Source organism: Natrix helvetica (genome assembly GCF_964273705.1).
Source record: "Natrix helvetica genome assembly, chromosome: 1".
Taxonomy (NCBI): domain Eukaryota; kingdom Metazoa; phylum Chordata; class Lepidosauria; order Squamata; family Natricidae; genus Natrix; species Natrix helvetica.
In genome coordinates, this window is record NC_138548.1 from 368,176,298 (window position 1) to 368,248,386 (window position 72,089).

A 72,089-nucleotide genomic window follows, 5' to 3' on the forward strand; every position below is an offset into this window, starting at 1 on the left:
AAGCCAAGGGACTTTCCAGAAGGGGATTTTTGGGCTGGAAACTGTTTGTCAAGTTGCCAGAATATTGTATAACATGAACGTCTAATAGGGATGGACTCTTCAGATCTGTCAGACATTCTCTTTCTATCTTTCATGATTGAGAATCCTTTTGCAAAAGCGTATATACAATTGTATTTTAAATAAATCTGTTTTTTTATTGTTCGTGGTCTCTGTCAGGCATGCCTCCTTCAATATCCAAGAAAGAAAAACCTCAATTCCATTTGAATAGAGATAAAGTTCTTTTACTAAATATGAAGTGAAAGCAGCAAAAAGGAAAGCAAGATCTGAGCCAGAAAGGCGGGAACATGTACATATCAAACGCTTACCCAGAACCCTCCCCCCCAATTCCCCAACCCAGTGTCCAATCTGCAACTCCCTAAGGTGTCATGTGGGATGCAAGACGGTTGGCTTCGACAAAGTCCAAACATCAGCCACCAGCATGCACAGAAGATGGTGAGAACAAGACTCCACCAGTACAATATAATTCCCTTCCCCAATACCATGGCCCCACCCTTCCCATTCCTATGGCAGCCGATGATAAGCAAGCGTAGCAGAGGTTGACAGTCTCCTTGAGAATTTCATTTCTGACAACTTCATTCCATTGTAGGCTGGATCTCATTGGTGCCTTAATGGATTGACAAAATTCTGAGCTCCAATTTTTAAGAGGTTCAGCAGTGAAAAAGTAAAATGGTGGAACTGCCTTCCTTCCTTAAATCCTCCCTCCCTCCCTTCTTTTTGTCCCCAATAAGTTCATTGATTAAATGGTGACATCAAAAAAGAAAAGTAATATTAGGATGTTCTAGATGGGGGGAAATCAAGAAACATATTGACTTCATCTACAGATAGTCATTCATACCAACAACTATTTTATCCAAACAATGTATTTGATTAAAGTACATGTTAAAGCGAGATCTTCCTCTTTTTCAGATGCAGACAAATGTACCAAATGTCCAGATGATCAACATCCAAACACCAAACGAGTTCACTGTATCCCCAAGATTAAAAGTTATCTTTCTTACAAGGAAAATCTGGGGATTATCTTGACTTCCATTGCCTTGTTCCTCTCTTTAATCACAGGCTTTGGCTTGGGGATCTTTATTAAATTCATGGAAACCCCAATTGTCAAAGCCAACAACCGGGACCTCTCCTACATCCTCCTGGTCTCCCTCCTGCTTTCCATCTTGACCTCCTTCCTGTTCATTGGCCGGCCAACGAGGGTGACATGCCTCCTCCGACAAACAGCCTTCAGCATTGTCTGCTTCACGGTGGCTTTCCTGGCCAGGAATCTCCCTGGGGCCTTCAATGAAGCCAAGCTGATCTCCTTCAGCATGCTGGTCTTCTGCAGTGTCTGGGTGTCCTTTGTGCCTGCCTACCTGAGCACCAAGGGGAAGTACATGGTGGCTGTTCAGGTCTTCTCTATCTTGGCCTCCAGTGCTGGATTGCTGGGATACATTTTCATCCCTAAATGCTTCATTATTACTTTTAGGCCAGATCTGAATACCAAAGAACATTTGATGTCAAAATAACATTGAAAAAATGACTGTAACAAATCTATTATTTTCAAAAATGTCATTTAGTAGGCATGATTACTGGCTTTTGATTATTTAATGTTTGTTTATGTATGTATGTATGTATGTATGTATGTATGTATTTATTAAATATAAATGCTGCCAATGTTGGCTAGAGATGACTCTAGGCAACTTATAACCAAGAGAAAAGAAAAGATTAAAATAATAAATAGTAGCATTAACATTGGTTTAAAATTGACAAACATGAGCAGGAAGGGAGCAAGATGGACATCAGGAGGAGGAATTCCTCTTATTGCTTAAGTTACTTCAATTTACATTCGACTATATTTCTAAAGAATCTGATATCAATACACCAAATCTCATTTTTAGTTTCAATAATGTGGGTAAAATCAGTTTCCAGATGAATGGGACTGTTTAGTAGGCAAATGGAGACACAAGAAATGTGGTCTTTCAGCTAACAGTGACTTATGGTAAGTTTCATCATAACATCCCAGTGGTGGGTTCCTGCTGGATCGCACCGGATCGCGCGCGCTCCCTTTCAGCGCTCCACCTGGCTTGCGCGCTCCCTTTCAGCGCTCCACCTGGCTCTCGCGCTCCCTTCCGGCGCTGAAACCGGAAGTACAGTCTTGCCCCGCCCCTGGCGAAGCAACGACGCCTGCCTGCGCTCCACCAGCTCGGCTGGGAACGGAGATGTTTCCTCAGCGGAGCGGAGCGCCTGAAAAGACTTTTCAGGCGCTCCGCTCCGCTGAGGAAACATCTCCGTTCCCAGCCGAGCTGGTGGAGCGCAGGCAGGCGTCGTTGCTTCGCCAGGGCCGGGCAAAACTGTACTTCCGGTTTCAGCGCCGGAAGGGAGCGCGCAAGCCAGGTGGAGCGCTGAAAGGGAGCGTGCAAGCCAGGTGGAGCGCTGAAAGGGAGCGCGCAAGCCAGGTGGAGCGCTGAAAGGGAGCGCGCGCGATCCGGTGCGATCCGGGAGGAACCCACCACTGTAACATCCCCATAGCAACCCCTGAATCTGAAGATGCAACTATTTCTTATATCTATGACCTTCTTTCTTTGCAGATCACAGAAGGGCAAGAATTAACCTGAGGTTTATTATGCTGTTATTGTCCCAAAATTGGTTCGGCCTGGCACAAAAAACAAACAGAGCCAGACATGAGTAATGGACTTTCACAAACATTTTATTGAACTGCTTAAGAAAAAGGGTTCCAGCTGCTAATGGAGCTAAGACCCTAAACAACAGCAAAATACAATCTTTTGTATATTTGATTTTCAGAAAGAGGAAAGTAAATTCCACAAAGCTGTTACCTTTTTGCGAGTTCAACCTTGCTTTTAGTCTATGTGTCTGTTTTTTTTTAAACAAAGTTTTTTATTGGTTTTTTAATGTTTTTCATAGGGAAAAGGTAAGGGAAAGGTTACAAATTTTGGCAGCTGCGAAATGCGGTAGGTGCCCCCCCCTCCAAACTCATAATATACATTTGCATAGAATTCAAATATTACATAATAGCATATAGTCAGTGTGGTAAATTCAATTGGTAATTTCGGTCAGTTTATATCACGTAGATTTTCTTGCTTATTTGTGTGATCTGAGCTTTCTTGATGTCGCCCCATCTCCCCCAGCTGGCAGTGCTCCGGCCCCTCCCGTGTCTTGTACCTCTACTGAAGTGTCTTCTGGTTTTTCTAGAAGTAGTTTATTTTTTTCCATAAAGGCCTGCGCCTCTATGGGTGTATTAATTCTAACTCTTGTCTCCTCCCAGAATATTAGCATACCTTCAGGCAGTAACCATCGAAACCACACCCCCTTCTGGTATAGTTTATTCGCCAATTGCGAGTAAAATTTTCTTTTTTCCCTCACTTTCTTGGGGATCTGATCAGAATGGTTATCTCCTTATCTTTATATATCAGGGCTTGCCCCCTTTGGGCATTCAGGATTTCATCTCTTGTGCTTTTCCTAAGAAATTTAATGTGTACCTCCCTGGGGACATTGTGTGTTCTAGCATACGCTGAATTCACTCTATAGGCCAGGTCTATTTCCCACCCCATCTGTTGTTTTTCCTTCTGAATATACTCAGCCAAAATGGTTGTCATGATGTCCCTTATATTTTCATCATCTGTCTCCATCACATTCTGGAATCTAAGATAAAAAGACATTCTCTCAAACTCTATTTTCATTTGTTGGGTGTCAAGTTCTTTGTTTCCCCTTTGCACACCCTCTATCCCTCCCTTCATCTCAGCCGCCCCACCTTCCAAAAGATCCAGTCTCTGTGAGTTCTTATTAATTTTATCCTGGTTCTCTTTAATTTCTTCTTTCATCTCCTTCAATTGTCTCTTTATTTCCTCTTGTCCCTGTAAAAGTTGTTGTAACATTTGATGAAGCTCCAGGTCCGTAGATTTAGGTTGCTTGAAGGCTGTTAACGTTGATTGTGTGCTTGGACTGGAGGTTGCAGATGTTGGGGCTGAGGCAGCAAAGCCTGACTTTCCAGGAGGTGGTCTTTTAGATGCCATTGTTTATAAAGTAAAGAGTCCAGTCAGTATAGAGAAGGATCAGTCAGAGAGATAGAACAGTCAAGAGAGTCCAGGGGGCAGAGAGTCCAGGCACAGGGGAGTTTTCTAATCACTCTGGCAAAAGAGCAGTCGTTTTTCACTCCAGGGGGTTCAAAAGCAAACAATCCACAAGAGAATTATCAAGGTAGCACGGAGACAAAGACTGGAAGCCTGAAGTTAAAGGGTGGAGTCAAGTCTGACATCGCATGAAGACAACGGAAGTGTGCCGTCTTGCCCTGCCAGCTTCGGGTATTGAGGCAACAAATAAAGTTTTCAAAGTTCAAAGTTCCCAGGGCTTCCAGATCTCATTGTCTTAAACATTAAAAGTTTAAATCTGAAAATCCATTTAGTAGGGGTGTGACATCTTTAGTTTGGCTCTCCCCCTCCTCCTTCCCTTGGGGCTGCGAGCTCACTTGTTTCCAGCCGCTTGTCCAAGGGGGGGGAGAAATCCCACTCCCCTCCAGCCGCACCTCTCCAAATCAAGCCAAAAGTTCAAGTTTGCACAGCTGACAGATTTTATAGTTGGTAATAGGAATGAAGGGAGTCTACACCTCACCGCTCCGCCGCCGCATCCTTCAGCTTTCTTTTTTCACTCCGATCAGCCTGTCAGCGAAGACGCGCCCACGTGCCCTCCGATCTGCTCCCCGGTGCCTTGAGCGCACAGGGGACCTCCCGCCGGCCGCCGCCGATGCAGGGATCCCCGCGATGCCGCTCCTCTGGCAGGATGCCTCTACGGGGCGTCCTGTGCCCCCCAAGAGGTGGGGAAGCCCACCGGGGAGCCGGAGCGAGCAACGAGTTGCCCGTCGCCATCAGCCGCTGGAACCGGAACTGTCTATGTGTCTGTTTGTGTATGGAGTTGCACCTTGCTTGAGTGATTTTGCCCCTATAGAGTTATGCCTATCTGTCCTTTTCTCCCCAATTGTCATTTCTGCTGTTTGTCTTTTTGTTGCCAAATCTTGTAACTTCCTATATAATTTGAATAGGTGTTGTTGCATTTCCTTTATTTCAAACTGACCCAACTATACAGTTCTGAATCTAATAAACAAATTTAAATGGCCACCCCACACAAAATGGACACCCCACACAAAATGGCTTATAACTTTAAACATAACTGTCAGGGTTCCAAATAGCATCCAAAGTAAATCAGAGTCCAAGGCAAGGTATTGCTCAAAGTTCCAATTTATTAAGAGAGCCATGTTGGCACATCTGGGAATACCCAAATCTGAAAGTTTCCCGGTTTTTCCCACCTAGTTGAAAGTTCAGGATTTTGCCCCCTCACCCACAAGTCCAACACATGGTCCAATCTCCCACCCCCATGCTGGCAGTTCCACCCATCCAGTTCTGGTCAGGTGCAGAGGTGCAGAGACAATGGATGACCTTGGTTTTCTAGAAATAATTTTGTTATGGCTACATAGTATGTGACTCCTTACAATCCTCCCTCCCATTTTCCCACAATAGAAAATGCATAGTAGAATAATAAAAAGTGTGGCAGGCCAAAGATCCAAAAGAAAAGATGGCATCAGGCCTGACAATAACAACATGAAAACTCATAAAAAATACATCACATTATGAGTTGGGATGGTAGAGTATGATACAACTGTATCTCTTTGTTTGAAGGAGTTCTTCATATGATTTGTCTCCAGGCCCTTAATCATCTTAGTTGTGTGGGAGTTCCACCACAGCATGCAAATAAACATTGGAGTAGGAGTTCATTTGGGACGTGGTGGCTCAGTGGCTAAGATGCTGAGCTTGTTGATCAGAAAGGTCAGCAGTTTGGCGGTTCCAATCCCATGTGATACATAACAGAGTGAACACCCATTACTTGTCTCAGCTTCTGCCAACCTAGCAGTTCGAAAGCATGTAAACATGCAAGTAGAAAAATAGGAACCACCTTTGGTGGGAAGGTAACAGTGTTCCATGCGCCTTCAGCATTTGGTCATGCTGGCTGTCAGCGTTCCAAATATCATGCAGAATTAAATCAGAGGCCAAGGCCTATCCTTAAAGTTCCAATTTAATAAGACAGACATGTTGGCACAATCTGTGGAATCCTGAATCTGAAAGCTTCCTCGGATTCCCACCCAGTTGAAAGTTCAAACCCTTGCCCCACACCCACAAGTCCATCACATGTCCAATCTTCCTCTGCCATGCTGGCATTTTCACCCATATAGTTCCGGTCAGGTGCAGAGGTGCGGAGACAAAATATGACCTTGGGCTTCTAAAAAGGAATACAATACAGTACAGTACAGTACAGTACAGTTCAGTACAGTACAGTACAGTACAGTACAATACAATAGCAGAGCTGGAAGGTACCTTGGAGGTCTTCAAGTCCAACCCCCTGCCTAGGCAGGAAACCATATAACATTTCAGACAAATGGCTATCCAACATCTTCTTAAAGACTTCCAGTGTTGGGGCATTCACAACTTCTGGAGGCAAGATGTTCCACTGATTAATTGTTCTAACTGTCAGGAAGTTTCTCCTCAGTTTTAAGTTGCTTCTCTCCTTGATTAGTTTCCACCCATTGCTTCTTGTTCTACCCTCAGGTGCCTTGGAAAATAGTTTGACTCCCTTTTCTTTGTGGCAACCTCTGAGATATTGGAACACTGCTATCATGTCTCCCCTAGTCCTTCTTTCTATTAAACTAGACATACCCAGTTCCTGCAACCGTTCTTCATATGTTTTAGTCTCCAGTCCCCTAATCATCTTTGTTGCTCTTCTCTGCACTCTTTCTAGAGTTTCCACATCTTTTTCTACATTGTGGCGACCAAAACTGAATGCATTATTCCAAGTGTGGCCTCACCAAGGCATTATAAAGTGGTATTAACACTTCACGTGATCTTGATTCTATCCCTCTGTTGATGCAGCCTAGGACTGTGTTGGCTTTTTTGGCAGCTGCTGCACACTGCTGGCTCATATTTAAATGGTTGTCCACTAGGACTCCAAGATCCCTCTCACAGTTACTACTATTGAGCACGGTACCACCTATACTGTACCTGTGCATTCCGTTTTTGTTGCCTAAATGGAATGACAACAACACATTCTACAATTCTACTCTTTACTATTCCCCCTCCCAATTACTACACTAATGAAACAGCATAGTAAAATAATAGAGAGTGTGGCAGGCCAAAATTCCCAAAAGGAATATAACTGCAGGCATGACCACTTCGGACAGTGCTGGCTTTTTGGCTTTGAAACAGATTTGAGCACTGCCCCCTAGAGTCGAGAACGACTAGCACTTATGTGTGAGGGGAACCTTTACCTTCAGGAGTTCATTGCTTGCTTTGGCTCCTACATCTGATTTCCCCAAGCACTAGAATACTGAACCCTAGAAGGTACCAGAGAGTAGAGGAATTTTCCCCTTTTAAAGAAAAAAAAAACTATTTGTTTCCACTGCCAACCATAAGAGGTCACACTCTCTGATAAGATGAGGATTTCCCCCTCAATCCTCTTCTGGTTCTTCAGAGGGCTGGAGAGGAAGAAGGGGGGGGGGACAAGGAGGGCAAAGTGGGCAGTAGCTGCTTCCCTACAGCTGGGTCTCTTCAGAACTGAAGGAGCTCAGAGGAGGGGAATATTTGACCTTGAGGACACCTTTTCCATTATTATAGGGTGGTAGATACTGATATTGAACACTAGGGGGTAACCAGGGAATCAAGAGGATTTTTTTTTAAAAAAAAAAATCTTCCTCTGATAATAAGCAGAGGTCACATACCAACCACAGATCTTTATTTATCCTCCCCCCTAAGAAACTGGCAATGATGGACAGGCTAGGTACTGCTAGGACAATCACACAGCTGACAAGGGACAAAGATACTTGGATGCCAATCCTCTGAGAAAGGCACAGTCTATGAAGATCTCTGCTACAGAAGATTCCTCACCAGGAGGCAGAAAGTCTGTTCAGCACCTCAGCCCAGATAAGCTGGAGTGGGAGGCTAAGAGAGAGGAACCGACGAAAAGGGTGAAAGTTGATCTGGAGCTTAACTGAAGGGAGATTGATGAGAAAGAGCATCAAACCCAAATAGAGATGTTGAAGTTGCAGCACTTATTCATCTACACTAAACCTTCTCCTCCTGACAGAACCAGACCTTGGGGGAATTGAAGTACCAGTTCTGAAAGAACCATGAAGGAGATGAGGTTGAGACACTCCTAACTAACTCTGAAGATACCTACCAAGCTGAAAGCAGTCCAAAGCCCAGGACATGGTTCATATGTCTCCTCTCTTAAAGGATTGCTTAAGTCAAATATTGGCTAACTTGTGTGCTGAAGAAAAGGAGGGCTACCAATTGTTTTAAAACACAAATATTAATGGTTAACTTCTTTTATTGTTTGAATAATAATAATAATTATTATTATTATTATTATTATTATTATTATTTATTCACAGTTCTAAACCGCCCCCTCTCCCAAAAAGGGACTCGGGGCGGTGTACAGTCCACAATAAATCACAGATAAAATACAAATATAAATAGGGTTATAAATATATGTATGTATGTATGTGTCTGTGTGGAGGAGGTTAAAATTAAGAGTCCTGTACAGAAGAATAAATAAATATGAAGCTAAAAGCCCTAAAAACAATTAAAACTAAAACATTACCCTTAAAATAACCAGATGAGAATATACTACCAGGAGTTCATAGATGTAACATTTATAATCATGCCAGGCCAGCTAGTCGGAACAGGTGAGTCTTCAATTTTTGACGGAAGGAGCGGAAGTCCGAGGTGGTTAATTTATTTATTTATTTATTTTTATTATTCACACTTATAGACCGCCCCCTCTCCCGGAGAGGACTCGGGGCGGTGTACAGTCACTAAAATACATTATAAAATACATACATAAACAATTAAATTAATACTAGTGAAGGAGGTTATGAGACTGTAATCGAATAATAAATATAATACGTTAAAAAACCTATAAAACCCTTAAAACCCAATTAAAATAATAAATCCCGGGAGATAAAACTAAGGAAGTGCCAGGCCAGCTGATCGAAATAGGTGGGTCTTTAACTTTTGCCGGAAGGAGCGGAGGTCGGTGGTAGTTCGAATGTCTGGGGGGAGGTCATTCCAGAGGGTTGGGCCCATCACAGAGAAGGATCTACTCCTAGGTGTCGCCCGCTGGCATTGCCTAGCAGACGGCACCAGGAGGAGCCCTTCCCTGTGTGAGCGGATAGGTCGCAGGGACGTGTGTGGTAGGATGCGATCCTGCAGATAACTAGGTCCTCTGCCATGGAGCGCTTTAAAGATGGTGATCAATACCTTGAAACGCACCCGAAAGGCTACAGGTAGCCAGTGCAGCTCGCGCAGGAGAGGTGTTACGTGGGAGTAGCAAGTACTTCCCATAATAACCCGCGCGGCTGCGTTCTGAACTAGCTGCAGTCTCCGGATGCGTCCCAAGGGAAGCCCCATGTAGAGGGCATTGCAGTAGTCCAGGCGAGACGTCACCAGCGCATGAGTGACCGTGCGCAAGGCACTCCGGTCTAGTAGGGGGCGCAATTGGCGCACCAGGCGAACCTGGTGGAATGCCCCCCTTGCCACGGCTGCCACATGGTCCTCCATTGACAGCCGGGCATCAAGGAGGACACCCAAATTGCGCGCCCGCTCCACAGGGGACAACTGTTCGCCCCTATCGCCCCCAATAAAGTTTAAAGAAGAAATATCTGGTGCCACTAACTCCCTTCTCTGAGGTAATCCTCCAGATTCTTATCTTTCACTGACTTTAGTTTGAGTTAGTTAGTTAGTTAGTTAGTTAGTTAGTTAGTTAGTTAGTTAGTTAGGTAGTTAGTTAGTTAGGTAGTTAGTTAGGTAGGTAGTTTTAATTTTAATTTTTGACAGATGCTAGACATATGTTTCTACCAGGAATATCTAAACTCAGTTACTGATGATTGATCCACCAACTATGCTCTCAATCAATTGCTGTAAAAATCCTGGACACAGGGTAAAAGTTGGCTAACGTGGTTGGATCCATGGAGAGCCTCTTGAGAAGGCTTGTAACACTGCCTACTTCAGGGAGATTATACAACCCCTTCCAGTTAAAACCCATTGACTACCCTGGATTAGGGAGTATCTCCAAGCTGTAAGGCCTTCTAGAAACCCCTGAAAATGTGATTCTGTCAAGAGCCCTGGGAATCACCTGGTAACAGAGCCCTGCATGCTGGTTGCATAGTTGGTAGCATCTTCATGCATTCCTCTCTTGCTTTCTTAGTGTTTATTTCTCATTGTTTTAATTTTTAATGCTTTAAGAGTCTCTTTGTGTGAAATAGACAGCCATATAAATTTGATAAATAAATTTGAAAATAAAAATATCTTAAGAAAGATTAATTCATGAAATAATTCAAGAAGAGGAACTGAATCCACTTTCTAGATTTGGGCAACAATTTTAAATGGAGAATGAGTTCAACATTAGTATCAATGGATATTAAGTAGATTGATCTTTTATTAGTTCTCCCCCCCCCCCACTTTTAGTTCTTTTTAATCCTAGCATGTTAGACTTTTTTTCCCTTTCAAAAACAGGACTATATTCCTCTTTTGTTGGTGTTATAACTGTTTGTATCTCAATATTTAACAATATAAGAAAATTGGAAAGATAAGAAAAAGTGGGAAGGAAATATCCATGTGACGGTTTTATGATGAGACATCTGTCTGATTTTCATTGTTCCTTAAACTCAAAATCTCTCCCTCAATTGTTCCTTCTAATTAGATATTTCAGCTTATTAGGATTTATGATCTTAATAAAGATTAATTGATTAAATGTATGATTGATGTATCTTTTAGCCTGTAATATAAAGTTGGTTTGGGAGAGCAAAGCCCTTTGAACTAAAACCATTCCTCAAATTACAAAGAATTCATAGAAAGATCTATCTAAGAAGGATAAATATGGAAGGACACATCCAAATTGGCAAATAAAAGAGAGATTTCCTAACCAATTCACAACATCCTTTTCCTACCTCATCCTTCATAATCTTTTTCTTATCTCACCCATTATGGAAGGAATTGGACATCATGAAAATTAAGAACAAAACCATCAAAATTTCATTTCTCCTTAAAATGCACCTTCTTGAGTGGAGATGGTCCCCTCTGGACAAGGAACGCAGTCATAGCAGCAAACTGGCTCTCCTTCTCGAGCCTTCCTGACAAATCCAGGTTGACATTTATCCACACATTTGGACTGAGGCAGAGACTGAGAAGAGAAAGAAGAAATGCCAAAGAAAATATGTTGAGATTCATCATTCATGTAAGATGGAGGTAGACATGAACATTACCCAAGTAGTCTCTGGGCTTCACTTAGGGAAATATCTGGAAACTTCCAAATTGTTGCAGGAGATACAATTGCAGGCAGATGCCTCATTTAGTTCCTCCTTTTTTTCTTGGGACATATCAGATAGCAAAAAATGGACCTTTCTACTGTTGGAAGAAATGTCCTTCTGGGTTCGGCTCCAAGTGGGGGAAAAGACACTGGAGACATGGAGGCTGCTTGGAAAGATGGTTTTAATGGTGGACAGGACCGCATGGCTTGAGTCCTGAACAGAAAAGGTGATCACATGCTTCAATGTTGGTGGAGAAGAAGAGAAGGGAAGAGAAGAGCAGAGCAGAAGAGAGGAGAGGAGAAGAGAGGAGCCTTGCAGGGCTTTTTATAATCTGTTCTGCCCCACCTATCTGTTTCCTGTTCCTGTGTAAGAAATGTATTATGATTGGTTGCCAGACTCCCATGGGCCCATGCAAGGGCAACACTCTAGGCTGAGTTTGAATCCAGGTTTGATTGAGTTTAGATGCCATGTGGTCAGTTGAGTAAAGGTTTATTATCCTGCCTTAATCCCATCACTCTGGAGCTGAAGAGGAGAACTCTTTATTATGTAAAGTGGACTAGCTTGGCCTTCTTAATGGCCCATGGAAGCTGCAGGAATTTACTTTGTGTTTAAAATGTGTTTCTCCCTTTTTTCACATCCAGGAAAATATAATATTCTGCCTTATCAATATTTCCTAGGATATTTCATTTTTCTGAGAGAGGGCTAGGTGATAACTTCCTACACTACTTAACAAAGTCTGAAGGGATGAAATTGAGAAAAGAAATAAGCATCAAGTGACAACCAGAAGGTTCCGCCTAACAGTGGAATTAACATGCATTCCTCTCTTCTTCATATAAGAATGATTGTGAAATAAGATCAGGGGTGAAATCCTCCCAGTTCGACCCAGTTCGCTCAAACTGGTTGCAATGATAGGCCATGGTTCTCTGAACCTGGGGTAAAAATCCCTTGTGGCCCCTCCCTCACCCGGTCGCCCGATCGCTGCTTTCCCGATCACCCGATCGCTCTCTCACCAGTTCTCTTCCGGCCGCTTGGCACTTCGCTTCCGCCCCCCCTCCGCCCCCTATGTAAGGTCCCTTTGCCACGTGGCCTAGCTACTCGGTTCGCCAACCCCTGCTGGATCAGAAGCCTCTCCTGGAACTTCTAAGAAGCCTCCTGGACAGCCGCCCACTCAAAAAGGTAAGCATTGACGGTTGCAGCCTAGAGTGGTCCCCCCCCCGCAGGGTCCCCTGCCTCCCCTGCCTGGCCTGGCTAAGCCGCCTGGCTAACTGCCAACTTTCCCCCCCAGCCTCCAGCTTGCTTCCCTTCGCTCTTCAGACCGAATCCGGAGCTGCCTTCCTGTTTCTGCTTTTGAAATCCCCGGCTTTCTGCCTGCAATCCATCTCTTTGGCTGGGAACTGAATCTGCCTTCTGCCTTCAATTGGGTAAGTAAGTGGGGTTTTTTTCTTTTTACTTTTTTTTAAAAAAAGATTACTTGGGGCTTTTTTTAGGAATTTATTTTTTAGGAAATAATAGCCATTTATAAAGTTTTAGCTGCTTTTATAAATTTAGATTTGTGCAGCTTTCTGAGATTTTGTGTGTTTCTGTAGTGTTTCACACACACTACACAAACACACACAATCACACCCAGCTGAATGTGACATTTTGAGGCTTGTGATAGTTGGTATTGTGAGTTCTCTGTGACTGTGAGTTCCCTGCTTGTTGTCGCAGGGGACATTTTGTGTCCTTTTACATTGTGTGAGAGTTGCACAATGGCATTGTGTTTTTGTTAAGTGTGAAAATTGTTCTTTGAGCTCTTTGTGGCTTTGGGAGTTTCCTGCTTGTGGCAGGGGCCATTTTGTGTGCATTTGCAACTCTGCTTGGGCAGGGGGTTGGACTAGATGACCGGCAAGGGCCCTTCCAACTCTGTTAATCCGTTAAATCTGTTAAGTCTGTTGCAGGGGCCAGTTTCTGTGAGGTACAACTGCTTTTGCATTGTGAGTGAGTTGAACAATGTTGTGAGTCAGTTGTGCTGTTTTTGTGTAAAGTGTCAAAGTTGCTTTTTGAGCCCTTTGTGGCTCTGTGAGATTCCTGCTTGTGGCAGGAGCTCTTTTGCGTGAGGTGCAGCTGCTTCTGTGCTGTGTTGCTTTTGTGTTGTTTTTGTGTTAAAACTAGTTTATGTTTTTGTGTTTTGTGTGCTTTTGTATTGCTCCCATCACTGGCCCTCAGCTAACAAAACTCTTTTTCTTCCTTTTGCAGTAGCAGCCTTTACCAGCAAGGGTGAAAAGGCAACACACAAGCTCTTATGTAAGTATTCTTACTTAAGTATTCTTCATTATTCTTATTTAAGTATTAAATGCCTGAAATAATTGGTATATTTTCTTTTTGTAGGTCATAAAGGCAAAGAAGTGATGTTGACTTGGCCACGCCCGCCCAGTCACATGACCACCAAGCCACGCCCACAGAACCAGTAGGGAAAATTTTTAGATTTCACCACTGAATAAGATATCTCATTTTAAAGTAAACTTTACTGTAAAAGGTTTCTTAAATGTTTAGTCCATTGGATTTATTAAAATAAAACTTTGATGAAGAAAGAAACATCTGACCAGTAGGAATCTGGAAAGCTTTTTTTCTGGAAGAAATATTGCAAAGTTCCTTCCCTTTGAAAGAAATCCAAAACTCTTCCCCACTTAAAATACAGAGGAAAAATTCCTTTAAAAACAGTTTTCAAGCCATTAACATGGTAAAATGGGCAGCAAATAAATTTAATCAATCAATGGATAAATAAGCTCACATCAGACCAGCCATTATTATTTCATGTGAACTGAAAGCCTTGGACCTCCTTCCTAAATTCCACTATCCCAGTGGAGTTAAAGAGAGACATGTATAACTATGGTCTCAGATCATTAAAAAATGGCACAGATGATGGGCCTGCAAACTTAGGAGACCCTGACTCTAACCAGGCAATGAAGGATTCAATCAAGATCCGGTGAGGTACTAATACCACTCTATAAAGCCTTAGTAAGGCCACACCTAGAACATTGCATCCAGTTTTGGTCCCCACACAATAAAAAAATGTTGAGACGCTAGAAAGAGTGCAGAAAAGACCAATCAAGATGATTAGAGGACTGGAGGCTAAAACATACAATGAACAGTTGGAGGAACTAGGCAAGGCTAGTCTAGTGAAGAGAAGGACCATATTTGAGCGGCTGCACAGAGAGGAGGGGGTGAAGCTATTTTCCCAAATACCTGAAGGCCAGACAAGGAATAATGGATGGAAACTGAACAAGGAGAGATTGAACCTGGAAATAAGGAGAAATTTTCTGACAGTGAGAACAATCAACCAATGGAACAGAAGTTTCCTTCAGAAGTTGTGGGAGCTTCATCACTGGAAGCTTTCAAGAAGAGACTGGACTGTCACCTGTCATAAATGGTGTAGGGTCTCCTGCTTTAGGGGGAGGGGGTTGAACTAGATTACCTACAAGGTCCCTTCCAATTCTGTTATTCTGTTCTTTCCCAATTGGACCAACAGAACTTCCATCCAATCTTGATTTCATTTCATTGCATTCAATCCAAAACTGAAGTCAGGCTCTGGTTAACAGAATTGCCTTCATCTTAATATTTGAAGACAAGGAACAAGTGAACCTGAAGCTATTAACGTGAAGTTCCTCAGCATATGATTTCTCTCAACAGTTTAATGGTGGCAAATTGCAAAAGAGACATTAATTGGCAATGATTTGTGTCCTAAATAATAATCACCCCAAATCTCATTTTGGATATAGGTGAATCAGCATTATAGCAGCTTATAATAGCTTCAGAATTGTAGCATCTGAAGGATACTTTGGTCAAAAGAACTGAAGGCCCCTCGATCTATCTAATATAATTATGGACATTTTACTCTGCACATTAAATTCTCAATGCAGGATACCCACTTTTTTGACTAGGTTTTCCCCACTTGAAAAGGGTCCTAATTCTTTGGAAAAATGAAGAAAAGACATCAATATTTTCCCCACCTTGTTGAGCAATTGCAGCTGTGACAAAGCATCTTGGTTGATTTTAAGTTGTTGCCTTTCAAAACTCCCCAAATACTTGTGGATGGGATTCTCCTTGGGAAGAAACACCCTACTAACAATCCCCAGATCTGCTGCTATGTCTCCATTTTGATCCAAGTAGACTTTATACAGGGAAAGATTGTACAATTCCTTCTTCTTTAGAAATGAATGGAACTAAAATGGAAACATCCAGGAGTTTAAAAAGCAGAAATCTTGTTTTTCTTTCAATCTCACATGATTTTTTCACATTTGAATCTTTCTTCTGTGGTTGATTAACTTCTAAATATTGTGAGTTGGGAGAACAAGTGTTGCCACTTCTTCAAAAGTCAAAAACAAAGGTTCAGTAATAGTTCTCAATCATTTAGTATATTGATCAAAAGTATAGAGAGAAGATATATGTCAACCTTGAAGTGAACCTGGCTGAGGCCATTTTTTGGCTTCAGGGTGGCCACAAGGCAGAAGAGGGGACAGGGAGGGGGGGAAATAGATAGCTGGGGTTTTGCCTTCAAAACCAAAAAGATTTCCTGTGGGAACCAAGGTCATTCCAACAGGTGGCTTAGAGAGGAGGAGTGGAGTAACCAAGCAACCTGCCAGAACCTTTATTGGACAATGTGACTGATGACTGGGGGGGGGCAGGGGGAACTTTCATTTTTTAATTAGGTGAAAACTGTGGGACCTTTCAGAGTCGGCTTTCGCCATTGTGTCAATATGATGTATCCACGCTGGGAGGAGTTTGACTCTGTTGCCCCCGAGGATTTGGACAGGTTGCGTGGGCGACTGCGAGCCACCACATGTTTATTGGACCCGTGTCCCTCCTGGCTTATACTGGCATCCTGGGAGGTTACACGAGGCTGGCTGCTGGGTCTGGTGAATGCTTCACTTGAGGAGGGGTCATTGCCGGCCGCCCTGAAAGAGGCGGTGGTGAGGCCCCTGCTCAAGAGGCCTTCCCTGGATCCGGTGGAGCTAGCCAATTATCGTCCTGTCTCCAACCTTCCCTTTTTAGCGAAGGTTGTAGAGAGTGTGGTGGCACAACAGTTCCCACGTCACCTGGAGGAAACTGACTATCTAGACCCACGCCAGTCCGGCTTCCGACCCGGTCACAGCACGGAGACGGCCTTGGTCGCATTGGTAGATGATCTCTGGAGGGCCAGAGATAGTGGTTGCTCCTCTATCCTGGTCCTATTAGATCTATCAGCGGCTTTCGATACCATCGACCATGGTATCTTATTGCGCCGGCTGGAGGAGGTGGGAGTGGGGGGCATCGTTTTGCGGTGGTTCTGCTCCAACCTCTCCGACCGGATGCAGTGTGTATTGGCAGGGGAGCAGAGGTCGACCCTGAGGCCGCTCACTTGTGGGGTGCCGCAGGGGTCGGTCCTCTCGCCCCTCCTGTTCAACACATACATGAAGCCGCTGGCTGAGATCATCTGTGGTTTTGGGGTTGGATACCATCTGTACGCTGATGACACCCAGCTGTACATTTCCACCCCAAACCACCCCAACGAGGCCGTTGAAATATATGTCCCGGTGTTTGGAAGCCGTCCAGGTCTGGATGGGGGACAACAGACTCAGACTCAACCCCTCCAAGACTGAGTGGCTGTGGCTACCGGCACCCCGGTTCAACCAGTGGATGACATCGCTGGCCATAGGGGGCGAACAACTGCCCCCTGTGGAATGGGCGCGCAATTTGGGCGTCCTCCTTGATGCCCGGCTGTCGATGGATGACCATGTGGCAGCCGTGGCGAGGGGGGCGTTCCACCAGGTTCGCCTGGTGCGCCAATTGCACCCCCTATTGGAGCGGGACGCCTTACGCACAGTCACTCATGCGCTGGTGACGTCTCGCCTGGACTACTGCAATGCTCTCTACATGGGGCTCCCCTTGAGATGCACCCGAAGACTACAGCTAGTTCAGAATGCGGCCGCGCGGGCTATCATGGGAGGGACAAGATACTCCCATATAACACCACTCCTGCGTGAGCTGCACTGGCTGCCTGTGGTTTTTCGGGTGCGTTTCAAGGTGTTGGTTACTATCTTCAAAGCGCTCCATGGCATGGGACCTAGTTACCTGCGGGATCGCATCTTACCTCACACATCCTCACGACCAATCCGCTCTCACAGGGAGGGACTCCTCCAAGTGCCATCCGCCAAGCAGTGCCAGCAGGCGGCGCCTAGGAATAGAGCCTTCTCTGTGATGGGCCCAACCCTCTGGAATGACCTCCCCCCCGATATTAGAACTACTAACGACCTCCGCTCCTTCCGACAGAAGCTTAAGACCCACCTGTTCCAATTAGCTGGCTTGACTGATGTATAGTCCCATCTTTAACCTCCTGGCAAACATCTTACTGTGTAATTTTTAAGGGAAATTTTAATTATATTTGTATTTTAATTTAAATTTGGTACAGCACATTCTACCTCCTCCGTTTATATGTTTATATGTTTATATATTTATGCACATCCATATTTTGTATCTATATGGTTTTTAATGTCTGTACACCACCCCGAGTCCTGTTTAGGAAAGGGTGCGGTTTATAAATAAAAGTTTACTTACTTACTTACTTACTTAGTTACTTACTTACTTACTTACTTACTTACAATAAACTGTTCTTTAAGGAATCTACCTGCCTCTCGGTTCTACTTTCAATGGGTGCATTACTTGAAACACTGACAATATATTTGACTAAAATTTTCAATCATAGGGTACATTTTAGGAAAAGTCACAAATCAATTGAAGAAAAAAAACCAAATACGTAGAGTATTCATGAACTCCTTGAAAACAACAGGGTGATTAGCAGAAAGCAAGGATTTGTTAAGAGGCTAATCTTCATTCAAGTAGAGTAGGGGGGGGGGGGCGGAATGACCTGTTGAACTAATTCTACTTTATTGTAAGACTGTATTAACAATGGGAAGGTCAAAATCATTTAATGAACTCTTTTGATAGTCAAAATTAGGGAGGAACTTATCTGAGTTTATTTTTCTGCCTGTTATGCAGCTGCTGGTTTCCTCCCCCACATCTTATCCAATCCTTCCCTATGCAGCATTTCTTTCTCTCATCCTCCAAGTTCATTCCCACATATCATCACACTTACTTATTAAACTGTGTGAATGCTGGTGATATAACTTTGATTTTAGTAAAGATTCAACAAAATCCTTCCTGATGGGGTGAATGGGAATCTTAATTGAGCACTGGATGACATGATAATTAAGTGGACACAACTGTGTTTAAAATTATACTCCAATAAAATTTAATGTTACTGATAAAATTGGGGAGTTATAAGAAAACAATTGGACCTTGGTCATTATTTCTTTAATATTTTCATTAAAAAACAAAGATAAATCATGATTTGTGATATAGAAACAAGTTATTTTGATTTCCTTTAAAAATTCACAGTTCAAGAATATAAATGTATGATTTTTAAATAGGGAGAAGTGCATATGTAAAATCCAGTTGGAAACTAATTTTAAGCACCTAGGACTTGATATATCATTGCATTTGGTATAAAACAAATGAATGGCAGCCACAATCTACAGCTTTCTTTTAAGATTTCATTTGTACTTTTTCTAATATTATTCTGTATCTACAGTGGTTGCTGATTATAATACAATAATAGTAATGTTTTAATGATTGGATAATAATCATATTACTAATTTGATAATGTCATGAATCACACAGTGGATTCATACCAGGTCTCCTAACAGGCACCAGACTTGGAGAAGACATTGCACAGAATTTTCATCCGCTTTAGGCAAGGACAAAGAAGGGGAGGAAGGGATCAGTTTTTAGCCTTAAGGAAAGAGAACAAGGAGAAGGGCCATGTTGGTTTACAGGAGCTTAAAAACAGAAGGAGTTTGGGAGCACTTTTTCCAATATACAAAACATCTTGGTTGTAGAAGGGAAAACACGGCTCTCTTACAATAAGTACAATAAGATTTTATACTTATTTAGATCTTGAACAACTAAGCTCAGAGGGGCCCAAAGACCCTGAAAGGAATTTATAGTTGGATGGATCCCTGTTGGGACACCTTACCTTCCATGGATGCAGCCTTGGAGCCCACAACCTGTGTTTTCCCTTCTTCCTTCTCCTCTTGGATTTGGATGCAAAATTTAAGGCATCAGCCAGAATCTTAAAGGCACTGTAAGCAGAGCAGTCATTTGGGATCCGCATCCTATTCTTTTCCTCTTGGGTCCCCACTGGTGCTTTCTGGGTGCATCTTCTTCGGCCTTTGACAGAAAAGACGTGTTTTGAAACAGAGCAGTGAAAATACTCAGCTTCAAATTCACGTTCCACAAAGAATTCAGTTTTACAGGCACCATCTCTTTGCCGTTGAAAAGGAAAAGTCCAAATACTATGGATGTACTTGAGACGCCTGTCCTTTCCCATTGAATATGCTCCAACCATTGTCATTATGCAGACTTTCCCTTCAATGGGTCCTGGCAAACGCATAAATATTAAATGAAAAGGAAGAATTCTGTCAAAGGGGAACTCATATTCCATGAAGTGAACAAGGACATTGACTTGTCTCCACTTAGAGAGGGCATCCCTGAGGGTTGCTGTGTATCCAGTCGCTGAGAATTGATGTGATATAACAACACAAATTCCATGCTTCACAAGCATAGGAGTAAAAGTTCTCATGAAATGTTCTCCCTTCTCTGTGTCTGGAGCAAAGAGACCAATCAAGGTCCATTCAAAATGGAGAAGCAGTTGGACAATTGCTGGGTACTGAAACCCTTCTGTGGGGAGCATCGGATGGAAAAAAGGGAAAAGACTTTTATCACTCAGAGTTTCTGAAGCAATTTGCTCACTGATCTGAAAAAGCAGTGAAGAATTCTGGGTTATATTTGGGGTCCAAATTTTTAGCTTTTAATAAACTCAGCTTTTTTCTCATGCACATATCACAACAGTTTATTGTTGATTTGTCACTAAGCCATATCAAGATACAGAATATAAAACACAGAATTGTTTTGGATTCTTTTTTCAATTTTTTGTCTAATTGCATAAAGACAAAGAGACCAAAGTTCCTAATATGATTTGCAACAATTCAAGAACTTTTTAATTGAAAATCTAACATTTTTTTTGACTGTGTCTCTATCCATACCATTAATTTTATAAAAAACAATTATATGCCTTAATTTTATAAATTGTATAAATTCCCAATTCAGCTCTGAAGGCAGCAGCTGAAGTCCTTTTATCCACCCACAAGATACTTCTCATGGGATGTGATCAAATTTGTTCAAGTAGTGTTATGAATTAAATCCCAAAGTTCAGCTCAATATAAATGCATGGTGGTAACTTTGCCCTTTTGTACTTTAATCTTTCGGGCTAACAAGGGTGCACAGCTATGATTTTTTAAAATTCTTTTAACAGTGCTTTCACTTGTCCCTTTTGTCTAAATGAGCTCCTTTGATGTTGAGGGAGCCAAGATCCAGTCACAGAGAAAAATACCCAGGTAAGGAAAGGTGTGACTTGCTTTATTGACTCATCATCGAATAGCCCTAGATGGCAATATATCATTTTTCAAAGACTCTAACTTTTGATTTTGACTTATCCATAATCAGATAATTCTTATGAGAATAGGAGCCAAGTCTTCTTAACAGTATATGAAACCCAAATGTCATATTGGCAGCACCCTTGTGTTAATTTCTGGTGGGGATCAGTCCTACTTCTCAGGGCTCCATTGAGCCCAAATCACACACTCTAACAAATGAACAAAGAACATCGAATAATTGGGATGGAAGGGATCTTGGAGGTTTTCTAGTCCGACCTGTGACATTGATTAATTGTTCTCATTGTCAGTGCTTGTAGAGAGTGCGTTGAGCAGGGTCAACATTCTGAGTTCCATTTTAAGGGCAATCAATTTCTTCTATGTTCCTTACTTTGTTGAAGCAAATACTCTAAAAGCAGCAAAACATTATTTCCTCTGATTGATATTTTTACAATTAGATTGTTCAAGACGACACAATTGTCAATGGGTCAAATCTGTTTCTTCGACAAGGAATGCACTTTTTATTATTCAAGGGGAAGCTGATAGATATTTTAGTCACAATGTCTGTTAGAGATCTGGGCCTGGAATTGCTAGGGTGCTTTTTATTCCCTGTCTTTATCTATCGGAATTAGGTTTGACCCATATGGGCATGGCAGATATTATTTATATGTGTAAATGAAGTTGCCAATATAGAGTCCCACCAGTTGGGATATTTCTTGAATTGTTCAGCTGGTAGAAAATCCTCTCCACTGGCAACTTAGTTTTTAAAACCTTTTATGATTAATTTGATCATGAGGATTTCAGGGTAAAAAATAATTAACAGCATGGATAACTTATTTGTAGTTTCATGTACAGTGGTTAATCAGTGTTAGCGGTTCTTACAGGTTCATAATACAGTACATACTGATTCATCAACAGTAGGAAAGATAATCCAGTCAGGCTTTGTTTATAAATCTTGGATTTGTTCGTGATTGAGAATGCCATTATTTTGACTAAGATGATATATTTAAAAAGTGAGCTTTCAATCAATGCTGCAGCTTCCTGTTGTACAGAAAACCCTTTGATTGAACACAGAGCCTCTCCTCACCTTCCCAATTATGCAGCAGAAGACCTCTAAGCAATGAGGAAGGGGTCATGAGAAGAAATGTTTCTTCTGATCATTGCTCCCCCCACATGTATATCCCGATCCCTAGTCATGACACCTACAAATGAAATGGTGAAAAGCAGTTCTGGAATTCCATAGAGCAGACATGGCTGGATCTATTCCTCACAAACCAACACCCCACTTACTTTATCAAATACAGAAATGCAAACACAAACCTGTGGGACTTTGTAGGGGCCTACTAATGTTGACATCTGGATGGAGATGTTCTCAAGAGCTCCATCAAGAAGAGCAAAAAGAGTGTCCTTCCTTCCACAGGTGTAGTTGGGAACATTGGCTTCCCCAGTAGAGAGCACATCCAGCAAGGCATTTGAAGTTCCAAGTGTGTTCAAATAGTTGTCATGGATGTTGTAGCCAAGAGTGAGATTGAGCAAGAGCTGGTATTCTTTGTTAACCATTTCAAAATTGAAAATTATTCTTTCTTTTACATGAAGATAATGACTGTAAAACCATGCTTATGTTAACATTAAGATCATCAACAGCAAAAACTAAATACTTCTCTCTATTTAATCTTTTTTTTCTCCACAAGCTAACTGAGGCTTAAGCCAATATTGATCCAAATCCTGAGGTAAATTATAGTGACCCATCGCCCTGTAATATTTGTTAGTATTGAGAAGATGGAATAGAGATAGTCTTCCAAAAAGATTAAAAATCAGACATACACTAAAAAAATTAAAAAGTAAAATAATCAGGCATAAACCATTATTTGTAGAAGTACTAATTTTCAACAGCCAAGTGAAAGGTTGCAGAGTAATCATCAAAGTAGAACAATGATAAACAGAAGAGAATTTTTGATGAGAGATCCAGAAAAGTTGTTCTAAAAACAAATTATTTCTATAAAAATCAGGCACAGAATATCAGCGAGAGGTTATAAATATATAGAAATGAGCTGGGCAGGGGAAACTGCAACAATCACTACTTTCAACAAAACTCAGTACAGGAGAAGCTCTGGTCACAACCATAATCCGTTCCATAACTTTGGTCGCAATCCGATTTGGTCGTGATCTGAACCTAACCAAAATTAATGCAAAATTATTTCAGGGGCCACATGTGGGTCACTTTTCTTTGTAAACAAACAACAGGAAATTGAAGGCTTACAAAAGAAACTCGATTTGGTCATGGCCAGAGGCTTTCGTGACCAGAGGTTCTACTGTATTCAAGTGATGAATTTAAGATTGAACAGGGAAAGGAAAATAATTTGAACTTCTTTCAGGTTTTATTTTTCTTATGTTTGGATTTGAGCCTCTTTCAGACAATAAAACAAAAAAGTGAGAGACCATGGAAATCAAAAGGATTCAAGAAATTAGTCAGTTCCTGCATTACAGGAGTAAGTAAAATAAGAGGGAAAAAAAGAGTGCAAGAACTGCAAACGGAGGGAATGAAACTCCATCACAGTGAATGACTTACTTCCGCATCTGAATAGAAGGAGCCACGTTGAAAGGAAATGTTGTATGTCTTATTGCTGATGCAGACACAACTATACCAATGAGAAGATCTCCTGGCCTATAATAGCTCCATGGCTTCCATCCATCCTGGTTGTCCAAATTCAGTGGGCACTTCATTCTCAGTTTCCCAGAGACAGGCTGGGACACCAGCAGCATCAGAAGCAGAAGCAGGAGGTCCATAATTCATAGGACTGAATCAATCTCCTTCCTGTTTCTAAGGAAGAATTGGAAGTATTGTCCCAGGATGGAGTTTCCAGTGGCTTTCCTGATTCAAACAGAGAGAAACCAAGATTCCCTTGGAAGAGAGAGAAAGTACATTCAAGAGGGCAGCTCCTGCCTGTCCCTTAACTTGAGCCACAAAGAGCATAATCTGTGGTCTTTATCCTTTTCTAATGCAAGATCCCTTCCATGTTGCTTCAGTCTGATGTTTACATCAAGGACAGTCAGGGGAGAAGGAGGAGGAGAGATATCAAGACCGGCATAGTAATAATAACAGTGAGAAGGAACTTCTCCTCTTGGGACCCTGAATTTCTTCCACATAAGGAAGGGTAGCTGGAGATAAGCATATTTGTGAGAAATCACAGATACACCCCTTGGGGCTTTGTTCTGTGGTGGCCTTACTCCTTCCTCTTAGGACACATCCAGAAAGTGGATGCTGGAGCAAAAAATATCAACAGCCAGAAAAGTGACTTCTGCTGTCCTTCAATGTGGTCTCTTGCCTCCGGAGACTGCTAGGAAAGGTCTAACAGAGCTATGGAGTTTGATGCCACTTTAGGTTGGTGCCACTTAACTCTAGTGCTGCCTGTGCTCCAAAATCATGGAAGCCATCATTATCCTTGAACCCAGCAAATGTTATGAATGGGGCCTGTTTGGGATTTTCTTCTCTATGAGGTCTCCATAGATTCATCTTAAATTGGAGCTGATTTTATAACTACTTGTAACTAAAGTGAAAGTTCATTTGCCCTCTTTTCTAGAAACATATTTTTCCATGAGATCTAAGAGACAGGAACATGAAAGCTTGTGGACCACAACACTGAGTAAGAGAGAGAAAATGATACAGATGGTAGTGAATTTTGTTTCAGCTTCCTGGAGAAATTCTGTGTTGTTTTTCCATACTGAGGGGCTTCAAAGTTCCTTGGTTTCTTAAATAAACAGTGAACTGTGAGATCTGCAGCTCAGATGGTCTGCGTCCATAGTGTGGTGGATGGTGGGACCCAGTGGTGGGTTTTGGCAGCTGCTGCTGCCGGTGTGCTCTGGGCCATACTGCATGTGTGAGTTGATGCACACTGTGCGCGCATGTGCAGTACAACAAAATTGCTCTGCTCAGGCGCAGAAGCCAAAAACAAGATGGCGCTGCTGGGAGAACCTGTTCAGGGGCGTGGCAGGCCTTGGTGTCTGCCAGGTTCCAACAAACCAGGCTGCCAAGCTACTACCGGTTCTGCCAAACTGGACCCAACCGGTAGGAACCCAGCACTGGTGTGACCTGATTTCTTGCCACAGCCATCCAGACGTTGGCTTAGGGCAGTGCTTCTCAATTATTTTCTGTCATGCCCCCCCTAGGAAGAAGAAAACATTTCACGCCCCCCCCCCCGCGCGACTGTAAATAGTATAATTTGTCTCTAAAATTGTTATAAGTACACCTCTGCATAACATAGCACACCGGTCTTTCCTCGTCTCCCACCGTAGTCACATGCTTTCTTTCCTCTTTCCCTCTTACTTGTCTATCCTTCCTTCCACCCTCCCTTCCTCCTTCCCTTCCTTCCTGCCTCCCTTCCAGTTCCCTCCTTCCTCTTTCCCCCTGCCTGCCTGCCTTCTTTCCCTCCTGCTTATCTATGCTTCCTTCCTTCCTTGCACCTCCCTCCCTTCTGCCTGCCTGCCTTCTTTCCTCTTTCCCTATCCTCCTATCCTTCCTTTCTCCCTCCCTCCTTCCCTGCCTCCCTTCCAGGTCCATTCTTCCCTCCTTCCTTCTGCCTCCTTCCTGCCTGCTTGCCTTCTTTCCTCTTTCCCTCTTACTTGTCTATCCTTCCTTCCACCCTCCCTTCCTCCTTCCCTTCCTTCCTGCCTCCCTTCCAGTTCCCTCCTTCCTCTTTCCCCCTGCCTGCCTGCCTTCTTTCCTCTTTCCCTATCCTCCTATCCTTCCTTTCTCCCTCCCTCCTTCCCTGCCTCCCTTCCAGTTCCATTCTTCCCTCCTTCCTTCTGCCTCCTTCCTGCCTGCTTGCCTTCTTTCCTCTTTCCCTCTTGCTTGTCTATCCTTACTCCCTCCTCCCCTTCTTCCCTCCCTGCCAGCCAGCAGCTCCTCCAGCATCCCAGCTGGAAGCAGCAGCACAACAGTCGCCGTTACCAGGGGCGAATGGGTGGCGGTGGCAAGATCGGGCGACCGCCGCCCCTTTGTCCCTTCCCCAACAGCGGCTGTTGCGCTTCTGCTTCCAGACGGAATGCTGGCGGTGGAGCTGCTGGGGGGGAGGCGAGCTACCTGCATAAAGACGCCGCCGAGGGCATGGCAGAATATATCCCGGCTTGAAGTGGCAGTGCTGGGGACTGCTCAGAGACTCATCAGAGCCGCGGGCTGGAGCTGTGCAAAAAGTCTGCTTGGGCTGGGTGGGGGGGGAAGGGAGGGAAGCCTGGGACAGCCATGCTTCCCTCCCTCCCACCCCCGCCCGAGCAGGCTTCTTGCACAGCTCCAGCCCGCGGCTCCAATGAAAATCCACAGTGCGAAGTGCTGCCACTTCCAGGCGGGATATATTATGCCTCGCCCACGCCGCCGCCGCCGTTGCACCCAGATGGAAAGGGAGCCTTCGCGCCCCCCTTTACGGAGCCTCGCGCCCCCCCAGGGGGGCGCGCCCCACTATTTGAGAACCGCTGGCTTAGGGGGACCTCTTAGCAGTTCCTCTGTGGCTTCTTTCTCCCTTGCATCTTCACAGAGACCTCTAAGGAGAAGGAGACTCATCTTTGGTTGGCCATGGAGTCCCTGAAAATATTACTGTGATTTAAAAAGTATTTCATGCATTGCAGTATCTGGGAATCTTCTCCTGTGCAAATGTGCAAAGCGGAACATCGTGCTAAGCCCAGCGTTTTGTTTATCTATTTTGGCATGGCACAATATGCCAATGTAGCAGTTCTCTTTCCTTAACCTAAGTTAAGGGTGTTGTGTGAACTCACCCAGATTCACCCCAAACCATCTATGTGATGGCCAATGCAGTCTATTTTCACCTAAGATTGAAAACGTTCTGTACAATCTGCTTTTGGATTCAGGGTCCATGGTTCTCTCCCATGGGAACATTCACAAGGGAATGTTGGGGAAAGGAAAAGGGGCCCTTTTGGTGAGGTTTGAGCCCAGCAGATAGAAACATGGCTGGATTTGCATTCAGCTCTTAGTTTCCCCCACATTTGAAGTGAAAGAAGACAGACAGATCTTTACTGGGGAGGGAATCTGTTATATTCTGAAGCATGGGACAGTCGAATAATGATTGAGGTGAGGCGTGGATTAACTAGCTAATGTTTTATTGCAAACAGAAAAAAAGAACCACTGAACTATTGTTATTCTGTCATTAACATAAGGCCAGTTCCCGTTTGACAACTCCTTTAAATAGGCGGCTGTCAAACGCGACCAGCCAATCAGCTGACGGCATAAGTCCCGCTTATACCACAACCAATCAGGATCTCAATACACTACAGAATCCAAAGTCTAAAGTCATCCAGTGACATTTTTTTGCCTAAAGCCAGGTTGAAACTCCTCCCCCCCCTTTGTCTTTGTTTATTTAATCTCGTCTCCAGGAGTCTGATTGGTGGCTGAGTTCCCATGCAACCATTCTTCCCTCTAGTTTGATTGGCTGCTGCTGGATTGCCATGATGACAGGGGCAGGCCAGCAAGAAAGGCAGCCACTAGGGAGAGAGAGAAGGGGGGGGGGGACTTTTGCCTTCCCTCAGAACTGGAGGAGTTGAAGGTGAAATCTTCTCTCTTTCAGGGAAAAACCTTCCTCAGATGCAGCCCCGGATAGGAAAACATGAAAGAATATTAAAAAAAAAATTTTTTTTTAAAAGAAAGGGAAAAGACCTTGAGAGAAGGAAAAGGGGGAACAGAAACTAAAAACAGATAAAAGATAGGAAGATGGATGCAAAATTGCACAATAAAAGGAAATGGTGTGGATAAGGAGCTTATAGAAAATAGCTGAAATAGAAAACGGTTTTAGTATTTTAGTAGGAAGGTTAATTTTGGCATTTGTTGAAAACACTTATAATTTACAATTCCTTTTTTGAATAAATGTGTAAGGTTTTTCTTTGAAGAAATGGAAATGTCTCCTCAGCGACTGTAGACCAAATAGCAGAATAACAGAATTGGAAGGGACCTTGGAGGTCTTCTAGTCCAACCCTCTGCTCAAGCTCATTGTTCTAACTGTCAGGACATTTCTCCTTCATTCTAGGTTGGGTCTTTCCTTTACAGGTTTTGGTCACCACGTGACAAAAAAAGATGTTAAAAACTTTGGAAAAAGTGCAGAGAAGAGCAAGTGAGATGATTGAAGGCCTGGAGAGAGAAACATATGAAGAAGGGCTGCAGGATTTGGGTTTGCCCAGTCTAGAGATAAGGACTGGGGGAGGGGGATAGGATAACAGTATCCCTGTATTTCTGGGAGTCAATCTATTTTCCAAAGCAACAGAAGGCAAGACAAGAAACAATGGATGGAAACTAATGAAGGAGAGAAGCAATTAGAAATCAAAGAGAAACTTCCTAATTAGGACAATTAACCAGTGGAATGGCTTGCTTTCAGAGGTAGAAAGTCCTTCATCACTGGAGATATGACAGCCATCTATCTGAAGTGGCATAGGGTCTCCTGCTTGAGCAGGGTTGGGCTAGAAGACCTCCAAGGCCCCATCCAGCTCTATTCTGATTGATTGAAACCCCATTACTTTAGGCATGGTTTATTCAAGGATTGCAGTTTGATGAAGGGACTGCACAACCCACATAAAACCCCCCAAAATGTATTAACATGCATTGCCTCTTTATGTCTTCTATAAGGGATTCTTTCAGCCTAACTGTATATGAAAATTGTCCCCTATCCTACAACAGATTCAGTTTTAAAAGAGGAGGTTTTGTCATGGATTTGTTGGAAAGATGAAAATGCTCTTCCCCCCCTCCACTTTATATTTCTCTGTTTGCTGAAAGAATCATTCAGAAACATCTTCCTTGTGGAAGAAGAGGAAGTGCTTGTGCCAAAAAGAAGCGGGAGTCACCTATTCTCCAAAGCACCAGATGGCAGGATAGGAAGCAATAGATGGAAACTAATCAAGAAGAGAAGCAAGCTAGAATTTAGGAGAAATTTCATGACAGAATAATCTATCAGTGGAACAACTCTCCTCCAATAATTGTGGATACTCCAACACTGGAGGTTTTTAAAAAGAGATTGGACGGCCATTTGTCTGAAAAGGGTATAGAGTTTCCTGTCTAAGCAGGGGGTTGGACTAGAAGATCTCCAAAGTCCCTTTGATATATAAGTCTGGAGTGTCCACCATTAGAAGAATGAGATGGATGAATTGTTGCAACTTAGTAAGGAGTATTTCTGCCCAATCCCACTTCGCTCCCTTACACCACATTTATAGGACACTTAAATACGGATATTCTCTGTTAAATTAGCGGTTATGAAGCTCAGAATCTAAATTTATCCCAAAGAGAGTCTGAACATGAGGCTATTGAACTTCAGCTTTATTTTTGAACAAAAGTAAAATGGGGGTCCTTAATCTCCTGTCTCAAACAACAAGGCTGAGATGGAAAAGGCAGGTATACTAATTAAAACTTTTTTTCTTGTTATAGTTTACACATAGTTCATGGATAGCTCGTCATTGTTTTAGAAACATCATTTCTTATCCACAGGTTTAGGCAAAGCTCATGATTTTCCCAGCACTTAGGAACAATAGGGCTCACAAGGAAAAAGGTATGCACATTTTCTGGCATTTAGCCTTGAGCTTGCTAAGGCTGCTACCTCTACATATATTACATAGTTACAGCAGACAGAATACACATTTTAAAGTTACACCAAGGCTACTTAGGAAGGCTAAGCTTGGTATTTAGCCTGGAGTTTTTAACTTTGCAGGTGATACATTTTAGGCTGCAATGAAATTCAGCTCAGCAAGAATATCAAAAGCTGAGTTAGTTACACTCTGTGCATGCTCTAATCCTTTCACTCTCAATTCTTTAGGAATTGTTTTGTAAAACTCTTATGTGGCTGTATTTCAGTTCCCATTTTATTTCTACATAATTTCACCAGTTGGATCATTCATTTTATATATGTTGTTGTTCTCTAGCCCCATCTAGTGGCGGAGAGACAATACCAATTACATTGTTTGAAGCTGACCCAACCCATTTTACCCATCAGCCCTCACTCTCAAGCAAGTGCATGCTGGGAAACCAAGCTCCATTTCCTTTATCATTTGGAGAAGCACAAGGAGGAATCCATCTTAATAACTGGCACATGGTCATCTGAGGACAAACATATCCACACATTGAGCATTGTTGGTGGGATTTAAAATATTTCTATGTATTAATTGTTATGTTCAGCAGTAACTCAATACTGCCTAACTTGTATTTGGTTTTCATTGTATGTATCCCTATTTTCCCAATGTTTCACCATATCCTGTTGTTTCAAAAAATAGTGTTCAGATCTACGCATATGGTCTGTTTTACTGGAGGATAGGTGGGTTTAGCTTCATGTCAAGCTGCACACAAATTAACATGTGGTAAGGACAGAACACCAGATTATCCACATCTTGCAATTATACTGGATAAGGATGGAGGACACAATCTTCCAATTGCCCTTTGATTGTTTCACTTAAAATTGTTGTCCCAGCTCATGTACAGGGGCAGTTTGAAACAATGTCTATGCTTGGCCTGTTGGAATGTGTTGAGAGTGGAAATTCCTCTAACTCACATTTATACATTTCTTCTGGTCGTAAGATGCTCCTTTGTATTCAAGCCTGGCCTCAGAATGATAATGTAGCATTTGGGGATGAAGATGCAAACCAGCAGACCAGCACTGGAGGCCAAGATGGAGAAGACCTGCACAGCCACCATGTATTTCCCCTTGGTGCTCAGGTAGGTGGGCAGGAGGAGACCCAGACATTGCAGAAGACCAGCATGCTGAAGGTGATCAGCTTGGCTTCATTGAAGGCTCCAGGGAGATTCCTGGCCAGGAAAGCCATTGTGAAGCAGATGACAGCCAGGAAGCCCAGATAGCTGAGGGTGATGTAGAACATGAAAACAGAGCCTTCATTGCATTGCAGGATGATTTCTGTAGGTTGAGAGTGAACGTCTGAGTCAGGGAATGGGGGAGAAATTCCCAACCAGATGGAGCAGATCACAATTTGGACACTAGAACAAGAAAAGATTATGGAGTTGGCCAAGCTCTTTCCCAACCATCTCTTCATTCGGTTTCCTGGTTTTGTGGCCAGGAAAGCCAGCACCACTGTGATGGTTTTTGCCAAGAGAGAAGAAACGGCAACTGAGAAGATGATGCTGAACACTGTTTGTCGCAGAAGGCAAGTGGCTTTTCTTGGTTGACCAATGAAGAGAAAAGGAGACATGAAGCAAAGCAGGAGGGAGACCAGGAGGATGTAAGAGAGGTCTCGGTTGTTGGCTTTCACAATGGGAGTTTCCTGATGTTTAAGGAATAGGATTAAAACAAGGTCTGTGCCTAAGAACAAGAATAGGGCAAAAGAGACCAGAATGATTCCCAGATGTTCTTCATAAGAAAGGAAGGATATAACTTTGGGGAGACATTGGATTCTGTCCACATTTGGATATTTTTCATTAGGACATTTGGTACATTTTTCTGTATCTGAGTAAAACAAAAAAAATGTACTTTCACATTTCAAGAAATAATTTCTTAGGACAAAAAGTCTTACTAGCAGCATTTTCTGAAAAGCATTACTTAAAATCTCTACAGAAAGAAGGCAAGAAGAATAAGGTTTTCTTTAAAAAAATATTTTTACAGTTTATAAAATTGGAAAAAGTCCTGGAATTATTGTGTAATTTGCAGAATCTACATTGTTAGAGGTAGGTAAGGAATCAGTTAATTCTTTTAGACATATTTCCTGGATTTTGCCAGATGGCACTTCTTGGTATACTTGATTCTGGATTCCTATTTTTTGACACTGAATTAGCTAGAAAAAAAGTTAGTTCTGCAAATAATCAGAAATCCCAACTAAAAAGCCAAAGAGATTTCAACCTCCTATCTCTTCCTAGGCCCTCCCTCAAAGTGTTTCTGCTATTCCTCTCTCTAAGTAAGAAATTGTGCAATTTGAAGATAACAGCAATAGCGTTTAGACTTATAAACCACTTCATGTGCTTTACAGCCCTCTCTAAGCAGTTCTGAGTCAGCCTATTGCTCCCAACAATCTGGGTCTTCATTTCACCAATGTCAGAAGGATGGAAGAGGCTGATTCATCCTTCAGCTGGTGAGAATCAAACTGCCAAACTACTAGCAAAAACAATTGAGCTTCAATCTGTTTTATAACTTGTATTTGTATGACAGTGTCTCAGATGAATCCACTTCCACAAGGCCTGCCCTTTTCCTTGGTGTCCCCCACCTTCATGAATGGAGATGGTCCCCTCAGGGCAAGCAATGCAGTCATAACAGCAAGCAGGCTCTCCTTCTCGCTTCTGCTTGACAAACCCAGGATGACAACTTTCCACACATTGGGACTGAGGCAGAGACTAAGCAGAAAAAGAAGAAATGTGAAAGAAAATATATTGGGACGAAGCATGCATGAAAATGGAGGTAGATATTAACATTAGCCAAATAGGTTCTGTGCTTCACTTAGATAAATATGAAATCATTGACTCATTCCAAACAGATTTAGGAGAGATAAGTACTGGCAGATTGTTCATTTACTTAGTCCTCTTTGCTTTTGGCCTCTAAATAAATGATTTTTCTATTTAAGAAAGACTGGGGTGGATGGAATTGAAAAGATTTCAGCCTTAAGTGACAACCAGTTTGGTTCCTCCTCCTAGCCTTGTTAACATGCATTTCTCCAATCTTCACAGAACTATGATTTTAAAGTACAGTATGATGCTTTTGCATTAAATGTTGGAAAAGAAATTACTGTAAAAGATTTATGTCAGAGTTTGTTGCAAGAAATTCAAACTCAGAAAGCACACACAGATAACTGATTAAGCTGGATTCATTAACTTCTTTAATATACATATTGACAGATGAATAAATGTACAATACCAATAGTAGATTCTTTCAACGTGGTAGAAGTTAGAAGAAGAACACAAGCAAGATAGAATAGTTTCATCTCAGAGTTCAGAGCAGACAGAGAAGTTTAGACTAGTTTACTTCTCAGAGCAGCAGGTTCAGAGGTTACAGACTAGTTTCAGTTTCAGTTCTCAGTTACATCCCACCCAGAATCCAAGCTTAAGTTTCTGTTTCCAAAACAGCCCTCATTGTCTGACCCAATTGCTATGCCTATTCATTGGCTGAACTATTCCAGTCTAAGAATATTCATACTCTGACAATTTATTAAATTTTATTATATTAGATTTCTTAAATAAAAAAGTACTGTAATAAAGAAAGAAATTTCAAAAAAGTAGGATCTGGGTAGGCTTTGTCAGGTGTATATAAAACATTTTAAAACTGCTTCTCTTTGAAAGGAGTCTAAAACAATCCCCCAATTAAGATATAAAGGGAAAAAATCCTTAAAAATTAATCTGTTTCTTTCCTTAATTCATATGGTTCTCAAGTAAGACTAAAACTGACTGCCTACTTTCTAGAACTGAGATGAGATGCAGGAGAACTTGTCCCTCAAAAACAGATCTTTTCATCTTCAGCAAATGGGACAAGAGTAGGAGACTTGAGTCCAGCTCTGTATCTGGATCTTTTTCGACTGAAGAACTGCAGTGGGGGGACACCAACTTGCACAGAAAGAAAAGTCTACATTTTTTATGAATTAAATTTGGATCCTCCTTTTTACTGAGAGTTCACGTAGCTAGCAATAAACATAAAAAATGCAGTCTAGGTTTTACAGATGGTGTCCTCTTACAAGCCAAAATCCTTTGAAATCCTCCCTTGTTATTTCCAAAAGGAGGAAGTGCTTTTCTTTGGATCAAAGTCTTGTTGGATGCTTTAGTTTTCCAGGTTGTGGGCATTACCTCACATCAAAAGAGCCTTTTTGGTTTCATGTGAAACAAGAACATCTCTAGTGCTGCCACTTGTGTGCTGGACCCGTGTCCCTCTTGGTTAGTTTCGGCTTCCCGGGAGGTGAAACGAGGCTGGCTCGAGGCAATTACCAACACTTCATTGAGAGAGGGGTTCTTTCCCACCACCTTGAAGGAGGCGGTGGTGAGGCCCCTCCTTAAGAAGCCTTCTCTGGACCCAGCTTCTTTAGCCAACTATCGTCCGGTCTCCAACCTTTGCTTTGTAGCAAAGGTTGTCGAGAGTGTGGTGGCACCTCAGCTTCCCCAGTACCTGGATGAAGCTGTCTACCTGGATCCGTTTCAGTCGGGTTTCAGGCCCAGGTACAGCATGGAGAAGGCATTGATCGCATTGGTCGATGATCTCTGGCGGGCCTGGGACAGGAGCTGCTCCTCTGTCCTGGTCCTATTAGACCTCTAGGTGGATTTCGATACCATCGACCATGGTATCCTACTGTGACGATTCGGGGGGTTGGGAGTGGGGGGCACCGTTTTACGATGGTTCTCCTCCCACCTGTCGGATCGGTCGCAGTTCGTGTTGACTGGAGGGCAGGGATCGACCCCAAGGTGCGTCACTTGTGGGGTGCCCCAGGGGTCGGTTCTCTCACCCCTCCTGTTCAACATATATATGAAACCACTGGGCGAGATCATCCATGGTTTTGGGGTATGGTATCATCAATATGCTGATGATACCCAACTTTTCATCTCTACCCCAAACCATCCAAACGATGCCCTCAACGTGATGTCTCGATGCCTGGAGGCTGTGCGGATCTGGATGGGGAGGAACAGGCTCAAGCTCAATCCCTCCAAGACTGAGTGGCTGTGGTTTCCATCATCCCGATTTGTGCATCTTGTCCCATCTTTGATGATAGGGGGAGAAATTTTAGCCCCCTCAGAGAGGGCCCAAAATCTGGGAGTCCTCCTGGATATGCGGCTTAGTTTAGAAGAACACCTGAGGGCCGTGACCAGGGGGGCCTTTTACCAGGTTCGCCTAGTATGTCAGTTGAGCCCCTTCCTGGATCGGGATGCTCTATGCACAGTCACTCATGCCCTCGTCCTTTCTTGCCTGGACTACTGCAACACTCTCTACATGGGGCTGCCCTTGAAGAGCACCCAGAGGCTTCAGCTGGTCCGGAATGCGGCTGCACGGGTTATCATGGGGGTACCTAGGTGCTCCCATGTAACACCCCTTTTAGGGGGCCTGCACTGGTTGCTGGTTGTTTTCCGGGTGCGATTCAAGGTACCTAATTATGACCTTTAAAGCGCTCCATGGCTTAGGCCCAGGGTACCTGCGAGACCATCTTCTGACACCAGTAGCCTCCCACCGTCCATTACGATCCCACAGAGTTGGCCTCCTCAGGGTGCCGTTGGCCAGACAGTGTTGGCTGGCGACCCCCAGGGGGAGAGCCTTCTCTGTGGGAGCGCCTTCCCTCTGGAATGAGCTGTCCCCGGAGCTTCGCATAATCCCCGACTGCCAGTCCTTCCGACGCGCCCTAAAAAGTTGGGTTTTCCAGCAAGCCGGCCTGGCCTGTTAATTTTATCTAATTTTTAAAATGTTATTGTTCTATAAATTCAATTTGGTTTTTTTTTGGGGGGGGGGATACTTATCTAATTTCCTTTTAACTTTTGTGATATGTGTTTTTTAATGTTGTACGCCGCCCTGAGTCCTTTGGGAGAAGGGTGGCATATAAATCCAATAAATCCAAATCCAAATCCAAATCTAGAGCTACTTCAGAGGAGCAGAAGGCCTATTGCTTATCCCAGTGGGGTGAAAGAGAGATATGGATAGCTCTAGCCAGCTTTTGGCTGCTCAAAAAAAAATTGTAGAACATCAGCAACCTTTCAAGAGAGACCTTGTGTCAGGCCTGCAGTTATATTCCTTTTAGGATCTTTGGCCTGCCACACTCTCTATTATTTTACTATGCTGTTTCATTGGTGTAGAAATTGGGAGGGGGAATAGTAAGGAGTAGAATGTGTTTGTTTTCAAAATAAAAAAATTTCTTTCTAGAAATCAAGGTCATTCTTTGTCTCTGCATCTCTTCACCTGCCCAGAACCAGATGGGTGGAAATGCCAGCGTGGCTGAAGAAGATTGGACCATGTGATGGATTTATGGGTGTGGGGACAAGATCATGAACTTTCAACTGGGTGGAAACCCAGGAAGCTTTCAGATTTGGGATTTCCACAGTTGTGCCAACATATCTCTCTTGGTGCTCCCAACAGACCAGTGGCTCAGTGGCTCCCAACATAGCATTCCCAACAGACCAATGGCTCAACAATAACCAGGATATCCTAATGATGGAAAATGGATTAGCCTGGAAGGGGTCAAAACTGTATGTCCCCACGGGGTTGAGGCTGGAAGTTCTACAGCAAAGGCATGAGGCAGAACTAGGACTCCACTTTGGATTCCTAAAATCGCTCCACCTCGTCAGGCATCAATTTTGGTGGCCAAAGATGAAATCGGAGGTGGAAGATTACATAAAAAGCTGTGCTACTTACACAACGATGAAACCACTGCCGGAGAAGTCCCCTGGACTACTACAACAAGTGGTCAGCCCTAACCGACCATGGGAAGAGGTTGAAATGGACTTCATTGTTGAACTTCCAGACAGCAGTGACAATTGAGTAATCTGGACAGTTATTTCTTTGGTTTCCAAGCAGGTGCACTTCATTGCTTGCTCAGAGTTGCTGTCCACAAAGAGATTAGCGAAAATGTTTGTGAAACACATTTATCGCCTGCACGGAGTGCCCAAGAGGATCATTTCAAACCATGGAGTCCAGTTCACAGCCAGGTTCTGGAGGGAGGTTCTGAGGTCCATTGGGTCCACACAAGAACTAAGCTCAGAGGTTCATCCCAGCATGAACTGTGCAACGGAGAGGGCCAATGCGCTAGTGGAAGGTGAGGCTTATTTCTCATGTGGACCAACAGGACCTCTAACCAGTCACGACCATATTTCATCTGATTCAGCCCAAACCTTAATGCAGACACCGAGTCCTTCTGGAGAGGGTGCGGCTAATCAAATAAAATTTTATTATTATTATTATTATTATTATTATTATTATTATTATTATTATTATTATTATTATTATTATTATTATTATTATTATTATTATTATTATTATTATTATTATTATTATTATTATTATTATTATTAAAAGAACCTGAGGCTATTAGCAACTGCCAGCACTTCTATATTTCTCATCAGCCTGATTCATGGTCTTCATCCTAAAGAATAATCATCCAGCATCCAATATTAGACATGACTGAATCAGTTTAAAATCATATTCATTATCACAGTCTCTGAAGTAGACTTTTTTGAATAGTATTGAACTCCCCATAATCCATCTAACAAAATGTTAAGTTTTCTCTTCTGTACATTCAACTCCCAGTGAGGCTCATCTGCCATGGCGACTCGAGTGAACAGACTTGAAATATGTCACAATCTTTACAAAAAAGAGAAAATACAGCAATATTTGTCCCACCTTGTTGTGCAGATTTAGCCATGAAAGAGCAAGTTCATTAATAATAACTCTCTCTCTTTCAATACTCCCCAGTTTGCTTTTCATCGAATCCCCCTCGGGCGAAATCACAAAGAACTCAATGTCCATATCTGCAGCTATTTCTCCATTACAGTCCACGTAAAGATTCCAGTGGGAAAGATTGTAGAAGTCATTCTTCTCCAGAAAAGGATGGAACTAGAATGAAAAGGTCAGGAGTTTTAGAAGCAGAAACCATCATCCCCACCTGGTATTTTCATTTATGAATTTTTCCCGTCTCCCTCGCTCTTATCTCTCTCTTTCTCCCTCACTCTCATCTATTTCCCCCTCCCTCTCTCATCTCTCGCTCATCTTTCTCTCTAATTTCTCTCTCATCTCTTTTTCTTTCTCCCTCTCTCTGTATCTCATCTTTCCCCTCTCTCTCATCTCCTCTCACTCATCTCTCTCTCATCTTTCTCTCCCTGTTTGTATGTGTGTCTCTCTCTTTCCCTTCCCCCCTCTCTTTCTCTTGTCTCTCTCTCTTTCCCTCCCTCCTTCCCTCTCTCTCTCTCTCTCTGTCTGTCAGGGGGTGGGGGGGAAGGACTGAACTGGTGCTAGGTGGTGGGAATCTGATGTCTAGAGTTGGTTTACTCGTTCAGCTACTCACCCCCCGCAGCTCACAGGCAGGGAATGAAACCACTGCCTCCTGCTTCCATGCATCAGAGGCCTCTGGTGCCATGATCTCCCATGCACTCTCCTCCCTCCCAATGCACATTGGTCCACCTGCCACTGGTATTATCCCTTTGTCAGGTCTCCCTCCCCTGCTCACCCACCGGCCCATGACCTTCAGCCTTACCTTTGTGAACAGCAATGAGCAGAAGTGTGGCTAGATTCTCCAAGTAGTGGTGGGGAGAGGCATTGGGTGAGTGTCAGGTGGGGCCAGCAAGCAACTGGGCAACTGGTTCAGGGAAGTGGCCAGCCAGAGATCACTACCAGTTCAGTGAACCATACCAAATTTCCACTAATGGTTGGCTTGAAACGTTGCAAACCAGCTGAATACCACCTATGAACCCAGCTGAGGCTCAGGCCATCATTTGTTTTCGAGGTCTCCTTCAAATTTATTTTAAAAAAATCTACAGTGTAAATTACAAATCCTACATATAGGAATAGTGTTAACAGTGCAATCATCCTTTTAAAATTAGAAGTGTTTAGTATCAAAATATATCTGGTACCAACTCCTTGGTAAATTCCCCCCCTCCAAGCAACTAGACTGGCCAAATCTGTTGGCCTTTTGTGGCACAAGGAGGTTGATATGATTCCCCTCTTTAATGGATTCCTTCTCCAGAGGTATTGAGTTTGTTGGATCCTTGTTGGGACCCCATACCTGCCATGGCTGCAGCCTCAGAGTCTCCGGTGTCTCTTGGGCCTCCCTCCTTCTCCTCCAGGACCTGGACGAATATGCAGCCTTCAAGACATGGGCCAGAGTCATAAAGATAATGTAAACAGAGTCACTGTTTTCAACCAATATCCCATTCAATTCATCCTCTGTCTCCACTGGAGTTTTTTGGGTGCATCTTTTCCGGCCTTTGATAGAAAAAAGATGCTTTGGAAAAGAGCACTGAAAATTCTTCTCTTCATACTGGGAGTCTACAAAGGAAAAGGGTTCAAAAGCACCATAGTTTGTGCTTATTTTTTGCATAAATTCAAAGCTCCAAATACTATGGATGTATTTGTGATATCCACCATGAGTTATTAAATAGTTTCCCAAAGTTGTGGTGATCCATATTTTTTCTCTAATGGGTCGTGACAAAATGTCAATTGTTAGATGAAAAATATGAAATGTGCTCCAAACGATAATGTGTTCTGTGAAGTGAACAAAGACATTGACTTGTTTCCACTGAGAAAAGCTGGAATCCTTGAAGGGTACTCGATGTCCAGTCATTGAGAATCGTTGTGATATAACAACACAAATTCCATTCCTGAGAAGCAAAGGAGGCAAAATCCTGAGGAAATTCTCTCCCTCCTCTGTGTCTGGAGCAAGGAGGCCAATCAGGGTCCATCTGAAGTGCAGGAGCACTCGGACAATTGCTGAATACTGAAACCCTTCTTTGAGGAGCATCCGGTGGAAAAAAGGGAATTTAGTTTTATCACTCAGAATCTCTGAAGCCATTCTATGACTGATCTGCAAAAGCAATAAGGACGGCAACTTCAAAATATGAGTTTTTAATTAATCCAACTTTGTTTTGATAAACATCTTAGAATAGTTTGTTGATTGGCCACTGTTTAAAATATTACACAGAATATTAAAAAGACTTTATATAAAATGGAAGATGAGAAACAAATTAACTAAAAATAATAACCAAGAATTATATTTCTTAATCACTCCTATATAATTTAATCTAATTAGACTGACATGTGCAGCCATTAACTAAAGTATATTGTTCCAATAAAGGGCCATATTGTATACTTAATTTTGGAAGATTGCTACATCGTTCTCTGCTTCTATGTTTCAGATTCTGAAATATTCAGATTCTCTCATTAATGGACCAATCGTTTCTTTTTTTTTCTTTTCTTTTTTGACATGATCTTTTTAATTATTTTTGACTTTTGTCGCAAGCTTTAGTTCATTTTGAGACTTAACTTTCATACTGTTTTTCCCTTCAGGATTCTCATCCATGGAATTCTTCCCAATATCTCTCTAGGTTTATTGAAATTAGCTCTCTTAAAGTCCAAGATTCTAGTTTGACTTCATTCTATGGCTTTTGCCTGCATAATGTGGAATTCCAATATTGCATGATCACTCCGGAGGTGGGTTGCAGCCAGTTTGGAACGGTTCAGGAGAACTGGCTGTTAAAACTCTGCCCAGTTTGGCAAACTGGCTAATTCCACCACTGGCTGGCCCTGCCCCCACCCTTTTTCTGGGACATTTTTAGCCATTTTCAGACTGGTTTTTTGGGCCATCTTTGGCCATTTTCAGGCAGTGTTCAGACTTTTTTGGGGGGGCATTTTTGGTCATTTGGGGGGCATTTTAGAGGGCTTTTGGGGGCAATTTTGGTTGAGTTTGGGGTGTTTTGGGGCCATTTTCAGGCCATTTTGGAGACATTTGGGGGAGATTTTTGAGGCTCTTTTTGGCCAATTTCGGGCTGAATGGCCCAAAAATGGCCTGAAGAATGGCCCAAAAATGGCCTGGGAAATGGCCAAAAACAGCCTCAAAAACAGCCCAAATGGCCCAAAAAATGTCTGAAAAATGACCCCCAAATGCCTGGAAAATGACCAGAAAAAGGCCTTAAAAGGGCCTAAAATCACCCAAAATGGCCCCAAAACAACCCTTTAAAGGTCAAAATGACCTTTAAAAAGCCAAGAATGGCCCAAAAAATGGCCTCAGAAATGGCTCCCAAAATAACCCAGAAAATGTGTGGGGGTGGAGCCAGCCAGTGGTGGGATTAGCCCAAACCAATCCTAACTGGCCACACCCACCTGGTCACACCCATGCAGCCAGATGTTAGGGCAGAGAAACAATTGTTAAAAAAATTGCAGCCCACCGCTGGATCACCCCTCCCCCAAGGTTCCTGTTGTTTGAATACCTTCCATCATTTCATCTGTTAGTGAGAATTACGTCCAATAAGACCCCTAGTTTCCTTCTAGATTTTGGGGGAGACAAAGTTGTCTGCTAGGTTTGGTACGGAACTGTTTGATTTTCCAGTTGGTGCAGAGTTTGTCTCCCAGTTGATATCAGGGTAGTTAAAGTCCCCCATTACTATTGTGTTTGTGCTTTCTACATACCTTAGCTAACTGATTAGCAAAAAGTTCATCTATTGCCTCCTTTTGGTTTGGTGGCCTATAGCATACACCTGTGGCAAGATCTTTTCCTCTCTTTTATATTGACCCAAATGCAATCAAGATAATGTTCATCTTTCTTGTGTTTTATTTCTGTAGAAATTTAGTTATTTCTTATGTATAGTGCAAATCCACCTCCTCTTTTATTTGGTTTGTATCTTTTAAACAATTTAAATTGCTCTAGCTGTGTATCCCATTTGTGGGTTTCATCCCTCCAGATAAATTAACAACGGGTTGTCTGTTCTAATGACCGGCTGGGTGGGTGTGGCCATGCTCGCCATGGCCAGGGTGTGTGACAGGCAGCACTTGGCCTCCTGCACCCCCCTGGGAGCAAAAATGGGCCGTGGGAGGCACTGCCCTCCCTGCGCCACGTTTTGGACCTAGTAGCCCCCCCTGCAGCCGCCTGGGAGCAAATATGGGCTGCAGGGGGGGAATGCTGCACCCCCCCCGCAGCTCCTTTTTGGGCCTACTGAGCCATTCTGCAGCCTCCAGGGAGCAAAAACGGGCTGCAGGGGGCTATGCTGCACTCCCCTGCATCCCATTTTATTTATTTATTTATTTGATTTGATTTGATTTCTAGACCGCCCCCTCTCCCCGAAGGGATTTTTGGCCTAGTAGGCTTCCCTGCAGCCTCCTTGGAACAAAAATGGGCTGTGGAGGGGCCGTTCTCCACCTTCCCAGACTCCATCACCCCTGCACCTATTTGGGATCCAAAACGGACTGTGGGGGGACTCCTGGGAGGAGCGGGGTGGGGCGGCACCAGCTGGGCATCAGAAGTACCAGTCTGCTGAACCGGAAGTAAAATTAACATTCGGTTTGCCAAAACTGGTCCGAACCGGCTGAATCCCACAACTGTGTATATGGTATAGCACACACTATCAAAAGCTTGATTTTCCTTGACAGCAGTGGTAGGTTCGGGGCAGTACGGCCCGGTATAACCATACCGGTGGTAGCTGGGAGCAGCGACCACCATACCAGAATGGTGGCTCTTTTGGCCCACCTGCTGCCCGCGTTCCTTATCGGGTTTTGACGCAAATGGGCTAATTGCGCAAGGGTGCACAGCGTGCTGCCCCTGCGTGACCTCCGTCAAGCAGCTGGGCGTCACAGTGCGCAGCGCATGTGCCCGACTACAAAGTCTGGACCCATGCGCAGCAAACGGGTTGCGACGGGATCCGGAACCCAACACTGCTTGACAGCAAGGTTGATATTCTTACTCACAGAAACATTTATGTTACAAGCACTGATTACCTTATTAATTTTAGATTGCTGGGGGCAAAAGTGTCTGTATCAATAAACTCTCTATCCCCATTGTTCAGTTTAAATCTTTCTCCAGAAAATCTGTGAATTTAAAGCCAAGTACCTCAGTCCCTTTCTTTGATGGATGTGAATCATCTCTTTCACAATTATTTTCATGAACATGGCATTTGTTCAGCATAACCATCATTTTTCTAAGATCATGTATAAAATGTGAACTTTCTATCAGTGCTGCACTTTTCTATTCTACAGAAGTCCCTTTGGTTGGACATGGAGCCTCTCCTCACCTTCACAAGTATGCAGCAGAAGCCCCCAAAGCAATAGAGATGCTATCATGAGAGCATATGACTATTTTGATACATGCTGTATCAAATGTGTATTCCAGTTCCCAGCCATGATTCCTACAATGAATATAGTGAAAGGCAGCTCTTGAACTCCATAGAGAAGATACAAATGGATCTATGATATATCCACTATCTCCCGACTCTCTTTACTATGTATAGAGAAACACGCACACAAACCTGTGGGACTTTGTAGGGGCCTACTAATGTTGACATCTGGATGGAATTCTCCCTGTGAGCTGCATCAAGAAGAGCCAAAATGTTGTCCTTTCTTCCACAGCTGTAGTTGGGAACATTGGCTTCTCCAGGAGAGAGCATGTCCAGCAAGACATCTGAAGTGCCAAGTGTGTTCAAATAGTTGTCATGGATATTGTAGCCAAGTGTGAGATTGCACAGGAGCTGGATATTCTTGTTGATGACTTGAATGGTGAAAATAAAACGTTCTATTCCTTTGGAAGTATAAGGTTCACTAGAGTAAAAAAATGCTTTGGTTAATACAAGCATCATCAACAGCAGTGATACTCCCCCCCCCCCATTTCATCCTCTTTATCAACACATGACTATTGAGTCTGAAGTCAATACTGATCGAAAACCAGAGGCAAATGATAGTCACCCATCAACATTTAATGTTTTTCAAAGACATTACATAAGAAATGCATTAATGTTAGTATGGGAGAAAATTAAAGAGCAACATTATTTGAGGATACCAGTTTGGCTTTCAGCGATGGAAGCACTGATTCACTCAAATGTTATTATCATGGGCAATAGTTAGCTATAAAGATATCTTGAATAAAAAATGGGAACTCAAAACTAATCAAGAACTGAGTGAGCAAGGGATTGATATGGCATGGTATTCACAAGTGCAGATACATTCTAGATATGAGAAAGATGTTAAATTATATGGTTTTTCATAAAGAATTAACAGAATTAGATAAGATACTAACAGGAACAGAAGAAAGATTGATAAAGAAACTCTATAGCTACCTACTGGGTATAAAATTGGAAGACAAACAAGTAAAGGAGACAATAATAGCATGGGCAAAAAAAATTGGTCATACAATAGAACTAGACAAATGGCTGAAACTGTGGGATAGGAATTATAAATTAACAATGTCAACTGCATATAGAGAACATTTGTATAAGATGTTTTATAGATGGCATTTTGCACTGGCGAGGTTGGCAAATGAGGTTTAAAGATAAGTCAGCTAAATGTTGGAAGTGCCACCAGATACCTGGGTCCATATGTGGTGGACATGTGTAGAAGCAAAATATATATATATAAGGGTCAGGCATTGACTATCAATGAGCAGTTATAAAAATATGGAAATGAGCTGGTCAGGATTAACTACAACAATCACTACTTTAAACGAAAGTCAGTTTTCAAGTCATGTATTCTAGATTGGATGGAGAGGAAAATAATGTGGACTTCTTTCAGGTATTTTTTTTTCATCTCCATCTTTGTATTTGTGTCTCTTCCCCTAAATAAGACAAAAGAGGAAACACATGGAAATCAATCAATAAAATTAATCACTTCCTGAAATACAGTATAGTAAGCAGAATGAGGAGAAAAGAAGGAGTTAGAACTGTAGATGGAAGGAATACAATTTCATCACACTGAATGACTTACAAGTAAGATTGACTATGAGGAAGCTGGTTGAAAACCAATATTTTCTGGTTTAGTGTTACTGCACTGGTGACCATACCAATGAGATGGTCTCCTGGCCTGTAGTAGCTCCATGGTCTTTCTCTATCCAGGTGCACCATATTCAGTGGGCACTTCATTCTAAGCTTTCCAGAGATTGTCTCGGACACCAGTAGCATCGAAAGCAGAATCTGGAGGTCCATAATTCATGGAGTTGAATCAATCACAAGTTTCCAATGATTAGAAGATGATTTCAAAGCACTCTCAGAAAATGGAATGTCCAGTGGTTTTCCTTTTTCCAACAGAAACAAATTGAGTTTCATCTGGAAAAGAGGGGAAGTTACAATCAGCAGCACAGCCCCTGCCTGTGTCCTAAATCTTGTGCAAAGCATTCAGCATGAGTAGAGGCTTATATCTGTTTCTGATGCAAGATCCATTCCACATTGCCTCAGTCTGACATCATATCAAAGGCAGTCACTGGAAAAGTAACAGTAGACGTCTCAAAGTCTGGGATTGCAATAATTACTATGAGTGATAATTTGTCCTTCAGACCAATGTTCCCCCTAATTTTTTTTCAGCGTGAGCAGAAAAATATAGTGTTTGAGCGGCACATTTTCATGCCTGAGCACCTGAACTTTGTTCACAGATGTCACCTAAGATAACAACGAAATCAGTATTATTTGAAACTCAAAGTTATGTTTATTCAAGGTACCCGCTTAATTAAAAGTGTTATATAATATCAGTATCACTTAACAATGCTCCTGCTTAGCAACCAAAATGTTGGCTCAGAAACTCTGGCATTTGAAGCACGCAAGTCATAAAGCTGTCAAGTTACAAGACCCTTGCGCCCTTAACCCTTTAGAAAAAAAAACCAGGGGTCTTCAAACCTGACAGATTTCAGACTTGTAGACTTCAACTCCCAGAATTCCTCCTCCAGTCATGTTGGCTCAGGAACTCTGACATTGAAGTGTGCAAGTCTTAAAGCTATCAAGTTACAAGATCCTTGCACCCCTAACCCTTTAGAAAAAAAACAGGGGTCTTTAAACCTTATAGCTTTAAGACTTGTGGACTTCAACTCCCAGAATTCCTCCTCCAGTCATGTTATGGCGACGTCATCTACGTAGATCTGCTCCATCTTCGGTTATTTCACCGAGGGGCAGGGCTGCCACTGAAGATGCCGACGAGCCCCTGCCGCCACCAGAATAACTGCTGCCGCCTCCTCCTCCTCCTCCAACAGCACCACCACATTTCCTGCCTGGCACTGCGGCTGAGGTGAAGCCGCCAAAACTCCCACTGGCACCCCCGCCCATGGCAGCGGTGGCGGTGCCTCCCCCTCCACTCAGAGAACATGAGCTGGGCACTGCGTTAGCCCTGCCGCTGTGCTTTTGAGAAGCCATGAGGCCTTTTTTTCCTGCTCCCATCTCCTCCTCCACCTTCCTACTGGCTCTTGTGGCCTCATGGCTCATCAAAAGCACAGCGGAGGAGGAGGGGGCAGGGGTAACATGGGGCCCAGCTCAGGTGTTCCAAGCGGAGGGGGAGGCACCGCTGCCACAGGTGGGGGTGCCGGAGGAGCTTTGGCGGCTTCACCTCAGATGCAGCACCACGTAACAAATCAGGCAGTGCTGTTAGAGGAGGAGGAGGCGGCAGCAGATATTCTGGTGGCGGCAGAGGCTTTGGGGCTTCACAACTACCATCAGTCGCCCTGTGCTCATCAAAACAAGTCCGGGGATGTCCTTTGCGGGCGGCCAGTTCAAGCCGCCTGCCATGGACTTCGCTGTGCTTGCTTTGCTGAACACGGGGCAACTGACAATAATTTGAGTGGGTGCGGCCGGCAGAAACTACCGTCAGTCACCCCGTGCTCATAAAAACAAGTCCGGGGAGGTCCTTTGCAGGCAGCCAGATCTAGCCATGTTCTATGGAGCCCTTGGCTACATGGGCTTCCTGGCTGGCATTTACTTCACTGTAGCTTTCTTGGCCAGGAATCTCCCTGGGGCCTTCAATGAAGCCAAGCTGATCACCTTCAGCATGCTGGTCTTCTGCAGTGTTTGGGTGGCCTTTGTGCCTGCCTACCTGAGCACCAAAGGGAAATACATGGTGGCTGTGCAGGTCTTCTCCATCTTGGCTTCCAGTGCTGGGCTGCTGGGCTGCATCTTCATCCCCAAGTGCTACATTATTATCCTGAGGCCAGATCTCAACACAAAAGAGCAGCTTGTTTTAAAAATAAAATAAGAATGATAATATGATAATTTAGGATTCTGCAGTCCAAAATAATTTAATTTAACATTTTGCAATTTAAGAAATTTCCCCCTGTTATCCCAGGTTAGATTTATGGAGTTGTGAAAAAACCAGAGTAGAGGTTTTTCCAAAGTGATTTTTTATATAAAAAATATTGACCTCAAAATGTCTTACTCTGTTTTACAAATACTTTTGGTTTTGGCTTCTCATTCCCAAGAATTATGTTCATTTTTGTTTAATATGTTCTTTGTCATTTATTTACAATGCAATACTCTCTTTTTACCTGATAACTTCAGAACACAATGACACAGAAACAGAAGCATGCAGTATTACGTATATCTGAATAATTTTATTTATTTATTTATGATCAGTGATACTAAATAAAGTTATACAAGAAAATAAAATGAATCAAATGAATATGGTTTGTATTGTATTTCACATGTATTGATTTGACTTGCTGTTCCCCATCTAGAATGCAGAATAAATATTGCTGCAGGCTGGAAACATTGTTAATAAATCTTATGATTAGAAATCTTCCTTGTTCTTAGGAATCCTCTCCTTCTTTGGGGCTAAGAAATAATTTCCATTCTCTCTGTTTAACCTGAGAGGAAAAACTAAGTTAAGCAAAATTTAAGCACTAAAATATTCATCTCAATGTTATGTTGAAATTATTTCTCTGCTTCATTAAATAGCATTAAACTGCCTGATTTGTTATTTTGTTTTTATTGCTTTTCATTTAATAACTAAAGGAAAAAAAAGATAAAAATAAAATAGTAAAATAATAGCGATAATTATACATTCATTGTCAAAGAAAAAGGGGAAAAATACTTAAGTGCTTTAAAAAGGAGGACAAAGAAAAATGACAAAGAAACAAAACAAAACATAATATTATATATCATTATAACAATAAACAAATACAATCCTGTATATTATTTTGGATGAAATTACAAAAGGGCTTTGAACTAGAGCATCCAGTTCCTGTGGCAAGGGTATGTATCCCATTGGTTGATAGACTCCCAGGGGGCAGGGGTCTTAGCTAACTCTGTAGGCTGTCTGTGTCCCAGGCTTGGTTGAATCTTGCCATGAAGGGCAATTTCCTATGTGGCTGAATGGCTTTGCCCTGAAAGATAATCCCACCATCCTGGAGTTGAGGTCTTTTGTCTTGTAGATAGGTTGGCACTAAAATATCTGCTGGGGGCAGGGAGCTGAGGCTGAGTTTGTTTCCTTTAAGGTTTTTATTTCTCTTTTAGGGGAAATATTCTGCCTTTTAATATTTCCTAAAATATTTCCTAGAATATTTCATTCTTCTAGGAGAGGGGTGGGTGCCAACTTTCTACAATTGCAACCACACCTGCAAATAAAACTCATATCCTCTCAGGAAAGTGTGTACTGTGCATATATAGGCTGAAGCTTTAAAGAGGAGACAGAGACATCAGCCAAGATGTGAAGATAATGGGCCTTTTAAGACTGATTAAACTTAGAGTAGTAGTGCTAAATAAAGTTAAACAAGGAAAATGAAACGAATCAAATGGATTTGGCTTTTGCTGTGAATTTACAAATTTCAGTGAATTTAGATCTCAGAAGGCTCAAAATATGGTTAATGGTAATCTAAAGAATCCATGTGATATCCATAAGGGAAATGACAAGGTTGCCTTTTGTCCCCTCTATTGTTTATTTGGGCTCTTGAAGGGATGGATTGTCATTGCCATGGTAGAATGGAGTTCAGAAGGGAGGTTCCATTAGGTTCATTGCCTAGCAACAGAGTAGAGATTCCAATGAGTGACAGTTAACTGCAGCAGCATTCCAAGGAGAGACAGCCCATAGAAAAGACAGGGTCCCTTCCCTTCTCTCTACTGGAACTAACGTTTAGCTCAGGCATGGCCCTGTGTGAATCTCACTCTTGACCCTTATGCCCTGACAACCCTGATCCCCCTCTAGAGCCTTTGGACCAATGTTAGACGACTCTTTTGTATGTTTTCTTCTTTGATAAGTACACTTTGCAGCCAGGCCTTGGCTATGTTTAAGACTCCAGAGTCGGCTGCCACCTCTGATACCTGAAAATAAAACTCATATTCTCTCAGGAAATTGGGTTCTGTGGATATGTAGGCTGAAACCTGAAAGAGGAGATAGGGGCATCAGGAAAAATGTGGAGACAATGGGCCTGTTTTTCTTTCTTTAAAAAGAGACTTATTAAGCTTAGAACAGTTGCTTTCTCCAAACTGAGGCCTTAGCTTTCAGGCTTGGTACCCATGAACATCAAATCCAAAAGCAGATCCTATATATATTTTTTCAATCCTGTGTGCAAAGAAACTGCATTGGCCAACACAGAGCTGATCTGTGGTAAATCTGGTTCATGAAAAGAAGCTCTACATTGGATGTTTTTAAGAAGAGATTAGATAACCAATGATATAGTGTTTCCTGCATAAGCAGAGGGTAGGACTAGAAGACCTACAAGGTCCCTTCCAACTCTGTTATTCTATGATTGGCTGAATGTGCCTTGTCAAAATATGTAAAGCAGATGCTGGCTTATTGTGATGACATACTTCAGGCATTTACACAGGACAGGGCTAAGTTCCACCTACCAGAATGTGTGAAAGGAGGTAAACATGTTTTTATATTTCAGTCGGTTACTTACACATACCTTTTGGGATGAAAGGGAGGAACAAAATGCACAGGTACAGTATATGTGGTACCTTGCTCAATAGTAGTAACTGTGAGGTGGTGGCTGTGGTGGTGGATGTTTTTGCTTAGGCTCCTGTTGTGGCTGGAGGTCATCAGGTGTCATGGCCCAGGCCTGGTGTTTACACACCTTTAGGTTCTTGAAAGCCCCCCACATGAACTTTATGGCTTTCTCCATCATCCAGTCAGCTTGGTTAAATTCTCCACCCTCTTCTTCTTCCTCCTCCAGCACCACCCATGGTTCCCTCCAGCAACTGCCACAGCTTCCATGGGTGAACGTCATCCCCATGGGCTTCCCGTCCCATTCCTCCTTTTGCCCAATGCCCAGAGACCTCCTGGATCTCAGCAGATTGCCACAGCTTTCCACCTCTCCTGTCCATTCAGAATGATCCAGTCCCACTTCAAAGCCTCCCCCTAGCATTCAATTTCCCCCTGATTTCTCCCTTGTGTTGATATCATGTGCATGGTCCCCATGGTAGAGATGATGTCCTCTTCATGTTGACCACAATATCAGATTCCACATAATGTCAGACCTGTCCCAGGATGATCCCTTAGGAAAGTAAAACTCTCAACTCAATTTGTCTGCGGTGAAAATAACTTTTATTAAAAATGCTGGCTGCAGTAAAGTCAGGAGGAATCTGAAGTCCTGTGTAGCAATACACAAATGAAACCCTCAGTTCCCCATCCCCCCTCCAATATCTAGTCCGTCTTTAGCCAATCCAACATCACTGAGATGTTTTGGGAAATGCTGAGGTGTTTGGGCTGGTGACATTCCACACTCAGGGTGAATGGCCATGAAGATGCCTGCCATGAACTGGTTCCAAACTGCTTTGCACCCCTTCAACTGCCATTCCGCCTCCCCAATTCCCACCATAGAAGCATACAGGTTTATTACTCAACTGTCCCTTTCCATCTCCTGATCCTTTGATGGCAGGAAGGTTGTGTCAAGCCAATGATGGAGGACCTCATAAAACGAATTGAATAGTTTGCCTTCAGAAGTTGTGGGTGATCCAGCACTACAGGCTTTAAAAAAGGTTACTAGACAATCATTTGTCTGAAATGGTATAGGGTCTCTTCTCGAGCAAGGGGTTGGACTAGCAGACCTCTAATGTCCCTTCCAACTTTATTATTTTATGTTCTAGTCAAATAGAAACAAATGAAACAAATAAACCAACAACAAATTGGAATCAATAATTAATTGTCATGAGTCTAAGAAACGATTTAATTATCAGTTCCCTACTTTTATCATTAGATGTTCCTTTGTGTTTAGATCTGGTCTCAGGAGGATAATGTAGCACTTGGGGAAGAAGATGCAGCCCAGCAGTCCAGCACTGGAGGCCAAGATGGAGAAGACCTGCACGGCCACCATGGACTTTCCTTTGGTGCTCAAGTAGGTGGGAAGGAAAGAGATCCAGACACTGCAGAAGACCAGCATGCTGAAAGTGATCAGTTTGGCTTCATTGAAGGCCCCAGGAAGGTTTCTGGCCAGGAAAGCCACCATGAAGCAAATGACAGCAAGGAAACCCATGTAACCAAGGACAACATAAAATATGGCAACAGAGCCTTCGTTGCATTGAAGGATGATCTCTCCAGGCTGGGAGCGCATGTCAGAACCTGAGAATGGGGGAGAGACTCCCAGCCACATGGCACAAATGGAAATTTGGACACCAGAACAAGAAAGGATGATGGAGTTGGCCAAGCTCTTTCCTAACCATCTTCTCATCCTGTTCCCGGGTTTTGAGGCCAGGAAGGCCAGCACCACTGTGATAGTTTTGGCCAACACAGATGACACGGCTACTGAGAAAACAATGCTGAACATTGTTTGTCGGAGAAGACAGGTGGCTTTCCTTGGCTGGCCAATGAAGAGAAAGGAGGACAAAAAACAAAGCAGGAGGGAGATCAAGAGGATGAAGGAGAGGTCCCGGTTGTTGGCTTTGACAATGGGAGTTTCTAGATATTTAAGGAATACGATTAAAACAAGGCTTGTGGTTAGGAACAAGAGTAGAGCAAAGGAGACAAGGATTATTCCCAGAAGTTCTTCATAGGACAGGAAGGTTATTCTTTTGGGGATACATTTGACTCTATTCTTGTTTGGATATTGTTCATCTGGACATTTGGTGCATTTTTCAGTATCTGAGAAAACAAAGTAACATTTCTTTCATAGTATTTCAAATTTCAAGAAATCCTTTAGGTGAGATTTGATACTGAGAGGCAGGAAAGCCTCAGGAAATGGTATATACATACATTCCAGCAAAAATTCCCAGGAATATTTAAACAGTTATTGATCATTTACCACCCCCACCCCCCAATTATGCTCTCAATCAATTGTTCTAAAAATCTTGGGCACAGGCACTTGTCTAACATGTTGGATCCATGGAGTTTCTCTTGAGAAGGGTTGCAACACTGCCTACTTCAGGGAGATTGTACAGCCCCTTCCAGTTCAAAACCATTAACTGCCCTGGATTAGGGAGTATCTTCCAGCCGTATGGCCTCCTAGAAATCCCTGAAAATGAGATTCTCTCAACAGCCCTGGGAATCACCTGGTAACAGAGCCCATAGTTGGTGGCATCTTGATGCATTCCGCTCTTGCTTTCTTAATGTTTATTTCTCATTGTATTAATTTTTAATTATAGCTTCAATCATATGCCAACAAGAGTCACTTTGTGTAAAATAGACAACTATATAAATTTGATAAATACATTTGAAAATGAAGAGATCTTGAGAAAGATTAATGCAAAGCACATTGAACTAAAATCATTCCTCAGGTTACAAAGACTTCAGAAGTTCCTAAGAAAGATAAATATGGAAGGACACTTCCAAATTGGCAAATAAAAGAAAGATTTCTTACTCTCATCCTTCAAGATCTTTTTCTTATCTCTCCCATTATGGAAGTAACTGGACACCATGAAAATTAAGAACAAATCCATCAAACTTATATTTATCTTTAAAATGCATATTGATGAATGTGCCCAGACCAAACTGTTATGTCTACCTTATATGCAGGTTTATCAATCCTCCATAATGTAGTTGTTTCCTGTATTACATTGCTACTCTAGGATTCATCTCTATTTTTCCTGCCATGCATTTCCTGTTGTATTTTATACTCTTTAACAAAATGGCTTCTGCACCATGATGGCTTGTTTAGCATTTTAATTAATCCACATGAAACACACTCTTGCTGAATCCAGTATGTTTCCCTACGGTGTCACCCACCTTCCTGAGTGGAGATTGTCCCCTCTGGACAAGGAATGCAGTCATAGCAGCAAACTGGCTCTCCTTCTCGAGCCTTCCTGACAAATCCAGGCTGACATTTTTCCACACATTTGGACTGAGGCAGAGACTGAGAAGAGAAAGAAGAAATGCCAAAGAAAATATGTTAAGGTTCATCATTCATGTTAGAGGGAATTAAACATGAACTTTACCCAAGTCATCTCTGGGCTTCACTTAGGCCAATATTAAACCTTTGGATACTTCCAAATGGTTGCAGGAGATACAATATCAGGAAGATGCCTCATTTAGTTCCTCCTTTTTTTCAGAGATGTATCAGATAGCAAAAAATGTACCTTTGTACTTTGAGATTCAACCTGGAAATAAGGAGACATTTTCTGACAATGAGAGCGATCAAACAATGGAACAGAAGTTGCCTTCCGAGATTGCAGGAGCTTCATCACTAGAAGCATTCAAGAAGAGATTGGACTGCCATCTGTCAGAAATGGTGGAGGGTCTCCTACTTTAGAAGGACTAGATGACCTACAAAGTCCCTTCCAACTCTGTTATTCTGTTATTTCCCAATTGGACCAACAGAACCTCCATCCAATCTTGATTCCATTTCATTGGATTTAATCCAAACCTGAAGTCAGGCTTTGGTTAATAGAATTGACTTCATCTCTAATATTTGAAGACAAGGAAGAAGTGAACCTGAAGCTATTAATGCGAAGTTCCTATGCATATGAGGCCCTCTCTCACCAGTTTCAGGGTGATAAATTACAAAAGAGACATTAATTGGCAATGATTTGTGTCCTAAATAATAATCACCCCAAATCTCATTTTAGATATAGGTGAATCAGCTTATAACAACTTCAGCATTACAGCATCTGAAGGATACTTTGGTCAATAGAACTGAAGGCCCCTCTATCTATCTAATGTAATTATAGAGGTTTTACTCCCCACATTCAATTCTCAACGCAGGTTATTCACCATTTTGAATAGGTTTAGTCTTGAAAAGAGTCCTAATTCTTTGGAAAAATAAAACAAGACACCATTATTTTCCCCACCTTGTTGAGCAACTTTAGTTGTGACAAAGTAGCTTGGTTGATTATCAGTCTCTGCCTTTCAAAATTCCCCAAATGCATGTCTCTGGGATCCTTCTTGGGAAGAAACACTTTACTAATGATCCACAGATCTGCTGCTACTTCTCCATTTGGATCCAAGTAGACTTTAAACAGGGATAGATTGTACAATTCCTTCTTCTTTAGAAATGGACGGAACTAAAATGGAAACATCCAGGAATTTTAAAAGCAGAAGGTGATTTTTTTTTCTTTCTCACGTGACATTTTCACATTTGAATTTTTCTTCTGTGGTTTTTTATCTTCTAAATATTGTGAGTTGGGAGAACGAGTGTTGCCACTATTTTCAAAACTCAAGAACAAAGTTTCAGTAATAATTCTCAATCACTTAGTATTATTGACCAAAAGTATAGTGAGAAGATGTATGTCAACCTTGAAGCAAACCTGGCTGAGGCCATCTTTTTGGATTCATGATTGCCACAAGGCAGAATTGGGGACAGGGAGGGGGGAAATTAGATAGGTGGGGTTTTGCTGTCAAAAGAAAAGAAGTTTTTCCTATGGGAACCAAGGTCATTCCAACAGGTGGCTTAGAGAGGAGGAGAGGAGTAACCAAGCAACCTGCCAGCACTTTTATTGGGCAATGTGACTGATGACTTGGAGGACAGGGGGAAAATATCAATTTTATATTAGGTGAAAACCGTGGGACCTTTCAGAGTCGGCTTTCACCATTGTGTCAATATGATGTATCTAATAAACTGTTCTTTGAGAAATCTACCTGCCTCAGAGTTCCATTTTCAATGGGTGCATTACTTGAAACACTGACAATATAATTGACTAAAATTGTTAATTATATGGTACATTTTAGGAAAGATCACAAATTAATTGAAGAAATAAAACAAATAACTATTCACAAACTCCTTGAAAACAACAGGGTGATTACAAGAAAGCAAGGATTTGTTAAGAAGATAGTTGGCAGGCTAATCCTTATTCAAGTAGAACAGAGGGGGGAAAATGAACAGATGAACAAATTCTACTTTATTGTAAGACTATATTAACAATGGGAAGATCCAAATCTTTTAATGAACCCTTTTAACAGATCTTATCTGAGATTCTTTTTCTGACTGTTATGTAGCTGCTGGTTTCCTCCCCCCACATCTTATCCAATCCTTCCCTATGCAGCATCTCTTTCTCTCATCCTCCAAATTCATTCCCTCATATCATCACACTTCCTTATTAAACTGTGTGAATGCTGGTGGTATAACTTGATTTTAGCAAAGAATCAACAAAATCCTTCCTGATGTGGTGAATGGGGATTTTCTTAACTGAGCACTAGATGGCATGATAATGAAGTGGATAGAACTATTTTTAAAATTGCACTGAAATAAATTTTAACCTTACTGATAAAACAATTGTATGAAAAACAATTATACTTTGGACATTGCTTCTTTGATATTTTCATTAAAAAGGGAAGTAGATAAATAATGATTTTGCGATGCAGAAATTATAATAATGCTTCAACAAAGTTATTTTGATCTCCTTTAAAAAAATCTCAGCTTCCAGAAAATAAAAATATGACTTTGAGATAGAGAGAGGTACATACGTAAAATCCAGTTGGAAACTAACTTTAACCACCTAGGAGTTTATTATATCATTGCATTTTGTATAACGCAAATGAATGGCAGCCACAATCTAATTTCTTTTAAGATTTCATTTATAGTTTTTTCTAATATTATTCTATATGTAGAGTGGTTGCTGATTATAATAAAGGAATAGTAATTTTTCAATGATTGATAATAATCATATTACTAATTTGATAATGTCATGAATCATACAGTGGATTCATACCAGGTCTCCTAACAGGCACCACACTTGGAGAAGACATTGCACAGAATTTTCATCCGCTTTAGGCAAGGACAAAGATGGGGAGGAAGAGATCATTTTTTAGCCTTAAGGAAAAAGACCAAGGAGAAGAGCCATGTTGATTAACAGGAGCTTAAAATCAGAAGGAGTTTAGGAGCACTTTTTCAAATATAGAAAAGATCTTGGTTGTAGGAGGGAAAACACGGCTCTCTTCCAATAAGTACAATAAGATTTTATACAGAACCTTAAGATCTTAAACAACTAAGCTCAGAGAGGCCCAAAGACCTTGAAAGGAATTTACAGTTTGATGGATCCCTGTTGGGACCCCCATACCTTCCATGGGTGCAGCCTTGGAGCCCCCAACCTCTCTTCTCCCTTCTCCCTTCTCCTCTGGGATTGGGATGCAGCATTTAAGGCATGAGCCAGAATATTAATGACACTGTAAAAACCAACTGTATTTGTGATCCGCATCTTATTCTTTTCCTCTTGGGTCCCCACTGGTGCTTTCTGGGTGCATCTTCTTCGGCCTTTGACAGAAATGACGTGTTTTGAAAAAGAACAGTGAAAATACTCAGCTTGAAATTCAGGTTCCACAAAAATATATTGTTTATAGGCATCACCTTTTTGCCAATTTTTTTTCCATTGAAGAGGAAAGGTCCAAATACTATGGACGTACTTGAGATGCCTGTCCTTTCCCATTGTATATCCTCCAGCCATTGTCATGATCCAGACTTTGCCTTCAATGGGTCCTGGCAAACCTTCAAATGTTGAATGGAAAGGAAGAATTCTGTCAAAGGGAGACTCATATTCCATGAAGTGAACAAAGACATTGACTTGTCTCCACTTAGAGAGGGCATCCCCGAGGGTTGCTATGTGTCCAGTCGCTGAGAATTGTTGTGATATAACAACACAAATTCTATTCACGATAAGCATAGGAGTAAAAGTCCTTAGGAAATGCTCTCCCTTCTCTGTGTCCGAAGCAAAGAGACCAATCAGGGTCCATTCAAAATGGAGGAGCAGTTGGACAATTGCTGGGTACTGAAACCCTTCTGTGGGGAGCATCGGATGGAAAAAAGGGAAATGATTTTTATCACTCAGAATCTCTGAAGAAATTCTCTGACTGATCTGAAAAAGCAATGAAGAATTCAAGGTTATATTTGGGGTTTATCAGGTCCAAATATTTAGCTTTTAATAAACTCATCTTTTTTTCTCATGCACATATTAGAACAGTTTCTTGTTGATTAGTCAGTAGGCCATATCAAGATACAGAATATAAAACACAGAACATTAACAAGCTTGTATATAAAAATAGAATTTAAAACATTAAGTAGAATAGAATAAGCATAAAGAATAAAAATTGTATTTTAGCATCCCCAGAATTTACTGCCATCAAACCACGTAAGAAGATTTCAGCTGAATTAATTTCCACCAACAAAGGGCTATATTATATATAATTTCTGAATTCTGACCACACATGAAATATGTTGTTTTAATATTAGGATCCCAATATAGATTGTTTCTCTGAAGTGCAGTCCAAGATATTAATCTCCCTCTTTCTTATATAATTGACATTAAACACAATAGATATATTACAACTTCTATTTCTGGAGCTCCACAAAAACAAGTATATTCATTGTAAAGGATTTGGAAGATTCAACTCAATACTTGTCAATTTGGAAGCAGCTAATGCATTTCACTGTGCCAACCTTACTGAGGACGGCTGTTGGCTTTCTCTGTTTTGAAAGTATTGGATTCTTTGTGCAGCAATTTTTAGCTTTTTCTACAGTTGTAAGAAAAACCGGAAGACCATAAATTGTAATATAATTTTCAGTTGTTCAATCCAAAAACTTTTTAATTGAAATGTATTTGTTCTAACGGAGTTTGGGGACTCTGTCACCCGCCATACCATTAATTTTATTAAAAAATAATTACTGGTATATATCCTAATTATATGAATTTTCTGCGGGCAGCAGATGAAATCCTTTTATCCACCCTTAAAATACTTCTCAGATGATGTGGCTGAATTTGTTCTAGTGGTGATATAAATTAAATCCCAAAGTTCAGCTCAATATAATTTTATGGTGGTAACGTTGGCCTTTCATTCTTTAATAAATCAGGTTAAAAGAAAGTTGCACAGCTATGAGTTTTTAAAATTTTAACAGTGCATTTACTTTTGTCTAAATGAGCTCTTTTGATGTTCATGGAGCCAAGATAAATACCCCAGGTAAGGAAAGGTATGCACTTGCTCTGTTAACTCATCATCAAGTAGCCCTATATGGCAATGCTGTCATTTTCCAAAGACCAAAACTTTTGACTTTGACATATCCATAATCAGTTAATTCTTACGAGAGGAGGAGCCAAGTCCTCTTAACAGCACATGCAACCCAAATGTGATATCAGCAACACCGTTATTGTCAGGTCCCTGTCAGAATGCTGCCATTCTGAAGGGGGTGGAGGAGAAGAGGAGGCTTCATGGGGGAATGTTTTGTATGCTTTTATTTTGGATGTAACTTCTTGGGAGCTTTGGGGTGGGGGTGGGGGGACATAAGCCATCTGTGCCAGCTCTTTCTCAGGTGCTTCCAGCCTGGCATTCAAAGACCTCGTGCCTCAAAGACAACCTCTTCTCACCATCATATCTCAGAGTTTTCAAGTCACCTTTGTGGCATTTTATTGGCTGCCGATGAAAACGAGGCATAGGGTTGGAGTTTGAAGGGGAATAGTTAGCCCAAATGCAAAATTTCAGATTCTGCCTGACTTCTCTGCAATCACTGTCTCTCAGTAAAAGTTCCTTTTGAAATGCAAACTACTTCAAGAGTTTTATTTTCTTGAGAAGGTAGCTGAGGCAGGTCCTTACGGTTCTCTTATCTTTTGGCAAATATCAATCCTATTTCTCAGGGCTCCAATGAGCCCCAAACCCACTCTCAAACAAATGAACAAAAATCATTGGGATGGAAGGGACTTTGGAGGTTTTCTAGTCCAACCGCCTGCCCACAGCAAGAGATCCCCTACCTATCCAGACAAAATGAATGTCCAGTCTCTTTTTGAAAACTTCCATTAATGGAGCTCCCACAACTTCATCAATTGTTCTCACTGTCAGTGCTTGTAGAAAGGGCTTTGAGTAGCATCAACATTTTGAGTTCCATTTTAAGAACGATCATTTTCTTCCATAATATATTTTTCTTTACTGTGTCAAATGCTCTAAAGGCAGCAAAGCTTTATTTCCTCTGATTGATATGTTTGTAGTTAGATGGTTCAAGACAATAAGTTCATCAATAATGGATCACATCTGCGTAGAGACTGCTGGTTCTTCTACAAGGAATGTTTGTTTCATCTACCATTCCCAACTCTATTCAAGGAAAAGATGGCATATGTATATTTAAGCCACAATATCTGTTAGACAAATGGATCTGGAATTGATAGAATCTGTTGGGATAGAAATGTAGTTGGAAACTACAATTGTCATCTTAAACCCAAATGGGTACAGCAGGTCTTATTTATACTTGTAAGTAAACCTGCCAATAGAAGGTCCTACCAGATGGAATTTGTCTTAAATTGTTCATCTGAAAGAAAATCATGTCTGCATTAATATTGTTCTTCAAACATTGTGTAATGCATTTATCATAAGCATTTCAGGACATAAAACACTACCACCCCATTCACTTTGCCAGATAGGGGAATACAAACACAAACCTGTGCAACTTTGTAGGGGCTGGCCAATGTGGACATCTGAATGGAGACATCCCTGTCAGCTCCATCAACAAGTGCCAAAAGGTTTTCCTTCCTTCCACAGCTGTAGTTGGGAACATTGGCTTCTCCAGTAGAGAGCACATCCATCAGGGCATCTGAAGTCCCAAGGGTGTCCATATAGTTGTCATGGAGGTTGCAGCCAAGTGTGAGATTGTAGGGGTGGTGGTGCTTTTTATTAACCATTTCAATATTGAAAATCACACGAGGTATACATTTCTTTTGATGAGGTAGACTAGTGTAAAACCATGCTCAGATTAGTATTAGCATCATCATCAGCAACAATAAAATGCCTTTTCTCTATTTAATTCACTTTTTCTTCACAAGCTAAGTCTTAAGCTATTATTGATCCAAACCAAGAGGCAAATGATAGTCAATCATCACCCTTTAATGTTTGTGAGTGTGGAGAAGATAGAAGGGACATAAGTTTTCCAAAAAGATTAAAACCAGAAATTCACCACTATTTGTAGCAGTACTAATTTTCATCTGCCCAGTAAACAGGCTACAGAATAATTCAGTCACTAAGTAGAACAATCCTGTGAAAGGAAGAGGATTTTTGATAAGCAGCCAGGAAAAGCTCTTGTAAAAACAAGTCATCCTCTATTCCTATAGAAATCAGGCATAGAATATCAATCAGTGGTTATAAAAATATGGAAACGAGCTAGGTGGGGGAAACTACAACAATCACTACTTTCAACAAAACTCACTACTCAAGTCATGAATTGCGGATTGGACAGGGAAACATAAATAATGTGGACTTTTTTTCAGGTTTTATTTGCCTCATGTTTTCATTTGAGCCTCTCCCAGATAATAACACAAAAGAGAGAAGCCCTAGAAATTAAAAGGATCCCAGAAATAAGTCAGGTCCTGCAATATAGGAGTAGTTAAATAGGAGAAGAAAAAAGAAAAGTGTTAGAACTGCAAATGGAGGGACTGAAACTCCATCGCAAAGAATGACTTACAACTGAATCTTAGAAGGAGCTATGCTGAAAGGTAATATTTTATGTGCTATTTTTGATGCAGAGACAAGTATACCAATGAGAAGATCTCCTGGCCTGTGATAGCTCCATGGCTTTTCTCCATCCTGGTGGTCCAAATTCAGTGGGCATTTCTTTCTCAGCTTTCCAGAGACTGACTGGGGCACCAGCAGCATCAGAAGCAGAAGCAGGAGGTCCATAATTCATGGGGTTGAATCAATTTCCTTCCCGTTTCTAAAGAAGAATTAGAAGCAGTCACACAGGAGGGAATATCCCATGGCTTTCTTGATTCAAACAGAGACAAACCAAGATTAACGTGGAAGAGAGAGAAAGTACATTCCAGGTCACAGCACCTCCCTGTCCTTTTACTTGAGCCACAAAGTTCATAACCTGTTGTATTTATCCTTTTTTGATGCAAGATCCCTTCCATGTTGCTTCAGTCTGATGTTTACATGAAAGGCAGTCACTGGAGAAGGAGGAGGAGAGATATCAGAGACAGGGATGGTGATAATTGCAGTGAGAAGTGACTTCTCCTCTTGGGACCCTGAACTTCTTCCATGTAAGGAAGGGAGCTGGAGAAAAGCATGTTAGTGAAAAAGCACTGTCCTTTAGCCCTTCCTGTTAGGACACGCCAGAAAGTGGTGCTGGAGCAAGATACTTCAACAGCCAGAAAAGTAACTTCTGTTCAAGGGATCTCTTGCCTCCAGAGACTCCTAGGGAAGGTCACCCAAAGCTATGAAGTTTGGTGCCACTCTAGGTTGGTGACAGTTAATTTGAGTGATGCCTGTGCTCCAATGCCATGGAAGCAATCATCATCCTTGAACCCAGCCTAAGGTTAGAATAACAGAGTTGGAAGGGACCTTTAAGGTCTTCTATTCCAACTCCTTGCTCAAGCATAAGATTACACCATTTCACACAAATTGCTGTCCAGTCCATCCATTGGCGATGATGCCTATTCCAAATTTTTACTAGCTTACCAAGAAGTAGGTTGGGGTCTATTTTGGTTTAGTTTCCTTGAAGCTTTCTGTTATCTTTCCATTCTGATAAAAACACTGAGAGCCTTTAAATTTTGAAGTTTCTTGTTTTCTTAAATACAGTGTGATGTGAGGTCTGCAGCTGAGATGATGGCAGCGCCCACACTATGGTGGATGGTGTGGTCTGACTTCTCGCCACAACTACCATAAATTGGTTTAGGGGACCTGGTGGCAGTTCCTTTGGATGTATAGATGCACCTGGTGTGGTAAAACTCCTGTAACATTCCCGTCTTGGAGGCCTTGTTTGAAACCCCACCCCAGATGACCTACAAATGCTTCCAAGGGCTAGTTCAGAGTCCCTGTATTTTGACTTATCTTGGTTGATCATTAATGTTTCTTAATTAGAGGGGGAATGTTAATATCTACAACTTGGCCTAGAAGGGAGGACTGGGAGTTTGACTGAGAGGGGAAGCTGATGGGACGGGCAGGTCCATCCTCACAATGAGGAGCATAGGATGACCAATATCCCAGGTCTATTATTTGAAAGTTGTCCCCCTCTATGGTCTTCAGCTTTCACTCTTAGTGCCTGGCTACCAGATCTTTGGTGGCTCCAGGTTCCAGCTGTTGTTTTTGAATGCCAGGTGGATGTGTAACATGGCTTCTCCTGTCCATGATGTTACTTGCCCTATCTAACGGAAGCCTAGTTGTGCCCAGCAGCGAGAAAACTTCTTCTCCATTGGAAATGTGGCCATGCATTTTGTGGGTTTGCCTCAGGTGAGAGCCCAGAGAAGCAGGGAGGGGTGGCTGTGGTCATCCATGGTTTATTATAGGCTCTCAAGAGGTTGCACCAAGTCCCTGCTGAATTAATACACATGGTTCACAGACACATTGACCAACAGGTTCAACCTCTGAATATAAACCATGAATGTAGTCATTGGTGAAGTGACCAGGTTAAGAGGGCTGCATGGCTATGATCAGAGGCAGTCTGATGTAGTGGTCAAGGCATCAGGCTAGTCTGGAGACCATGAGTTCTAGTCCTGCCTTGGGCACAAAGCCAGATGGGTGAACCTGGGCCATCCAAACTCTGAGTGCGCTAGAAAAGAAGCAATAGCAAACCACTTCTGAAAACCCTTGTTATCTATGCCCTTTCTGATAATTTTCATGCACAGCTGGCTGAGACTGTGGCCTTTCTGAGTCTGGCTTCAGTTTTGCAAAACCACCCAAATGGACTTCAACTTGCTAAGACCTACACGGGTTGGTCTGTGTAGAAGCAGCAGGAAAGCTCCAATTTTGACCATGAATTTCAAATACTCATGAAGGATGCAGGGAGGTTGATAAAGTAGAAGTCCCAGAAGGCCAGGAAGGCTGCAAGAGGTGTATGTCCCTTCCTGTCAACGGAAGGGAGGGCATGCTGGAAAAGAGGAAGGCAGATGGAGCTCCCTACTTGATCTGGCTCAGTAAGCCTCAGGCATTGTTGGGAAAGGTTGAGGAAGGAGCCTCCTAGCACATGACAAAGGTGGGAGAACAGCAGTACATCACAAAAATTGGGACTTCATGCAATGGAGGTCCCATGTCAAAGCACCCCCTTCTGTGGTCAGCACAATGCAGCACAGATGGTCAGCCAGAAAGCCCTTCAGGAGGGGAGTCTCAGGCACCTGCAGGCTAGCAGAGCTCACCAGAGTCTAGTGTCAGACCTGGAAGCCACTTTTTACCTTGGGCCTTCAGGCCTGCCACATTTTCTACTGTGGGAAAATGGGAGAGAGGATTATATGGCGTATGGGAGATGTATATAGTCAAAATAACATTCTTTTCTCAGAGAGTCAAGTCCGTCTTGCCCTGCAGCTGCGATTGTATAAATGGAAGATATCTCCAGTTTCGGATGGTGCCTGATTGGATCATGTGATGGACATGTGGGTGCTGGGCAGGGACTTGAATTTTTGGGTGGGGGAAACCTGGAAACTTTCAGATTTGGGATTTTCCGGATGTGTCAATATGACATCTTTAATAAAATGGAACTTTGAGGAAACTCAAGCCTTGGAGTCTTCCTTCGTTTTTTTTAAAACTGCCAATAACTACAGATAGAGACTCCATACTCCAAAAGGACTGGAAACTTGAACAGGTGATTTGGCTTTTCTGTCCACAATGGCTGGAGGGACATTTTCATTTCTCAAAAGGAAAGCTTGCACATTTCTACAAAAAGGAATTGCAAATTATAAATGCTCTCAACTAACACCAAAATTAATCTTAACACTAAAACTGTTTTCTATTTCAGCTCTTGAATCATTTAAGTAAGTTCTTTATCCACACGATTTCCTCTTTCAATTCTGCTAAAGTCTAGAATTTTCCCTTCATTTTAAAAATATTTTTTTAAACATTCTTTCATTGGGCTGCCTCCGATCAGTTTTCCTGAAAGAGAGAATATCTCCCCTTCAGCACTTCTGAGGGAAGAACAGAAGCCCCGCCCCTCTCTCTCCCTAGTGGCTGCCTCTGTTCCTGTCCTGCCCCTGTCATCACAGCAACAGAGCAATAGCCAATCAAACAGGAGGGAAGAATGGTTGCCTGGGAACTCAGCCACCAATCAGCCTCCTGGAGAAGTGGTTGAACAGACAAAGACAAAGGGCGGGGGAGGGGAGAGAATTTCAAATGAGGATGAAATAAAAACGGTTTTAAGTGGGATGAGATGAGAGAAATGCAGAGGGAGGGGAGGCTGAAGTCCTGGAAGAGACTTTCCCCTCCCCCACCTGGAAATGGCTGCCCTGGAGAGCTTCTCCTCCAGTGGAGGCTCTTGGGCAAGTGGGAGCAGCGGCTGCCCAGGAGAGCCCGTCCGGAGGGTCTTCAGAGGCCATGAGGGACCCCCAGGATGCCCCTTCCTCAGACCCCTAGAGGGTCCCCTCCAGGGAGACCCCCCACGCTCGCCTTCTCCTCCCCAACAATGCCGGATCCCCCTTTGGAGAACAAGGCCCTGCATGGCTTCCCCCAGACAGGAGCCTTTCCTGCAAACACACGGAGGGAAACCGGAGCTTCACAAACCCCCATTGGCTGCGTTCTCCCTTGTATGCAACTCCAAAGCCCATAAACCACGTTGGTCTCTTCCCAGAATGAAGGGGGTGAAGGGTTCCCCCAGATCTCCTCCTCCTTCCTGGGTCTTTTGTATGGGCAACGTGAAGACTCTGGGCTCTGTTTTCCCCCCTCAGTGCCCTGTGTGTGGAAGAGAGTGGCAGTGGAGCATGGGTCCCCCTTCCCTCCCTTTCTTCCTTATATGGGGTGAAATCCTTTATTTCTCTAATGTTGCTTTCTCTCTCTCTCTCTCTCTCTCTCATTCTCTGTCTGCAGGTGTGATATTCTTTTTAACTATGCAAATTCCTGATGACTAGTTTTTCGCATAGGTCGATTTTGTCCTTGTGGACTGGTAGTCCTTGAGTTATGACCACAATTGAGCCCAAAGTTTATGTTGCTAAGTGAAACATCTGTTAAGGGAGTTTGTCCCTTTTTATGACTTTGCTTGCCACATTTCTTAAGTGAATCACTGCAGTTGTCAAATTAGCAACACTGTTGTTAAGTGAATCAGGTTTCCCCATTGACCTTGTGGTTGCAAAAGGGGATCACATGATTCCGGGACCGTCAAAAATGTGAGTCAGCTGTCAAGCATCCAAATGTAAATCAGGTGACCATGGGGGGGGGGGTCCTACAACAGTCATGTGTGAAAAATGGTGATAAATCACTTTTTTCAGTGAATGGTCACTAAGCGAATGGTTGTAAGTAGAGGACTACCAATATCGAATCAAACTTCTGTGGTGGAGCCCTTCAGCATTAACTTTCAAAACAAAGTCAACTTTGGCTCTAACTCAGTAGGAAGCCATTTCAGTTCCGTGACATATTCAGGGGTTAAATAATCCCCAGGGTTTTCTCTTTAACCTCCATGCCAACAAATATCACACTTCTTCTCCTTCTTCAGCCACAGGTGCCGTTTATTCCCTCTGGGCCAATTTCAAGCATGGAGCTTTCAAACCTCTCAATTCTTGGTGACCGATTTAATTCCATCTCTATCTTATCATTTTGAACCCTGTGGGGATTGTTTCCCTTCCGTTTCTCTCCAGAGAAAAGCCCCACAAACTCTGAGTCAAAGAACTGGTTGAATTAGCCAGGGATCTCTAGTGAGAAGGAGAATTGTTATCCTCAGAGTTTCATCTCTGCTCTTTGGCCGAATCCTCCAGGGGAGACTTTGGGCAGAGACAGAGGGAGTCAGCTGCAGTTCCCTTCTCAGACTCACCCAGAAGGCCCTAAATGGAAAATCTTTCCTGGTGGAGAACTTTGCTTTAGGCAAAAAGTGTCACTGGATGATTTCAGACTTTGGACTTCCCTCCCCACTAAAGATCAGGGCTCTCTGTCTTCCTTCACATCAAAGTGTTTTACCCTGCAGAAAATAAGATCTGATACAAATGCAGCCATGTTTCTCCTTGCAGGGGTCACCCACCACCACGAGAGCCCCCTTTGCCATCTCCTTCCCCCAAATGTGAGCTCTTTCTTCACGTGGTGAAAGCCTCCCCTTGACGTCCTTGCACCCCCATCGAACTCTCTTTCTGATGTAGAAGTGTTGGGGGTCCTGTTTCTATCCAGATGTGGTTTGGTGACATCTTCCCCTCTAGCTGGAAGCCTCTCCTCCTTCGATCATGCCCCAATGGGACCCTGCATTGCTTGGGCCTGATCTCCATTGCCTCCTGGAAGTGGCCACCATTTTCCATACTCTGAGAAGACCTTGTAGATATGGCATCTGTTTTGGAAGCTTTCTACCCTGATCCTCGGGCTTTGGGGAGACTGCAAACCTCTCTTGGCTCTTTCTAGCTTTGGGAATGCAGACAATGAATGCTAAAGTGGCATGTTCAGAATGAGCTTCCTAAAAACTTCCCCTTCCTCCTTTGACCCCCTTCCTCCTCCCAAAACCCAAATTTCTTCAATAAAGAAACACAAAGGAAACCTGGGAAAGACAAACGTGTTCATATTTCACTCCCCCCCCACCCCCGAATTAGGTGCTAAAACTAAACTCTCCACCTCTGTTCTTAAATCTCCATCCTCCTTAACAATTTGCTAAAAATACAGCATGCCTGAAACAGGATAACAGAGTTGAAAGGAACTTTGGAGGTCTCACCCCCTGCTCAAGCAGGCAAACCTTCCATTTACCGTCTCAGACAAATGTTTGTCCAATCTCTTTGTAAAACTCCCCAGTGTTGGAGCACCCATAACTTCTGGAGGCAAGTCCTTCCACTCATTGATTGTTCCCGCTCCCAGGAAATTTCTCCTCAGTTTTAGGCTGGTTCGAAGTTACTTTGATTCCAGAGAGTCAAAGAGAAAAGGAAAGAAGAAAGCAAAGAATTTTTTTTTCTTCTCTGTTGGCAACGCAAACTCTGAGTTCAGTGTTGCCTCAAGTGCCCCACCGCATGTGAGGAGGTCCCCTCCCTCAGAAGAGAGGTTTCTGACCACACCTAAGGCTGCCCTGACTCCATCCGCGTTCCTCTTTTCCAGCATGACCCACTTTCCCTTGACAGGAAGGGACATCCACCTCTTGCAGCCCACCTGGCCTCCTAGCACTTTTTCCTTATCAACCTCCCTGCAGCTTTCATTATATTTGAAATTCATGGCCAAAATTGGAGCTTTCCTGCTGCTTCTACAGAGACCAAACTGCCTGAGCTTAGTAAATTGGAGCCCACTTGGCTGGTCTTGCAAGACTCAGGAAGGTCAGAGCCTCAGCCAGTTGTGTGTGAAAGTTGTCAGAAAGACCATAGGTGAAAAGAGTTTTCAGAAGTGGTTTGCCATTGTGTCTTTCCTGGGGCATCAGAGATTGGCTGGCCAAGGTTCACCCAGCTGACTTTGTGAACAAGGGAGGACTAGAATTCATAGTCTCCTGGTTACTATCCTGAAGTCATGACCATAGACATACTCTGATCAAAGCCATACAACCCACTTAACCTGGTCACTTCACCAATGGCTGCATTCACACTTGCAACTTTTAACTGTGGTTTATTTTCTGAGGTTGAGAACCTGTTGGCCAATGGGTTAGTGAATCATGTGTATTAATTCAGCAGGGAATAGCTCAACAATCATTTATAACAGAAATAAGCTGGAGACAGTTTTCTTCTTATAAGGGCCACATTCACACAACATGCTTCACCAGACTGAGGAAATGTTCTTGTAGCCACCCTTGGACAAAAGAAAGTTCTAGGTGAAGCCTGCTGAAAGGCTATCATAAACCATGGATGACCACAGCCACCTCTCCTCCACTTCTCTGGGCTCTCTCCAGATGCAAACCCACAAATTAGGTGGCCACATTTACAACTGAGGAGAGTTTTCCTCCCCTCTAGGCTAGGCTTCAGTGAGACATGACAGTAATACGATGGACAGGAGAAGCCATGTACACATCAACGTGGCACTCCAATCCACAGACATCAAATGGAACCTGGAGCCACTAACAGACACTGAGAGTGGACACTGAGGACTCTACAATAGGATGACTTTGAAATAATCTAACTGGGATATTGGTCATTCTTTGCTCCCCATTGTAAGGTTGGACCTGCCTGTTCCTTCTGCTTCCCCTCTCACTCAACCCTCACCTCCCCATTTCTCCCTTCTAGGCCAAGCTGAACATATTAACATTCCCCCTCCAGATAGGAATCCTAATCCATCAACAATTAACCAAGTTAAACAGAGACTCCAAACTGGCCCTTTGAAGCACTTGAAGGTCTTCTGGGTGGAGTTTTAAATAAAGCCTCAGAGATGAGAATGTCACAGGAGTTGCACCTTCTACAAAACCAGAGAAACTTACATCAGGTCCTCCTAAACCAACTACTGGGTGGTTGTGGCAAAAAAATCAGGTTACACCATTCACCACACTCAGGGTGCTGCCACCATCTCAGCTGTAGACCTCACAGCACACGGTGGTTGTTAAGAAACCATGAAATTCGAAAATTTAAAGGCTCTCAGTGTTGAAGAGACAACACAGAAAGTAAAAAGAAAACTAAAACAAAAACTTATATTTATATCATTCTATAATCATCTCTCTATTAACTAATGATACAGTCAACAGGCCTTCCCTTTCTTGTCTCTGAGTCTGCTCTCATGCAAACATTGATATTTCTAGAAAAAATGGCAAATTAAATTTCTCTTTAGTTATAAGGAATTCAAAAATAATCTCTAATTTGGGATGAATATATGGAAATCCCATTGAAAAGGAAATCCCAAACTCTAACATTAAGTTGGGTTCAAGGATAATGATTGCTTCTATGGCGTTAGAGCAAAGGCAGCACTAGAGTTAAGTGGCACCAATGTAGAGTGGCACAAAATTCCTCAGCAGTCTCTGGAGGCAAAAGACCACATTGAAGGACAACAGAAGTCACTTTTCTGGCTGTTGAGGTATCTTGCTCCAGCATCACTTTCTGGACATGTCCTAACAGGAAGGACTGTGACCACTACACAACACTGTCCCAAGGGGTCTATATGTGATTTTTCACTAATATGATTTTCTCCACCTGCCCCTCATCAGATGGAAGAGGTTCAGGATCCCAAAAGGACAAGTTCCTTCTCATTGTAATTATCACCTCATAGGCCTTGAGACCTCTCCTCCTCCTCCTCCTCCTCCTCCTCCTCCTCCTCCTCCTCCTCCTCCTCCTCCTCCTCCTCCTGTGACTGCCTTTGATGTAAACATCACATTGAAGTGACATGGAAGGGATCTTGTGTTAGAAAAGGATAAATACTACAGGTTATGCTTTTTGTGGCTCGAGCTACAGGACAGGCAGGAGCTGTGATCCTCTATGTACTTTCTCTCTCTTCCAGCAGAATCTTGGTTTGTCAGTGTTTGAATCATGAAAGCCATTGGATATTCCCTCCTGTGTGACTGCTTCCAATTCTTCTAATTGTTCTTTAGAAACAGGAAGGAGATTGATTCAACCCCATGAATTATGGACCTCCTGCTTCTGCTTCTGATGCTGTTGGTGCCCCAGTCAGTCTCTGGGAAACTTAGAATGAAGTGCCCATTGAATTTGGACCACCAGGATGAGGAAAAGCCATGGAGCTATTATAGGCCAGGAGATCTTATCATTGGTATAATCGTCTCTGCATCTAAAATAACACTTGCAACGTTACCTTTCAACATGGCTCCTTCTAGTCAGATTCGGCTGTAAGTCATTCACTGTGATTGAGTTTCATTCCCTCCATTTGCAAAACCTTCTTTCTTTTTTCGTCTTATTTTAGTTACTCTTATATTGCAGGACCTGACTAATTTCTTAAATGCTTTTGATTTCCGCAGCCTCTCACTTTTGCCTTATTTTCTAGGAGAGGCTCAAATCCAAATATGATACAAAAAAAATGTGAAAGAAGTCCACATTATTTTCTTCTCCCTATTCAATCCTCAGTTCATGATTTGAGTAGAGAGTTTTCTTGAAAATAGTGCTTGTTGTAGTTTCCAGATCATTTCTATATATTTATGACTATAGATTGATATTCAATCCCTTATTTTTTAGGAATAGAGGATGACATGTTTTAAAACAGTTTTTCTGAATCACTTATTAAAAATCCTCTTCCATGTATTATGTTTTTGTTTTCATGACTGAAATATTCTCCAACTTGGTTACTGGGCTGATGAAAATTAGTTATGCTATAAATAATAACATATTTCTTAATTGTAGTCCTTTTGGAGAACTATCTCCACTCTATCTTCTCAACATTTGCAATATTAAAGAATGATGAGTGACTGTCATTTGTCTTTGATTTGGATCAATATTGACTTAAGTCTCGGTTAGCTTGAAGAGGAAAAAAGGTTTGAATAGAGAGAAAGTGTTTAATTTTTACTATTGATGATCCTAACATTAATATGGTTTTACACTAGTTTACCTCATAACAAGGCTAAGATACTACGCATGATTTTCAATATTGAGACGATTACCAAAAATCCCCGACTCCTACACAATCTCAGTCTTGGCTACAACATCTATGACAACTATGTAAACACACTTGGGGCTTCAGATGCCTTGCTGGACATGCTGTCTACTGGAGAAGCCAATGTTCCCAACTACAGCTGTAGAAGGAAGGACAACCTGTTGGTTCTTCTTGATGCAGCTTTTGAAGACATCTCCATCCAGAAGTCAACATTAGTCGGACCCTACAAAGTTGCCCAGGTTTGTGTTTGTGTTTCCATATCTGTTAAAGTGAGTGCATTGTTGGTGTGTGAGTGAGTGATCCAACCATTTCATCTCTATGGAATTCAACCTTTGTTTTCACCATCACATTTAGGTGTCATGGTGTCAGGATTGGGACAACAATGGGGAGGGAGCAATGTGGAAAACAGGAATATTTACTCATGGCAGCCTCCCGATTTCTTTGAGGGCCTCTGTTGCATGATTGTGAAGGTGAGGAGAGGCTCTGTGTTCAATCAAAAGGTCTTATGTACAATAGGAAGCTGTAGTACCAATGGAAAGCTCACATTTTGTTGATGATATTTGACAATGTAATGATATTCTCAAATATTAATTAATTATTTTATAAAAGAATTATAAATATGCAATTCTACAAGATGGCAATTGTAGTTTGCACATATAAAAAGTGAATAATAAGGACCCTAATTCTCTAACAGAAGTTGTGTGTAAAATACATGCCATCTTCTCCTTGACTAGAGTTGAGAGTAGGTAGATGAAAAGTGCATTCCTTGTAGAAGAACCAGAAGAAGATTTGATCCACTCTTGGTAATTCTGTTGCCTTGAACCATCTAAGTATAAAAAAAATATCAGTCAGAGGAAAGAATGCCTCTGCTGCCTTTATAGCATTCGACACAGTAAACAAAGGAATATTATGGAGGAAACTGATGGCTTTTACAATGGAGCTCAGAATGTCGACCCTGCTCAGAGTCCTTTCTACAAGCCCTGGCAGTGAGAACAATTAATCAGTGGAAGAACCTCATGAAGCTGATCCTGTTCCACTACTGAAGGTTTTCAAAAAGAGCTGGGCATTGAATGGCATACGATCTGCTCTATGAGCAAAGGGTTGGACTAGAAGACCTCCAAGATCCCTTCCGTCCCAATTATTCCATGTTCTACATTCATTTATTTGAGAGTGTGTTTTAGGACAGAGTTCCCCAATGTTTCCCAGCTTTGCAGATTGGGTGTGATTGTGTTAAAGGGGATGTTTCTGTGCAAGTGGATCATTTAAATAGACCATGTGTGCACATACTCACACGCTGCTCAGGCAAGTGAGGAATGGCTTGTGCACGTGGATGCTTGCCGTCCGTTTCTATGGCCTCTTTGCAAACCCCTCATGGACCACTCGTCAGCCGTGGCTCATTGGTTGGGGAACCCTGTTTAAGGATCCATGAAGCCCTGAGAAGTAGGACTGATCCTTACCAGAAGGCAAGACCAGGGTGCTGCCTATATGACCTTTGGTTTCATATACTGTTAAGAAGACTTGGATCCTGTTCTCTTAGCAATTATATGATTATTGATAAGTCAACGTCAAAAGTTATGATCTTTAGAAAATGGTATCATTGCCATATAGGGCTATTTGATGATGAGTCAATAGAGCAAGTTCACACCTTTCCTTAACTGGGAGTATTTTTCTCTGGACTGGATCTTGGCTCCCTCCACATTGCAGGAGGTCATTTAGACCAAGGGGACAAGTGAATGTACCGTTATTTCTTTTTTTAAAAAAATCACAACTATGCAGCTTCCTTAACCTAAATTATCAAAGTCATCCTCTCAGAAGAATCTTAAGGATGGATAATAGAACTTCAGCTGCTGACCTCAATGCTGAATAGGGAATGTATACAATTTTTAACATTTGGGCATGCATTTTTTAAACAAAATTAATGATATGTGAACTGTAAGAGTCTCAAAACTCTGTTAGAACAAACAAATTTCAATTAAAATGTATTGAAGTGTGCAATTGATAAATTATTTTGGTAACTGTGGTCTCCCTGTCTTTTTACAACTGGAGAAAAATTAAAAAAAAAAAGCTTCAAAAGAATCAAGGTTGGCAAAACAGAGAAAGATGATAGCTCTACTCAGTAAGGTTGGCATATTGAAATGCATCAGGTGCTACAAATGAACC